The 72,089-nt window shown below is 44.6% G+C and overlaps 4 protein-coding genes across 4 annotated transcripts; 1 reads left to right on the top strand and 3 right to left on the bottom strand.

Annotated features, from left to right (window-relative positions):
• Nucleotides 1-43,297: 43,297 nt before the first annotated feature.
• LOC147991636 (uncharacterized) lies at nt 43,298-46,710 on the bottom strand. Its single transcript, XM_087538751.1, has 2 exons — nt 46,165-46,710; nt 43,298-44,134 (listed from the first exon to the last, which is right to left on the bottom strand). The coding sequence occupies exons 1-2, from the start codon at nt 46,708-46,710 to the stop codon at nt 43,298-43,300; spliced, it is 1,383 nt and encodes a 460-aa protein (XP_087394877.1).
• A 16,103-nt stretch (nt 46,711-62,813) lies between these two features.
• Nucleotides 62,814-64,195, top strand: TLP18.3 (thylakoid lumen 18.3 kDa protein). Its single transcript, XM_048682402.2, has 3 exons — nt 62,814-63,283; nt 63,392-63,584; nt 63,699-64,195. Exons 1-3 carry the CDS (start codon nt 62,876-62,878, stop codon nt 63,944-63,946), a joined length of 849 nt encoding a protein of 282 aa, XP_048538359.1. The 5' UTR covers nt 62,814-62,875; the 3' UTR covers nt 63,947-64,195.
• Nucleotides 64,196-64,368: 173 nt separating this feature from the next.
• LOC125517213 (GDSL-like Lipase/Acylhydrolase superfamily protein) lies at nt 64,369-68,284 on the bottom strand. Its single transcript, XM_048682393.2, has 5 exons — nt 67,792-68,284; nt 66,356-66,556; nt 65,650-65,816; nt 65,109-65,379; nt 64,369-64,753 (listed from the first exon to the last, which is right to left on the bottom strand). The coding sequence occupies exons 1-5, from the start codon at nt 68,030-68,032 to the stop codon at nt 64,485-64,487; spliced, it is 1,149 nt and encodes a 382-aa protein (XP_048538350.2). The 5' UTR covers nt 68,033-68,284; the 3' UTR covers nt 64,369-64,484.
• A 1,249-nt stretch (nt 68,285-69,533) lies between these two features.
• Nucleotides 69,534-70,367, bottom strand: LOC147991635 (uncharacterized). The gene is made up of 2 exons (XM_087538750.1): nt 70,157-70,367; nt 69,534-70,018 (listed from the first exon to the last, which is right to left on the bottom strand). The coding sequence occupies exons 1-2, from the start codon at nt 70,365-70,367 to the stop codon at nt 69,534-69,536; spliced, it is 696 nt and encodes a 231-aa protein (XP_087394876.1).
• Between the last annotated feature and the right edge of the window lie 1,722 nt (nt 70,368-72,089).

Below are 72,089 nucleotides of genomic sequence, written 5' to 3'. Positions count from 1 at the left end.
ACAAACTCATTCTCTAGAAAGGATCCATTTTAAGCAACAAAGATCTTGCCTTCGGATCTGTGACAGAAGGTGTACCCAATGGTTTCTTTTGGGCATCCTATGAATACGCACTTCCCCGATTTGGGTTTGAGCTTATCAGGCTAAAAACTTTTTTCACATAAGCATCACAACCCCAAACTTTAAGAAATGACGGCTTAGGTTTCTTGCTAAACTGAAGTTCATACGGCGTCATCTTAACAGATTTTTAGACGGTGCTCTATTTAACGTGAATGCAGTTGTCTCTAATGCATAACCCCAAAATGATAGTGGTAAATCAGAAAGAAACATCATAGATCGCACCTTATCTAATAAAGTACATTAATGACGTTCAGACACACCATGACGCTGTGGTGTTCCAGGTGGCGTGAGTTGCGAAAATAGTCGACATTGTTTCAATTGAAGGCCAAACTCATAATTCCAATATTTCGTCTCCGCGATCAAATCGTTGAAATTTTATTTTCTTCTTACGATGATTCTCCACTTCACTCTGAAATTCTTTGAACTTTTCAAACATTTTAGACTTGGGTTTCATTAAGTAGATATACTCATATCTGCCCAAATCATCTATGAAGGTCAGAGAATAATGATACCCGTCGCAAGCCTCAACACTCATTGGACTGCATACATCGGTATGTATTATTTCCAATAAGTCAGTGGCTCGCTCCATTGTTCCGGAGAATGGAGTCTTAGTCATCTTGCCCATGAGGCATGGTTCGCAAGCATCAAATGATTCATAATGAAGTGATTCCAAAAGTCCGTCCGCATGGAGTTTCTTCATGCGCTTTACACCAATATGACCTAAACGACAGTGCCACAAGTATGTTGCACTATCATTATCAACTTTGCATCTTTTGGCATCAATAATATGAATATCTGTATCACTACGATCGAGATTCAATAAACCATTTACATTAAGTGTATGACCATAGAAGGTTTTATTCATGTAAACAAAACAACAATTATTCTTTGACTTAAAATGAATAACTGTATTGCAATAAACATGATCCAATCATATTCATGCTCAACGCAAACACCAAATAACATTTATTTTAGGTTCAACACTAATGCCGAAGGTAAAAGGAGTGTGTGATGGTGATCTTATCAACCTTGGAATCATTTCCAACACACATTGATGTCTACTACACAACCTTCTTCTTGTAGACGTTGTTGGGCCTCCAAGTGCAGAGGTTTGTAGGACAGTAGCAAATTTCCCTCAAGTGGATGACCTAAGGTTTATCAATCCATGGGAGGCATAGGATGAAGATGGTCTCTCTCAAACAACCCTGCAAACAAATAGCAAAGGGTCTCTTGTGTCCCCAACACACCCAATACAATGGTAAATTGTATAGGTGCACTAGTTCGGCGAAGAGATGGTGATACAAGTGCAATATGGATGGTAGATATAGGTTTTTGTAATCTAAAAATATATAAACGGCAAGGTAACTAATGATAAAAGTGATCACAAACGGTATTGCAATGCTTAGAAACTAGGCCTAGGGTTCATACTTTCACTAGTGCAAGTTCTCTCAACAATAATAACATAATTGGATCATATAACTATCCCTCAACATGCAACAAAGGGTCACTCCAAAGTCACTAATAGCGGAGAACAAACGAAGAGATTATTGTAGTGTACGAAACCACCTCAAAGTTATTCTTTCCGATCAATCCATTGGGCTATTCCTATAAGTGTCACAAACAGCCCTAGAGTTCGTAGTAAAATAACACCTTAAGACACAAATCAACCAAAACCCAAATGTCACCTAGATACTCCAATGTCACCTCAAGTGTCTGCGGGTATGATTATATGATATGCATCACACAATCTCAGATTCATCTATTCAACCAACACAAAGAACTTCAAAGAGTGCCCCAAAGTTTCTACCGGAGAGTCAAGACGAAAACGTGTGCCAACCCTTATGCATAAGTTCACTAGGTCACAGAACTCGCAATTTGATCACCAAAAGATACATCAAGTGGATCACGTGAATATCCCATTGTCACCATAGATAAGCACATGCAAGACATACATCAAGTGTTCTCAAATCCTTAAAGACTCAATCTGATAAGATAACTTCAAAGGGAAAACTCAATCCATTACAAGAGATAGAGGGGGAGAAACATCATAAGATCCAACTATAATAGCAAAGCTCACGATACATGAAGATCATGCCATATCAAGAACACGAGAGAGAGAGAGAGAGATCAAACACATAGCTACTAGTAGATACCCTCAGCCCCAAGGGTGAACTACTCCCTCCTCGTCATGGAGAGCGCCGGGATGATGAAGATAGCCACCGGTGATGGATCCCCCCTCCGGCAGGGTGCCGAAACAGGGTCCCAATTAGTTTTTGGTGGCTACAGAGGCTTGCGGCAGCGGAACTCCCTATCTAGGTTTCTTTTCGGGGGTTTCTGTATTTATAGGAATTTTTGGCATCGGTCTCACGTCAGGGGGGATCTCCGAGTCGTCCACGAGATAGGGGGTGAGCCCAGGGGGGTAAGGCGCGTCCTCCACCCTCGTGGATGGCTCAGGACTCTTCTGGCCCAACTCTTTTACTTCGGGGGCTTCTTTTGGTCCATAAAAAATCATCAAAAATTGGCACGTCAATTGGACTCCGTTTGGTAATACTTTTCTGTAAAACTCAAAAACAAGGAAAAAAACTGGCACTGGGCTCTAGGTTAATAGGTTAGTCCCAAAAATCATCTAAAATAGCATATAAATGCATATAAAACATCCTAGATAGATAATATGGAACAATCAAAAATTATAGATATGTTGGAGACGTATCAAGCATCCCCAAGCTTAATTCCTGCTCGTCCTCGAGTAGGTAAATGATAAAAACAGAATTTTTGATGTGGAATGCTACCTAACATATTGATCAATGTAACCTTCTCTATTGTGGCAAGAATATTCAGATCCATTGGATTCAAGACAAAAGTTTAATTTTGACATAAAAACAATAATACTTCAAGCATACTAACCAAGCAATTATGTCCTATCAAAATAACATCGCCAAAGAAAGCTCATCCCTACGAAATCATATAGTTTGGCCATGCTTCATTTTCGTCACACGAAATGCCCCCATCATGCACAACCCCGATGAGAAGCCAAGCAATTGTTTCATACTTTAGTATTCTCAAACTTTTTCAACTTTCACGCAATACATGAGCGCGAGCCATGGACATAGCACTATGGGTGGAATAGAATATGATGATGGAGGTTGTGTGAGAAGACAAAAGAGAGAAAGTCTCACATTGATGCGGCTAATCAATGGGCTATGGAGATGCCCATCAATTGATGTCAATGGTAGGAGTAGGGATTGTCATGCAACGGATGCACTAGAGCTATAAATGTATGAAAGCTCAACAAAAGAAACTAAGTGGGTGTGCATCCAACTTGATTTCTCACGAAGACCTAGGGCATTTTGAGGAAGCCCATTGTTGGAATATACAAGCCAAGTTCTATAATGAAAATTCCCACTAGTATATGAAAGTGACAAAATAAGAGACTCTCTATCATGAAGACCATGGTGCTACTTTGAAGCACAAGTGTGGAAAATGATAGTAGCATTGTCCCTTCTCTCTTTTTCTCTCATTTTTTTGGGCCTTCCCCCTTTTTGGCCTTTCTCTTTTTTTTCCTCACACGGGACAATTCTCTAATAATGATGATCATCACACTTCTATTTATTTACAACTCAAGGATTACAACTCGATACTAGAACAAAATATGACTATATGAGTGCCTCCAGCGGTGTACCGGGATGGGCAATGAATCAAGAGTGACATGTATGAAAAATTATAAGCGGTGGCTTTGCCACAAATACGATGTCAACTACTTGATCATGCAAGGCAATATGACAATGATGAAGCGTGTCATAATAAACGGAACAGTGGAAAGTTTCATGGCAATATATCTCAGAATGGCTATGGAAATGCCATAATAGGTAGGTATGGTGGCTGTTTTGAGGAAGATATAAGGAGGCTTATGTGTGATAGAGCGTATCATATCATGGGATTTGGATGCACCGGCGAAATTTGCACCACCTCTCGAGGTGAGAAAGGGCAATGCACGGTACCAAAGAGGATATCAATGATGGAAGGGTGAGAGTGCGTATAATCCATAGACTCAACATTAGTCATAATGAACTCACATACTTATTGCAAAAATCTACAAGTCATCAAAAACCAAGCACTATGCGCATGCTCCTAGGGGGATAGATTGGTAGGAAAAGACCATCGCTCGTCCACGACCACCACTCATAAGGAAAGCAATCAAAGAAACACCTCATGCTTCAAATTTGTCACACAACGGTTACCATACGTGCATGCTACGGGACTTGCAAACCTCAACACAAGTATTTCTCAATTTCACAATTACTCAACTAGCATGACTCTAATATCACCATCTTCATATCTCAAAACAATCATCAAGTATCAAACTTCTCATAGTATTCAATGCACTCTATATGAAAGTTTTTATTATACCCATCTTCGATGCCTATCATGTTAGGACTAATTTCATAACCAAAGCAAATTACCATGCTGTTCTAAGAGACTCTCAAAATAATATAAGTGAAGCATGAGAGTTCAACAATTTCTTCAAAATAAAACTACCTCCATGCTCTAAAAAGATATAAGTGAAGTACTAGAGCAAACGACAAACTACTCCAAAAGATATAAGTGAAGATCAATGAGTAGTTGAATAATTATGCAACTATGTGAAGACTCTCTAACATTTTAAGAATTTCAGATCTTGGTATTTTATTCAAACAGCAAGAAAAACAAAAGAAAATAAAATGACGCTCCAAGCAAAACACATATCATGTAGTGAATAAAAATATAGCCTCAAGTAAAGTTACCAATGAACGAAGATGAAAGAGGGGATGCTATCCGGGGCATCCCCAAGCTTAGGCTCTTGGTTTTCCTTGAATATTACCTTGGGGTGCCTTGGGCATCCCCAATCTTAGGCTCTTGCCACTCCTTATTCCATAGTCCATCGGATCTTTACCCAAAACTTGAAAACTTCACAACACAAAACTTAACAGAAAACTCGTAAGCTCCGTTAGTATAAGAAAATAAATCACCACTTAGGTACTGTTGTGAACTCATTATAAATTCATATTGGTGTAATATCTACTGTATTCCAACTTCTCTATGGTTCATACCCTCCGATACTACTCATAGATTTATCAAAATAAGCAAACAACACAATGAAAACAGAATCTGTCAAAAACAGAACAGTCTGTAGTAATCTGGAGGTTTCGAATACTTCTGTAACTCCAAAAGTCCTGATAAATTAGTAAGTCTTAGGCAATGTGTATATTTATCTATTTCAGTTGGAATTGATATTTTATCGCTCTCTCGTAAAAAATGAAAAATATTTTCGTGAGCGCATACTTTCTCTTTTTATCAGCAAGATCAAACAATAATCACCCAAGAAGATCCTAAAGGCTTTACTTGGCGCACACTAATTAAAACATAAAAAACACAATCATAACAGTAGCATAATTGTGATAACACACAAGAACAGAAAGTAAAAAAAAGCAAAAATAAATTTATTCATTGGGTTGCCTCCCAACAAGCGCTTTTTTAATGCCTTTTAGCTAGGCATGATAATTTCAATGATGCTCAGTGGCGGAGACAGGGGGACCAGCAGGGGCCCTGGCCCCCCTAACATCATCTATTTGATGCATATTTTCTGATGAACGGTTCAAAATTGGTGATGATTTGCTGCTAAATTAATGCTTTGGCCCTCCTCAATCAGTTTTAATAGCACTTGGCCCCCCTAATTGAATTTTTCTGGCTCCGCCACTGATGATGCTCACATAAAAGGTAAGAATTGCAACATAAAGAGAGCATCATGAAGAATATTACTAGCACATTTAAGTCTAACCCACTTCCTATGCATAGGTATTTGTGAGCAAACAACTTATGGGAACAATAATCAACTAGCATAGGAAGGCAAAACAAGCATAACTTTAAAACTTTAAGCACATAGAGAGGAAACTTGTGTTGGGGAACGCAGTAATTTCAAAAAAATTCCTACGCACACACAAAATCATGGTGATGCATAGCAACGAGAGGGGAGAGTATCGTCTACATACCCTCATAGACCATAAGCGGAAGCGTTATGACAACGCGGTAGATGTAGTCGTATGTCTTCACGATCGACCGATCTAGTACCGAAGATACGACACCTCCGTGATCTGCACACGTTCGGCTCGGTGACGTCCCGCGAACACACGATCTAGTAGATCTTCAAGGGAGAGCTTCGTCAGCACGACATCGTGATGACGGTGATGATGTTGCTACCGAAACAGGGCTTCGACTAAGCACCACTACTATATTACCGAGGTGGATTATAGTGGAGGGGGGCACCGCACACGGCTAAAGATCAATGATCAACTTGTGTGTCTATGGAGTGCCCCCCTCCCCCGTATATAAAGGAGTGGAGGAGGGGGAGGGGGCCGGCCTCTCTAGGTGCACCCCAAGGAGTCCTACTCCCACCGGGAGTAGGATTCCCCCCCCCCTTCCCTTTGTTGGTTTTAGGAGAGAAGGAAGGAGAGGAAGAAGGAAGGAAAGGGGGGCCGGCCCCCCTCCCAATTTGGATTGGTCTTGGGGGGGTGCTCCCCCTCCTTTTCTTCTTTTCCCTCTCCTCCACTAAGGCCCAATAAGGCCCATATACCTCCCGGGGGGTTCCGGTAACCTCCTGCTACTCCGGTATACTCCTGATTTCACCCGGAACCATTTCGATGTCCAAACATAGGCATACAATATATCAATCTTTACGTCTCAACCATTTCGAGACTCATCATCATGTCCGTGATCAAATCCGGGACCCCGAACTACCTTTGGTACATCAAAACACATAAACTCGTAATACCGATCGTCACCGAACGTTAAGCGTGCGGACCCTACGGGTTCGAGAACTATGTAGACATGACTGAGACATGTCTCTGGTCAATAACCAATAGCGAAACTTGGATGCTCATATTGGTTCCTACATATTCTATGAAGATCTTTATCGGTCAAACCGCATAACGATATACGTTGTTCCCTTTGTCATCGGTATGTTACTTGCCCGAGATTCGATCATCGGTATCTCAATACCTAGTTCAATCTCATTACCGGAAAGTCTCTTTACTCGTTCCGTAATGCTACATCCCATAACTAACTCATTAGCTACATTGCTTGCAAGGCTTATAGTGATGTACATTACCGAGAGGGCCCAGAGATACCACTCCGACAATCGGAGTGACAAATCCTAATCTTGATCCATGCCAACTCAACAAACACCATAGGAGAAACCTGTAGAGCACCTTTATAATCACCCAGTTATGTTGTGACATTTGGTAGCACACAAAGTGTTCCTCCGGTATTCGGGAGTTGCATGATCTCATAGTCATAGGAACATGCATAGTTATGGAGAAAGCAATAGCAACAAACTAAACGATCCTCGTGCTAAGCTAACGGATGGGTCAAGTCAATCACATCATTCTCTAATGATGTGATCCCGTTAATCAAATGACAACTCATGTCTATGGTTAGGAAACATAACCATCATTGATTCAACGAGCTAGTCAAGTAGAAGCAAACTAGTGACACTCTGTTTGTCTATGTATTCACACATGTACTAAGTTTCCGTTTAATACAATTCTAGCATGAATAATAAACATTTATCATGATATAAGGAAATATAAATAACAACTTTATTATTGCCTCTAGGGAATGTTTCCTTCAGTCTCCCACTTGCACTAGAGTCAATAATCTAGATTACATTGTAATGATTCTAACACCCATGGAGTCTTGGTGCTAATCATGTTTTGCTCGTGAGAGAAGCTTAGTCAACGGGTCTGCAACATTTAGATCCGTATGTATCTTGCAAATCTCTATGTCTCCCTCCTTGACTTGATCGCGGATGGAATTGAAGCGTCTCTTGATGTGCTTGGTTCTCTTGTGAAATCTGGATTCCTTTATCAAGGCAATTACACCAGTGTTGTCACAAAAGATTTTTGTTGGACCCGATGCACTAGGTATGACACCTAGATCGGATATGAACTCCTTCATCCAGACTCCTTCATTTGCTGCTTCTGAAGCAGCTATGTATTCTGCTTCACACATAGATCCCGCCACGACGCTCTGCTTGGAACTGCACCAACTGACAGCTCCACCATTTAATAAAAAAACATATCCAGTTTGTGACTTAGAGTCATCCGGATCAGTGTCAAAGCTTGCATCGACGTAACTGTTTACGACAATTTGTTTGTCACCTCCATATACGAGAAACATATCCTCAGTCCTTTTCAGGTATTTCAGGATGTTCTTGACCGATGTCCGGTGATCCACTCCTGGATTACTTTGGTACCTCACTGCTAAACTTATAGCAAGGCACACATCAGGTCTGGTACACAGCATTGCATACATGATAGCGCCTATGGCTGAAGCATAGGGAACACCTTTCATTTTCTCTCTATCTTCTGCAGTGGTCGGGCATTGAGTCTGACTCAACTTCACACCTTGTAATACAGGCAAGAACCCTTTCTTTGCCTGATCCATTTTGAACTTCTTCAAAACTTTATCAAGGTATATGCTTTGTGAAAGTCCAATCAAGCGTCTTGATCTATCTCTATAGATCTTGATGCCCAATATATAAGCAGCTTCACCGAGGTCTTTCATTGAAAAATTGTTATTCAAGTATCCTTTTATGCTATTCAGAAATTCAGTATCATTTTCGATCAACAATATGTCATCTACATATAATATCAAAAATGCTATGGATCTCCCACTCACTTTCTTGTAAATACAGGCTTCTCCAAAAGTCTGTACAAAACCATATGCTTTGATCACACTATCAAAGCATATATTCCAACTCCGATAGGCTTGCTGAAGGAAATATGCCCTAGAGGCAATAATAAAGTTATTATTTATTTCCTTATATCATGATAAATGTTTATTATTCATGCTAGAATTGTATTAACCGGAAACATAATACATGTGTGAATACATAGACAAATAGAGTGTCACTAGTACGCCTCTACTAGACTAGCTCGTTAATCAAAGATGGTTATGTTTCCTAACCATGGACAAAGAGTTGTTATTTGATTAACGGGATCACATCATTAGGTGAATGATCTGATTGACATGACCCATTCCATTAGCTTAGCACCCGATCGTTTAGTATGTCGCTATTGCTTTCTTCATGACTTATACATGTTCCTATGACTATGAGATTATGCAACTCCCGTTTGCCGGAGGAACACTTTGTGTGCTACCAAACGTCACAACGTAACTGGGTGATTATAAAGGTGCTCTACAGGTGTCTCCAAAGGTACATGTTGGGTTGGCGTATTTCGAGATTAGGATTTGTCACTCCGATTGTCGGAGAGGTATCTCTGGGCCCTCTCGGTAATACACATCACATAAGCCTTGCAAGCATTGCAACTAATGAGTTAGTTGTGAGATGATGTATTACGGAACGAGTAAAGAGACTTGCCGGTAACGAGATTGAACTAGGTATTGAGATACCGACGATCGAATCTCGGGCAAGTAACATACCGATGACAAAGGGAACAACGTATGTTGTTATGCGGTCTGACCGATAAAAGATCTTCGTAGAATATGTAGGAGCCAATATGAGCATCCAGGTTCCGCTATTGGTTATTGACCGGAGACATGTCTCGGTCATGTCTACATTGTTCTCGAACCCGTAGGGTCCGCACGCTTAAGGTTTCGATGATAGTTATATTATGAGTTTATGCATTTTGATGTACCGAAGTTTGTTCATAGTCCCGGATGTGATCACGGACATGATGAGGAGTCTAGAAATGGTCGAGACATAAAGATTGATATATTGGAAGCCTATATTTGGATATCGGAAGTGTTTCGGGTGAAATCGGGATTTTACCGGAGTACCGGGAGGTTACCGGAACCCCCCGGGATGTATATGGGCCTTAGTGGGCCTTAGTGGAAGAGAGGAGAGGTGGCCAGGGCTGGGCCACGTGCCCCTCCCCCCCCCCCTAGTCCTAATAGGACAAGGAGAGGGGGCCGGCACCCCCCTTCCTTCTCTCTCTCCTCTTTCCCCCCTCCCGAATCCTATTCCAACTAGGAAAGGGGGGAATCCTACTCCCGAAGGGAGTAGGACTCCTCCTGGCGCGCCCTCTCCTGGCCGGCCGCACCCCCCCTTTGATCCTTTATATACGGAGGCAGGGGGCACCCCTAGACACACAAGTTGATCCACGTGATCATATTCTTAGCCGTGTGCGGTGCCCCCTTCCACCATAGTCCTCGATAATATTGTAGCGGTGCTTAGGCGAAGCCCTGTGACGGTAGTACGTCAAGATCGTCACCACGCCGTCGTGCTAACGGAACTCTTCCCCGACACTTTGCTGGATCGGAGTCCGGGGATCGTCATCGAGCTGAACGTGTGCTAGAACTCGGAGGTGCCGTAATTTCGGTGCTTGATCGGTCGGGCCGTGAAGACGTACGACTACATCAACCACGTTGTGCTAACGCTTCCATTGTCGATCTACAAGGGTACGTAGATCACGCTCTCCCCTCCCGTTGCTATGCATCACCATGATCTTGCGTGTGCGTAGGAATTTTTTTGAAATTACTACATTCCCCAACAGTGGCATCCGAGCCTAGGTTTTATATGTTGATGTTATATGCACGAGTAGAACACAAGTGAGTTGTGGGCGATATAAGTCATACTGCTTACCAGCATGTCATACTTTGGTTCGGCGGTATTGTTGGACGAAGCGGCCCGGACCGACATTACGCGTACGCTTACGCGAGACCGGTTCTCCCGACGTGCTTTGCACAAAGGTGGCTAACGGGTGACAGTTTCTCCAACTTTAGTTGACCCGAGTGTGGCTACGCCCGGTCCTTGCGAAGGTTAAAACAGCACCAACTTGACAAACTATCATTGTGGTTTTGATGTGTAGGTAAGATTAGTTGTTGCTTAAGCCCGTAGCAGCCACGTAAAACATGCAACAACAAAGTAGAGGACATCTAACTTGTTTTTGTAGGGCATGTTGTGATGTGATATGGTCAAGACATGATGCTAAATTTTATTGTATGAGATGATCATGTTTTCTAACCGAGTTATCGGCAACTGGCAGGAGCCATATGGTTGTCGCTTGTTGTATGCAATGCAATCGCGCTGTAATGCTTTACTTTATCACAAAGCGGTAGTGATAGTCGTGGAAGCATAAGATTGGTGAGACGACAACGATGCTACGATGGAGATCAAGGTGTCGCGCCGGTGACGATGGTGATCATGATGGTGCTTCGAAGATGGAGATCACAAGCACAAGATGATGATGGCCATATCATATCACTTATATTGATTGCATGTGATGTTTATCTTTTATGCATCTTATCTTGCTTTGATTGACAGTAGTATTATAAGATGATCTCTCACTAATTATCAAGAAGTGTTCTCCCTGAGTATGCACCGTTGCGAAAGTTCTTCGTGTTGAGACACCACGTGATGATCGGGTGTGATAGGCTCTACGTTCAAATACAACAGGTGCAAAACAGTTGCACACGCGGAATACTCAGGTTATACTTGACGAGCCAAGCATATACAGATATGGCCTCGGAACACGGAGACCGAAAGGTCGAGCGTGAATCATATAGTAGATATGATCAACATAGCGATGTTCTCCAATGAAACTACTCCATCTCACGTGATGATCGAACATGGTTTAATTGATTTGGATCACGTAATCACTTTGAGGATTAGAGGGATGTCTATCTAAGTGGGAGTTCTTTAAGTAATATGATTAAATGAACCTAAATTTATCATGAACTTAGTCCCTGATAGTATCTTTCTTATTCATGTTTGATTGTAGATAGATGGCCCGTGTTGTTGTTCCGTTGAATTTTAATGCGTTCCTTGAGAAAGCAAAGTTGAAAGATGATGGTAGCAATTACACGGACTGGGTCCGTAACTTGAGGATTATCCTCATTGCTGCACAGAAGAATTACGTCCTGGAAGCACCGCTGGGTGCCAGGATAAGAAGGATGGCAAGGTGAACAAAGGTATATGTGATATACATGTTATTGATGTGTACCTTACTAGAGCACGCAGTAGCACCTGGGTATTTGATACTGGTTCTGTTGCTAATATTTGCAACTCGAAACAGGGACTACAGAATAAGCGGGCACTGGCAAAGGACGGGGTGACGATGCACGTGGGAAACGGTTCCAAAGTCGATGTGATCGCGGTCGGCGCGCTACCTCTACATCTACCTTCGGGATTAATATTAGACCTAAATAATTGTTATTTGGTGCCGTGTTAAGCATGAACATTATATCTGGATCTTGTTTGATGCAAGACGGTTATTCATTTAAATCAGAGAATAATGGTTGTTCTATTTACATGAGTAATATCTTTTATGGTCATGCACCCTTAAAGAGTGGTCTATTTTTATTAAATCTCGATAGTAGTGACACACATATTCATAGTGTTGAAACCAAAAAATGCAGAGTTGATAATGATAGTGCAACTTATTTGTGGCACTGCCGTTTAGGTCATATCGGTATAAAGCGCATGAAGAAACTCCATACTGATGGGCTTTTGGAACCACTTGATTATGAATCACTTAGTACTTGCGAACCGTGCCTTATGGGTAAGATGAAAAAAACACCGTTCTCCGGTACTATGGAGAGAGCAACAGATTTGTTAGAAATCATACATATAGATGTATGTGGTCCAATGAATGTTGAGGCTCGTGGCGGATATCGTTATTTTCTCACCTTCATAGATGACTTAAGCAGATATGGGTATATCTACTTAATGAAACACAAGTCTGAAACGTTTGAAAAGTTCAAAGAATTTCAGAGTGAAGTTGAAAATCATCATAACAAGAAAATAAAATTCCTACGATCTGATCGTGGAGGAGAATATTTGAGTTACGAGTTTGGTGTACATTTGAAACAATGTGGAATAGTTTCGCAACTCACGCCACCCGGAACACCACAGCGTAATGGTGTGTCCGAACGTCGTAATTGTACTTTACTAGATATGGTGCGATCTATGATGTCTCTTACTGATTTACCGCTATCGTTTTGGGGATATGCTCTAGAGACGGCCGCATTCACGTTAAATAGGGCACCATCAAAATCCGTTGAGACGACGCCTTATGAACTGTGGTTTGGCAAGAAACCAAAGTTGTCGTTTCTGAAAGTTTGGGGCTGCGATGCTTATGTGAAAAAGCTTCAACTTGATAAGCTCGAACCCAAATCGGAGAAATGTGTCTTCATAGGATATCCAAAGGAAACTATTGGATACACCTTCTATCACAGATCCGAAGGCAAGACTATTTTGCTAAATTCGGAAACTTTCTGGAGAAGGAGTTTCTCTCGAAAGAAGTGAGTGGGAGGAAAGTAGAACTTGACGAGGTAACTGTACCTACTCCCTTATTGGAAAGTAGTACATCACAGAAACCTGTTTCTGTGACACCTACACCAATTAGTGAGGAAGCTAATGATGATGATCATGAAACTTCAGAACAAGATACTACTGAACCTCGTAGATCAACCAGAGTGAGATCCGCACCAGAGTGGTACGGCAATCCTGTTCTGGAAGTCATGCTACTAGATCATGACGAACCTACGAACTATGAAGAAGCGATGGTGAGCCCAGATTCCGCAAAATGGCTTGAAGCCATGAAATCTGAGATGGGATCCATGTATGAGAACAAAGTATGGACTTTGGTTGACTTGCCCAATGATCGGCAAGCAATTGAGAATAAGTGGATCTTCAAAAAGAAGACTGACGCTGACGGTAATATTACTGTCTACAAAGCTCGACTTGTCGCAAAAGGTTTTCGGCAAGTTCAAGGGATTGACTACGATGAGACCTTCTCACCCGTAGCGATGCTTAAGTCTGTCCGAATCATGTTAGCAATTGCCGCATTTTATGATTATGAAATTTGGCAGATGGATGTCAAAACTGCATTCCTGAATGGATTTCTGGAAGAAGAGTTGTATATGATGCAACCAGAAGGTTTTGTCGATCCAAAGGGAGCTAACAAAGTGTGCAAGCTCTAGCGATCCATTTATGGACTGGTGCAAGCCTCTCGGAGTTGGAATAAACTCTTTGATAGTGTGATCAAAGCATTTGGTTTTATACAGACTTTTGGAGAAGCCTGTATTTACAAGAAAGTGAGTGGGAGCTCTGTAGTATTTCTGATATTATATGTGGATGACATATTACTGATTGGAAATGATATAGAATTTCTGGATAGCATAAAGGGATACTTGAATAAGAGTTTTTCAATGAAAGACCTCGGTGAAGCTGCTTACATATTAGGCATTAAGATCTATAGAGATAGATCAAGACGCTTAATTGGACTTTCACAAAGCACATACCTTGACAAAGTTTTGAAGAAGTTCAAAATGGATCAAGCAAAGAAAGGGTTCTTGCCTGTGTTACAAGGTGTGAAGTTGAGTCAGACTCAATGCCCGACCACGATAGAGAGAAAATGAAAGATGTTCCCTATGCTTCAGCCATAGGCTCTATCATGTATGCAATGTTGTGTACCAGACCTGATGTGTGCCTTGCTATAAGTCTAGCAGGGAGGTACCAAAGTAATCCAGGAGTGGATCACTGGACAGCGGTCAAGAACATCCTGAAATACCTGAAAAGGACTAAGGATATGTTTCTCGTTTATGGAGGTGACAAAGAGCTAATCGTAAATGGTTACGTCGATGCGAGCTTTGACACTGATCCGGACGATTCTAAATCGCAAACCAGATACGTATTTACATTAAACGGTGGAGCTGTCAGTTAGTGCAGTTCTAAACAAAGCGTCGTGGCGGGATCTACGTGTGAAGCAGAATACATAGCTGCTTCGGAAGCAGCAAATGAAGGAGTCTAGATGAAGGAGTTCATATCCGATCTAGGTGTCATACCTAATGCATCGGGTCCAATGAAAATCTTTTGTGACAATACTGGTGCAATTGCCTTGGCAAAGGAATCCAGATTTCACAAGAGAACCAAGCACATCAAGAGACGCTTCAATTCCATCCGGGATCTAGTCCAGGTGGGACACATAGAGATTTGCAAGATACAACGGATCTGAATGTAGCAGACCCGTTGACTAAGCCTCTTCCACGAGCAAAACATGATCAGCACCAAGGCTCCATGGGTGTTAGAATCATTACAGTGTAATCTAGATTATTGACTCTAGTGCAAGTGGGAGACTGAAGGAAATATGCCCTAGAGGCAATAATAAAGTTATTATTTATTTCCTTATATCATGATAAATGTTTATTATTCATGCTAGAATTGTATTAACCGGAAACTTAATAATGTGTGAATACATAGACAAATAGAGTGTCACTAGTATGCCTCTACCAGACTAGTTCGTTAATCAAAGATGGTTATGTTTCCTAACCACGGACAAAGAGTTGTTATTTGATTAACGGGATCACATCATTAGGTGAATGATCTGATTGACATGACCCATTCCATTAGCTTAGCACCCGATCGTTTAGTATGTTGCTATTGCTTTCTTCATGACTTATACATGTTCCTATGACTATGAGATTATGCAACTCCCGTTTGCCGGAGGAACACTTTGTGTGCTACCAAACGTCACAACGTAACTGGGTGATTATAAAGGTGCTCTATAGGTGTCTCCAAAGGTACATGTTGGGTTGGCGTATTTCGAGATTAGGATTTGTCACTCCGATTGTCGGAGAGGTATCTCTGGGCCCTCTCGGTAATACACATCACATAAGCCTTGCAAGCATTGCAATTAATGAGTTAGTTGTGAGATGATGTATTACGGAACGAGTAAAGAGACTTGCCGGTAACGAGATTGAACTAGGTATTGAGATACCGACGATCGAATCTCGGGCAAGTAACATACCGATGACAAAGGGAACAACGTATGTTGTTATGCGGTCTGACCGATAAAAGATCTTCGTAGAATATGTAGGAGCCAATATGAGCATCTAGGTTCCGCTATTGGTTATTGACCGGAGACATGTCTCGGTCATGTCTACATTGTTCTCGAACCCGTAGGGTCCGCACGCTTAAGGTTTCGATGACAGTTATATTATGAGTTTATGCATTTTGATGTACCAAAGTTTTTTCGGAGTCCCGGATGTGATCACGGACATGACGAGGAGTCTCGAAATGGTCGAGACATAAAGATTGATATATTGGAAGCCTATATTTGGATATCGGAAGTGTTTCGGGTGAAATCGGGATTTTACCGGAGTACCGGGAGGTTACCGGAACCCCCCGGGAGGTATATGGGCCTTAGTGGGCCTTAGTGGAAGAGAGGAGAGGTGGCCAGGGCTGGGCCGCGCGCCCCTCCCCCCTAGTCCGAATAGGACAAGGAGAGGGGGGCGGCGCCCCCCTTCCTTCTCTCTCTCCTCTTTCCCCCCTCCCGAATCCTATTCCAACTAGGAAAGGGGGAATCCTACTCCCGGAGGGAGTAGGACTCCTCCTAGCGCGCCCTCTCCTGGCCGGCCGCACCCCCCCCCCTTTGATCCTTTATATACGGAGGCAGGAGGCACCCCTAGACACACAAGTTGATCCACGTGATCATATTCTTAGCCGTGTGCAGTGCCCCCTTCCACCATAGTCCTCGATAATATTGTAGCGGTGCTTAGGCGAAGCCCTGCGGCGGTAGTACATCAAGATCGTCACCACGCTGTCGTGCTGACGGAACTCTTCCCCAACACTTTGCTGGATCGGAGTCCGGGGATCGTCATCGAGCTGAACGTGTGCTAGAACTCGGAGGTGCCGTAGTTTCGGTGCTTGATCGGTCGGGCCATGAAGACGTATGACTACATCAACCACGTTGTGCTAACGCTTCCGTTGTCGATCTACAAGGGTACGTAGATCACGCTCTCCCCTCTCGTTGCTATGCATCACCATGATCTTGCGTGTGCGTAGGAAATTTTTTGAAATTTCTACGTTCCCCAACACTTGCACCAGTCCATAAATGGATCGCTAGAGCTTGCACACTTTTTTAACACCTTTTGGATCGACAAAACCTTTCGGTTGCATCATATACAACTCTTCTTTAAGGTATCCATTAAGGAATGCGGTTTTGACATCCATTTGCCAAATTTCATAATCATAAAATGTGGCAATTGCTAACATGATTCGGACGGACTTAAGCATCACTATGGGTGAGAAGGTCTCATCGTAGTCAACTCCTTGAACTTGTCGAAAACCTTTCGCAACAAGTCGAGCTTTGTAGATAGTAACATTACCGTCAGCGTCAGTCTTCTTCTTGAAGATCCATTTATTCTCTATGTCCTGCCGATCATCGGTCAAGTCAACCAAAGTCCACACTTTGTTCTCATACATGGATCTCATCTCAGATTTCATGGCTTCAAGCCATTTTGCGTAATCTGGGCTCATCATCGCTTCCTCATAGTTCGTAGGTTCGTCATGGTCAAGTAACATGACTTCCAGAACAGGATTACCATACCACTCTAGTGTGGATCTTACTCTGGTTGACCTACGAGGTTCGGTAGTAACTTGATCAGAAGTTTCATGATCATCATCATTAGCTTCCTCACTTACTGGTGTAGGAATCACTGGAACTGATTTCAGTGATGAACTACTTTCCAATAAGGGAGAAGGTACATTTACCTCATCAAGTTCTACTTTCCTCCCACTCACTTCTTTCGAGAGAAACTCCTTCTCTAGAAAGGATCCATTCTTAGCAATGAATATCTTGCCTTCGGATCTGTGATAGAAGGTGTACCCAACAGTCTCCTTTGGGTATCCTATGAAGACACATTTCTTCGATTTGGGTTCGAGCTTATTAGGTTGAAGCTTTTTCACATAAGCATCGCAGCCACAAACTTTAAGAAACGACAACTTGGGTTTCTTGCCAAACCATAGTTCATAAGGTGTCATCTCGACAGATTTAGATGGTGCCCTATTTAATGTGAATGCAGCTGTCTCTAAAGCGTAACCCCAAAATGATAGCGGTAAATCAGTGAGAGACATCATAGATCGCACCATATCTAGTAAAGTATGATTACGATGTTCGGACACACCATTACACTTTGGTGTTCCAGGTGGCGTGAGTTGTGAAACTATTCCGCATTGTTTCAAATGAACTCCAAACTCATAACTCAAATATTCGCCTCCATGATCAGATCGTAGAAACTTGATTTTCATGTTATGATGATTTTCCACTTCACTCTGAAATTCTTTGAACTTTTCAAATGTTTCTAACTTATGCTTCATCAAGTAGATATACCCATATCTACTCAAATCATCTGTGAAGGTGAGAAGATAACGTTATCCGCCGCGAGCTTCAATGTTCATTGGACCACATACATCAGTATGTATGATTTCCAATAACTCTATTTCTCGCTCCATTGTTCCGGAGAACGGAGTTTTAGTCATCTTGCCCATGAGGCATGGTTCGTAAGTACCAAGTGATTCATAATCAAGTGATTCCAGAAGTCCATCAGAATGGAGTTTCTTCATGCGCTTTACACCAATATGACCTAAATGGCAGCACCACAAATAAGTTGCACTATCATTATCAACTCTGCATCTTTTGGCTTCAATACTATGAACATGTGTATTACTATTATCAAGATTTAATAAAAATAGACCACTCATCAAGGGTGCATGACCATAAAAGATATTATTCATATAAATAGAACAACCATTATTCTCTGATTTAAATTAATAACTGTCTCGCATTAAATAAGATCCAGATATAATGTTCATGCTCAACCCTGGCACCAAATTACAATTATTTAGGTCTAAAACTAATCCCGAAGGTAGATGTAGAGGTAGCGTGCCGAAGGCAATCACATCGACTTTGGAACCATTTCCCATGCGCATCGTCACCTCGTCCTTAGCCAATCTTCGCTTAATTCGTAGCCCCTGTTTCGAGTTGCAAATGTTAGCAACTGAACCAGTATCAAATACCCAAGAACTACTGCGAGCATTAGTAAGGTACACATCAATAACATATATATCAAATATACCTTTCACTTTGCCATCCTTCTTCTCCGCCAAATACTTGGGGCAGTTTTGCTTCAAGTGACCAGTTCCTTTGCAGTAGAAGCACTCAGTCTCAGGCTTAGGTCCAAACTTGGGTTTCTTCACTTGAGCAGCAACTGGCTTGCTGTTCTTCTTGAAGTTCCCCTTCTTCCCTTTACCCTTTTTCTTGAAACTGGTGGTCTTGTTGACCATCAACACTTGATGCTCCTTCTTGATTTCTACCTCCGCAGCCTTTAGCATTGTGAAGAGCTCAGGAATCGTCTTATCCATCCCTTGCATATTATAGTTCATCATGAAGCTCTTGTAGCTTGGTGGCAGTGATTGAAGAACTCTGTCAATGACACTATCATCAGGAAGATTAACTCCCAGTTGAGTCAAGTGGTTGTGGTACCCAGACATTCTGAGTATATGTTCACTGACAGAACTATTCTCTTCCATCTTGCAGCTGTAGAACTTACTGGATACTTCATATCTCTCAATCCGGGCATTTGCTTGAAATATTAACTTCAACTCCTGGAACATCTCATATGCTCCATGACATTAAAAATGTCATTGAAGTCCCGGTTCTAAGCCGTAAAGCATGGCACACTGAACTATCGAGTAGTCATAAGCTTTGCTCTGCCGGGTGTTCATAACATCTGGCGTTGCTCCTGCAGCGGGTTTATCACCTAGCGGTGCTTCCAGGATGTAATTCTTTTGTGCAGCAATGAGGATAATCCTCAAGTTATGGACCCAGTCCGTGTAGTTGCTACCATCATCTTTCAACTTAGCTTTCTCTAGGAACGCATTAAAATTCAACGAAACAACAGCACAGGCCATCTATCTACAACAACATAGACATCCAAAATACTATCAGGTACTAAGTTCATGATAAATTAAAGTTCAATTAATCAAATTACTAAAGAACTCCCACTTAGATAGACATCTCTCTAATCATCTAAGTGATCACATGATCCATATCAACTAAACCATGTTCGATCATCACGTGGGATGGAGTAGTTTTCAATGGTGAACATCACTATGTTGATCATATCTACTATATGATTCACGCTTGACCTTTCGGTCTCCAGTGTTCCGAGGCCATATTTGCATATGCTAGGCTCGTCAAGTTTAACCCGAGTATTCCGTGTGTGCAAAACTGGCTTGCACTCATTGTATGTGAACGTAGAGCTTATCACACCCGATCATCACGTGGTGTCTCGGCACGACGAACTGTAGCAACGGTGCATACTCAATGAGAACACTTATACCTTGAAATTTAGTGAGAGATCATCTTATAATGCTACCGCCGAACTAAGCAAAATAAGATGCATAAAGGATAAACATCACATGCAATCAATATAAGTGATATGATATGGCCATCATCATCTTGTGCCTTTGATCTCCATCTCCAAAGCACCGTCATGATCACCATCGTCACCGGCTTGACACCTTGATCTCCATCGAAGCATCGTTGTTGTGTCGCCAACTATTGCTTCTACGACTATCGCTACGCTTAGTGATAAAGTAAAGCAACTACATGGCGATTGCATTTCATACCATAAAGCGACAACCATATGGCTCCTGCCAGTTGCCGATAACTATGTTACAAAACATGATCATCTCACACAATAAAATTTAGCATCATGTCTTCACCATATCGCATCACAACATGCCCTGCAAAAACAAGTTAGACGTCCTCTACTTTGTTGTTGCAAGTTTTACGTGGCTGCTACGGGCTGAGCAAGAACCATTCGTACCTACGCGTCAAAAACCATAACGCGGTATAGTGATTGCTTTTTGATCTTCAGAAAGAACCCTGTTCATTGAATCCGATTCAACTAAAGCTGGAGAAACAGTCACCCACTAGCCACCTGTGTGCGAAGCACGTCGGTAGAACCGGTCTCGCGTAAGCGTACGCGTAATGTCAGTCTGGGCCGCTTCATCCAACAATGCCGCTGAATCAAGAATCAACTAGTGACGGCAAGCAATATGTATATACCCATGCCCACAACTCCTTTGTGTTCTACTCGTGCATATAACATCTACGCATAAACCTAGCTCGGATGCCATTGTTGGGGAACACAGTAATTTCAAAAAAAATCCTACGCACACGCAAGATCATGGTGATGCATAGCAACGAGAGGGGAGAGTATCGTCTACGTACCCTCGTAGACCGTAAGCGGAAGTGTTATAACAACATGGTTGATGTAGTCGTACGTCTTCATGATCGAACGATCTAGTACCGAAGATACGGCACCTCCACGGTCTGCACACGTTCGGTCGGTGATGTCCCGCGAACTCACGATCCAGTAGAGCTTCGAGGGAGAGCTTCGTCAGCACGACGGCGTGATGACGGTGATGATGTTTCTACCGGAACAGGGCTTTGCCTAAGCACCGCTACTATATTACCGAGGTGGATTATGGTGGAGGGGGCACCGCACACGGCTAAAGATCAATGATCAACTTGTGTGTCTATGGGGTGCCCCCCTCCCCCGTATATAAAGGAGTGGAGGAGGGGGAGGGGCGGGCCTCTCTAGGTGCGCCCCAAGGAGTCTTACTCCCACCGGGAGTAGGATCCCCCCTTCCCTTTGTTGGTTTTAGGAGAGAAGGAAGGAGAGGGAAGAAGGAAGGAAAGGGGGGCCGCCCCCCCTCCCAATTCGGATTGGGCTTGGGGGGCGCCCCCTCCTTTGATTCTTTCCCCTCTCTTCCACTAAGTCACAATATGGCCCATATACCTCCCGGGGGGTTCTGGTAACCTCCCGGTACTCCGGTATACTCCCGATTTCACCTGAAACCATTCTGATGCCCAAACATAGGCTTCCAATATATCGATCTTTACGTCACGACCATTTCGAGACTCCTCGTCATGTCTGTGATCAAATCCGGGACTCCGAACTACCTTCGGTACATCAAAACACATAAACTAGTAATACCGATCGTCACCGAACGTTAAGCGTGCGGACCCTACGGGTTCGAGAACTATGTATACATGACCGAGAAATGTCTCTGGTCAATAACCAATAGCGGAACCTGGATGCTCATATTGGTTCCTACATATTCTACGAAGATCTTTATCGGTTAAACTGCATAACGATATACGTTGTTCCCTTTGTCATCGGTATGTTACTTGCCCGAGATTCGATCATCGGTATCTCAATACCTAGTTCAATATCGTTACCGACAAGTCTCTTTACTCATTCTGTAATGCTAAATCCTATAACTAACTCATTAGCTACATGGCTTGCAAGGCTTATAGTGATGTACATTACCGAGAGGGCCCAGAGATACCTCTCCGACAATCAGAGTGACAAATACTAATCTTGATCCATGCCAACTCAACAAACACGATAGGAGACACCTGTAGAGAACCTTTATAATCACCCAGTTACGTTGTGACGTTGGTAGCACACAAAGTGTTCCTCCGGTATTCGGGAGTTGCATGATCTCATAGTCATAGGAACATGTATAGTTATGGAGAAAGCAATAGCAACAAACTAAACGATCATCGTGCTAAGCTAACGGATGGGTCAAGTCAATCACATCATTCTCTAATGATGTGATCCCGTTAATCAAATGACAACTCATGTCTATGGTTAGGAAACATAACCATCATTGATTCAACGAGCTAGTCAAGTAGACGCAAACTAGTAACACTCTGTTTGTCTATGTATTCACACATATACTAAGTTTCTGGTTAATACAATTCTAGCATGAATAATAAACATTTATCATGATATAAGGAAATATAAATAACAACTTTATTATTGCCTCTAGGGCATATTTCCTTCAACTCGATATTATTGCAATTCCTACAGGCATATATCCCTCCCTCATAAAATTTTCAGTAGCATCATGAATGAATTCAACAATATAACCATCACATAAAGCATTATTTTCATGATGTACAAGCATAGAATTTTTATTACTCTCCACATAAGCAAATTTCTTCTCATGAATAGTAGTGGGAGCAAATTCAACAAATTAACTATCATGTGAGGCATAATCCAATTGAAAATTAAAATAATGATGACAAGTTTCATGGTTATCATTATTCTTTATAGAATACATGTCATCACAATAATCTTCATAGATAGCAAGTTTGTTCTCATAATCAATTGGAACCTCTTCCGAAATAGTGGATTCATCACTAAATAAAGTCATGACCTCTCCAAATCCACTTTCATAATTATCACGATAAGATTCAACACCCTCCAAAATAATGGGATCATCATTCCTAAAGTTGATACTCTTCCAAACCCACTTTCATCAATATAATCATCATAAATAGGAGGCATGCTTTCATCATAATAAATATTCTCATCAAAACTTGGGGGACTAAAAATATCATCTTCATCAAACATAGCATCCCCAAGCTTGTGGCTTTGAATATCATTAGCATCATGGATATTCAAGGAATTCATACTAACAACATTGAAATCATGCTCATAATCCAGAGATTTAGTGCCAAACATTTTAATACATTCTTCTTCTAAAACTTTGGCACAATTATCAGAATCCTTATTTTCACGAAAGACGTTAAAAAGATGAAGCATATGAGGCAACCTTAATTCCATTATTTTGTAAATTTCTTTTATAAACTAAACTCATGATCAAACAAGAAACTAAAAGATTCGATTGCAAGATCTAAAGATATACCTTCAAGGGATACCCTTCCTAGCAACGGCGCTAGAAAAGAGCTTGATGTCTACTACACAACCTTATTCTTGTAGACGTTGTTGGGCCTCCAAGTGCAGAGGTTTGTAGGACAGTAGCAAATTTCCCTCAAGTGGATGACCTAAGCTTTATCAATCCGTGGGAGGCGTAGGATGAAGATGGTCTCTCTCAAACAACCCTGCAACCAAATAGCAAAGAGTCTCTTGTGTCCCCAACACACCCAATACAATGGTAAATTGTATAGGTGCACTAGTTCGGCGGAGAGATGGTGATACAAGTGCAATATGGATGGTAGATGATACGTCTCCAACGTATCTATAATTTTTGATTCCTCCATGCTGTATTATCTACTGTTTTGGACATTATTGGGCTTTATTATCCACTTTTATATTATTTTTGGGACTAACCTATTAACCGGAGGCCCAGCCCAGAATTGTTGTTTTTTGCCTGTTTTAGGGTTTTGAAGAAAAGGAATATCAAACGGAGTCCAAACGGAATGAAACCTTCGGGAACGTGATTTTCTCAACGAATAAGACCAGAGAGACATGGACCCTACGTCAAGAAATAAAACAGGAGGCCACGAGGTAGGGGGGCGCGCCTTCCTACCCTAGGCGCGCCCTCCACCCTCGTGGGCCCCTGTTGCTCCACCGACATACTCCTTCCTCCTATATATATCCACGTACCCCAAACGATCAGAACAGGAGCCAAAACCCTAATTCCACGGCCGTAACTTTCTGTATCCACGAGATGCCATCTTGGGGCCTGTTCCGGAGCTCCGCCGGAGGGGGCATCGATCACGGAGGGCTTCTACATCAACACCATAGCCCCTCCGATGAAGTGTGAGTAGTTTACCTCAGACCTATGGGTCTATAGTTAGTAGCTAGATGGCTTGTTCTCTCTTTTGGATCTCAATACAACGTTCTCCCTCTTGTGGAGATCTATTCGATGTAATCTTCTTTTTGCGGTGTGTTTGTTGAGACCGATGAATTGTGGGTTTATGATCAAGTCTATCTATGAATAATATTTGAATCTTCTCTAAATTCTTTTATGTATGATTGGTTATCTTTGCAAGTCTCTTTGAATTATTAGTTTGGTTTGGCCTACTAGATTGATCTTTCTTGCAATGGGAGAAGTGCTTAGCTTTGGGTTCAATCTTGTGGTATCCTTTCCCGGTGACAGTAAGGGCAGCAAGGCACGTATTGTATTGTAGCCATCGAGGATAACAAGATGGGGTTTTCTTCATATTGCATGAATCTATCCCTCTACATCATGTCATCTTGCTTAAGGCGTTACTCTGTTTTTAACTTAATACTCTAGATGCATGATGGATAGCGGTCAATGAGTGGAGTAATAGTAGTAGATGCAGGCAGGAGTCAGTCTACTTGTCTCGGACGTGATGCCTATATACATGATCATACCTAGATATTCTCATAACTATGCTCAATTCCGTCAATTGCTCAACAGTAATTTGTTCACCCACCGTAGAATACTTATGCTCTTGAGAGAAGCCACTAGTGAAACCTATGGCCCCCGGGTCTATCTTCATCATATTAATCTCTTACTACTTAGTTATTTCCTTTGCTATTTACTTTGCCTTTATTTTACTTTGCATCTTTTATCATAAAAATACCAAAAATATTATCTTATCATATCTATCAGATCTCACTCTCGTAAGTGGCCCTGTAGGGATTGACAACCCCTATTTGTGTTGGTTGCGAGGATTTATTTGTTTTGTGCAGGTGCGAGGGACTCGCGCGTAGCCTCCTACTGGATTGATACCTTGGTACTCAAAAATTGAGGGAAATACTTACGCTACTTTGCTGCATCATCCCTTCCTCTTCGGGGAAAACCAACGCAGTGCTCAAGAGGTAGCAAGAAGGATTTCTGGCGCCGTTGCCGGGGAGGTCTATGCAAAAGTCAACATACCAAGTACCCATCACATACCTTTATCTACCGCATTACATTATTTGCCATTTGCCTCTCGTTTTCCTCTCCCCTCACTTCACCATTGCCGTTTTATTCGCCCTCTCTCTCTATACCCCCCCCCTCTCTATTTGCCTCTTTTTGTTCGCTTGATTTTTGTTTGCTTGTGTGTTAGTTTGCTTGCTTGTCGCGATGGCTCAAGATAATACTAAATCGTGTGACTTCACCAATACCAACAACAATGATTTTATTAGCACTCCGATTGCTCCTCTTACCGATGCTGAATCTTGTGAAATTAATGCTGCTTTTCTGAATCTTGTCATGAAAGATCCATTCTCAGTCCTTCCTAGTGAAGATGCCGCTACTCATCTAAATAGCTTCGTTGATTTGTGTGACATGCAAAAGAAGAAAGATGTGGATAATGATATTGTTAAATTGAAGCTATTTCCTTTTTTGCTTAGACATCGTGCTAAAGCTTGGTTTTCGTCTTTGCCTAAAAATAGTATTGATTCATGGAATGAGTGCAAAGATGCTTTTATCTCTAAGTATTTTCCTCCCGCTAAGATCATCTCTCTTAGAAACGATATTATGAATCTTAAGCAACTTGATCATGAACATGTTGCACAAGCTTGGGAGGGAATGAAATTAATGATACATAATTGCCCTACTCATGGTTTAAATTTGTGGATGATTATACAAAACTTTTAAGACGGATTGAATTTTGCTTCTAGAAATCTTTTAGATTCGGCCACGGGAGGCACTTTTATGGAAATCACTTTAGGCGAAGCTACTAAACTCCTAGATAATATTATGGTTAATTATTCTCAATGGCATACTGAAAGATCTACTAATAAAAAGGTGCATGGGATAGAAGAAATTAATGTTTTGAGTGGAAAGATGGATGAACTTATGAAATTATTTGCTAATAAGAGTGTTTCTTCTGATCCTAATAATATGCCCTTGTCTACTTTGTTTGATAATAATAATGAATCTATGGATGTGAATTTTGATGGTAGGAACAATTTTGGTAACAACACGTATAGAGGAAATTTCAATCCTAGGCCTTACCCTAGTAATCCCTCTAATAATTATGGTAATTCCTACAACAATTCTTATGTAAATTATAATAAGATTCCCTCTGATTTTGAATCTAATATTAAATAATTTATTACTTCGCAAAAGAATTTTAATGTTATGATTGAAGAAAAATTGCTTAAGATTGATGATTTGGCTAGGAACGTTGATAGAATTGCTCTTGATGTTGATTCTTTGAAACTTAGATCTATTCCACCTAAGCATGATATCAATGAGTCTCTCAAAGCCATGAGAATTTCCATTGATGAGTGCAAAGAAAGAACCGCTAGGATGCGTGCTAGGAAAGATGCCTTTATAAGAGCGTGTTCTTCTAGTTGCTATGAAAATAAAGATGAAGATCTAAAAGTTATTGATGTGTCCCCTATTAAATCTTTGTTTTGCAATATGAATCTTGATAATGATGGGACTGAATATGATCCACCTTTACCTAGAAGGCGTTCTAAGAATTCGGAATTTGTTGATCTTGATGCTAAATTTGATAAAAGTGGGATTGAAGAAATTAAAACCCTAAATGTTGCTAAACCCACTATTATGGATTTCAAGGAATTAAATATGAAAATTGCTCTTTGATTGATTGTATTTCCTTGTTGCAATCCGTGCTAAATTCTCCTCATGCTTATAGTCAAAATAAAGCGTTTACTAAACATATCGTTGATGCCTTGATGCAATCTTATGAAGAAAAACTTGAATCAGAAGTTTCTATCCCTAGAAAACTTTATGATGAGTCGGAACCAACTATTAAAATTAAAATTAAAGATCATGCATGCTATGCTTTATGTGATTTGGGTGCTATTGTTTCCACGATTCCAAAGACTTTGTGTGATTTGTTAGGTCTCCGTGATTTTGATGATTGCTCTCTAAACTTGCACCTTGCGGATTCCACTATTAAGAAACCTATGGGAAGAATTAATGATGTTCTTATTGTTGCAAATAGGAATTATGTGCCCGTAGATTTTATTGTTCTTGACATAGATTGCAATCCTTCATGTCCTATTATTCTTGGTAGACCTTTCCTTAGAACGATTGGTGCAATTATTGATATGAAGGAAGGAAATATTAGATTCCAATTTACATTAAGGAAAGGCATGGAACAATTTTCTAGAAAGAAGATTAAATTATCTTATGAATCTATTATGAGATCCACTTATGGATTGCCTACCAAAGATGGCAATACCTAGATCTATTCTTGCTTGTTATGCCTAGCTAGGGGCGTTAAACGATAGCGCTTGTTAGGAGGCAACCCAATTTCATTTTTATTCCTTGATTTTTCCTCCTGTTTAGTAATAAATAATTTATCCAGCCTCTGTTTTGGTTGTGTTTTTTGTGTTTAATTAGTGTTTGTGCCAAGTAGAACCGTTGGGAAGACTTGGGGAAAGTCTTGTTGAACTTGCTGTAAAAAACAGAAACTTTAGCGCTCATGAGAACTGCTGTCATTTTTATTTGGAGAGTGATATTTAGTGAATTATTTTTTCATATGATTAATAGATAAATTCCTCACGTCCAGAAATTTATTTTAGAATTTTTGGGGTTCCAGATCTTGCGCTAGCTACAGATTACTACAGACTGTTCTGTTTTTGACAGATTCTGTTTTTCGTGTGTTGTTTGCTTATTTTGATGAATCTATGGCTTGTAAAATAGTTTATAAACTATAGAGAAATTGGAATACAGTAGGTATAACACCAATATAAATAAAGAATGAGTTCATTACAGTATCTTGAAGTGATCTTTTATTTTCTTTCGCTAACGGAGCTCATGAGATTTTCTACTTTAAGTTTTGTGTTGTGAACTTTTCAAGTTTTGGGTAAAGATTTAATGGATTATGGAACAAGGAGTGGAAAGATCCTAAGCTTGGGGATGCCCATGTCACCCCCCAAGATAATCTAAGGACACCTAAAAGCCAAAGCTTGGGGATGCCCCGGAAGGCATCCCCTCTTTCGTCTACTTCTATCGGTAACTTTACTTGGAGCTATATTTTTATTTACCACATGATATGTGTTTTGCTTGGAGCCTCTTGTATGATTTGAGTCTTTGCTTGTTAGTTTACCACAATCATCCTTGATGTACACACCTTTTGAGAGAGCCATACATGATTTGGAGTTTGTTAGAATACTCTATGTGATTCGCTTATATCTTTTGAGTTATATAATTTTGCTCTAGTACTTCACTTATATCCTTTTAGAGCACGGTGGTGGATTTGTTTTATAGAAACTATTGATCTCTCATGCTTCACTTAGATTATTTTTAGAGTCTTAAATATCATGGTAATTTGCTTAAAATCCTAATATGCTTGGTATACAAGATTAATAATAAAACTTTCTTATGAGTGTGTTGAATACTATGATAAGTTTGATACTTGATAATTGTTTTGAGATATAGAAATGGTGATAATAAAGTCATGCTAGTTGAGTAGTTGTGAATTTGAGAAATACTTGTGTTGAAGTTTGTGATACCCGTAGCATGCACGTATGGTGAACCGTTATGTGATGAAGTCGGAGCATGATTTATTTTTTGATTGCCTTCCTTATGAGTGGCGGTCGGGACGAGCGATGGTATTTTCCTACCAATCTATCCCCCTAGGAGCATGCGCGTAATACTTTGCTTTGATAACTTTTAGATTTTTGCAATAAGTATATGAGTTCTTTATGACTAATGTTGAGTCCATGGATTATACGCACTCTCACCCTTCCACCTTTGCTAGCCTCTCTAATACCGCACACCTTTCGCCGGTATCATACACCCACCATATACCTTCCTTAAAACAGCCACCATACCTACCTATTATGGCATTTCCATAGCCATTCCGAGATATATTGCCATGCAACTTTCCACCGTTCCGTTTATTATGACACACTCCATCATTGTCATATTGCTTAGCATGATCATGTAGTCGACATTGTATTTGTGGCAAAGCCACCATTCATAATTCTTTCATACATGTCACTCATGAGTCATTGCATATCCTGGTACACCGCCGGAGGCATTCATATAGAGTCATATTTTGTTCTAAGTATCGAGTTGTAATTATTGAGTTGTAAGAAAAATAAAAGTGTGATGATCATCATTATTATAGCATTGTCCCAGTGAGGAAATGATGATGGAGACTATGATTCCCCCACAAGTCCGGATGAGACTCCGGACGAAAAATAAAAGAGGCCAAAGAAGCCCAAATAAAAAAAGAGGCCATAAAAAAAGAGAAAAGTCCCAAATAAAAAATATATAAAAAATGAGAGAAAAGAGAGAAGGGACAATGTTACTATCCTTTTACCACACTTGTGCTTCAAAGTAGCACCATGATCTTCATAGTAGAGAGTCTCTCATGTTATCACTTTCATATACTAGCGGGAATCTTTCATTATAGAACTTGGCTTGTATATTCCAATGATGGGCTTCCTCAAATTTCCCTAGGTCTTCATGAGCAAGCAAGTTGGATGCACACCCACTTAGTTTCTTTTTGAGCTTTCATATACTTATAGCTCTAGTGCATCCGTTGCATGGCAATCCCTACTCACTCACATTGATATATATTGATGGGCATCTCCATAGCCCGTTGATACACCTAGTTGATGTGAGACTATCTTCTCCCTTTTTGTCTTCTCCACAACCACCACTCTATTCCACCTATAGTGCTATATCCATGGCTCACGCTCATGTATTGCGTGAAGATTGAAAAAGTTTTGAGAATGTCAAAAGTATGAAACAATTGCTTGGCTTGTCATCGGGGTTGTGCATGATTTAAATATTTTGTGTGGTGAAGATAGAGCATAGCCAGACTATATGATTTTGTAGGGATAACTTTCTTTAGCCATGTTATTTTGAGAAGACATAATTGCTTTGTTAGTATGCTTGAAGTATTATTATTTTTATGTCAATATGAACTTTTGTCTTGAATCTTTCGGATCTGAATATTCATACCACAATTAAGAAGAATTGCATTAAAATTATACCAAGTAGCACGCCGCATCAAAAATTCTGTTTTTATCATTTACCTACTCGAGGACGAGCAGGAATTAAGCTTGGGGATGCTTGATACGTCTCCAACGTATCTATAATTTTTGATTGCTCCATGCTATATTGTCTACTGTTTTGGACATTATTGGGCTTTATTATCCACTTTTATATTATTTTTGGGACTAACCTATTAACCGGAGGCCCAGCCCAGAATTGTTGTTTTTTGCCTGTTTTAGGGTTTTGAAGAAAAGGAATATCAAACGGAGTCCAAACGGAATGAAACCTTCGGGAACGTGATTTTCTCAACGAATAAGACCAGAGAGACATGGACCCTACGTCAAGAAATAAAACAGGAGGCCACGAGGTAGGGGGGCGCGCCTTCCTACCCTAGGCGCGCCCTCCACCCTCGTGGGCCCCTGTTGCTCCACCGACATACTCCTTCCTCCTATATATATCCACGTACCCCCAAACGATCAGAACAGGAGCCAAAACCCTAATTCCACCGCCGTAACTTTCTGTATCCACGAGATGCCATCTTGGGGCCTGTTCCGGAGCTCCGCCGGAGGGGGCATCGATCACGGAGGGCTTCTACATCAACACCATAGCCCCTCCGATGAAGTGTGAGTAGTTTACCTCAGACCTATGGGTCTATAGTTAGTAGCTAGATGGCTTGTTCTCTCTTTTGGATCTCAATACAACGTTCTCCCTCTTGTGGAGATCTATTCGATGTAATATTCTTTTTGCGGTGTGTTTGTTGAGACCGATGAATTGTGGGTTTATGATCAAGTCTATCTATGAATAATATTTGAATCTTCTCTAAATTCTTTTATGTATGATTGGTTATCTTTGCAAGTCTCTTTGAATTATTAGTTTGGTTTGGCCTACTAGATTGATCTTTCTTGCAATGGGAGAAATGCTTAGCTTTGGGTTCAATCTTGTGGTATCCTTTCCCGGTGACAGTAAGGGCAGCAAGGCACGTATTGTATTGTAGCCATCGAGGATAACAAGATGGGGTTTTCTTCATATTGCATGAGTCTATCCCTCTACATCATGTCATCTTGCTTAAGGTGTTACTCTGTTTTTAACTTAATACTCTAGATGCATGATGGATAGCGGTCGATGAGTGGAGTAATAGCAGTAGATGCAGGCAGGAGTCAGTCTACTTGTCTCGGACGTGATGCCTATATACATGATCATACCTAGATATTCTCATAACTATGCTCAATTCCGTCAATTGCTCAACAGTAATTTGTTCACCCACCGTAGAATACTTATACTCTTGAGAGAAGCCACTAGTGAAACCTATGGCCCCCGGGTCTATCTTCATCATATTAATCTCTTGCTACTTAGTTATTTCCTTTGCTATTTACTTTGCCTTTATTTTACTTTGCATCTTTTATCATAAAAATACCAAAAATATTATCGTATCATATCTATCAGATCTCACTCTCGTAAGTGGCCCTATAGGGATTGACAACCCATATTTGCGTTGGTTGCGAGGATTTATTGGTTTTATGCAGGTGCGAGGGACTCGCGCGTAGCCTCCTACTGGATTGATACCTTGGTTCTCAAAAACTGAGGGAAATACTTACACTACTTTGCTGCATCATCCCTTCCTCTTCGGGGAAAACCAACGCAGTGCTCAACAGGTAGCAGTAGATATAGGTTTTTGTAATCTGAAGATATAAAAACAGCAAGGTAACTAATGATAAAAGTGAGCACAAACGGTATTGCAATGCTTAGAAACAAGGCCTAGGGTTCATACTTTCACTAGTGCAAGTTCTCTCAACAATAATAACATAATTGGATCATATAACTATCCCTCAACATGCAACAAAGAGTCACTCCAAAGTCACTAATAGCAGAGAACAAACGAAGAGATTATTGTAGGGTACGAAACCACGTCAAAGTTATTCTTTCCGATCAATCCATTGGGCTATTCCTATAAGTGTCACAAACAACCCTAGAGTTCGTAGTAAAATAACACCTTAAGACACAAATCAACCAAAACCCTAATGTCACCTAGATACTCCAATGTCACCTCAAGTATCCGCGGCTATGATTATATGATATGCATCACACAATCTCAGATTCATCTATTCAACCAACACAAAGAACTTCAAAGAGTGCCCCAAAGTTTCTACCGGAGAGTCAAGATGAAAACGTGTGCCAAACCCTATGCATAAGTTCACTAGGTCACAGAACTCGCAAGTTGATCACCAAAACATACATCAAGTGGATCACGTGAATATCCCAGTCACCACAGATAAGCACATGCAAGACATACATCAAGTGTTCTCAAATCCTTAAAGGCTTAATCCGATAAGATAACTTCAAAGGGAAAACTCAATCCATTACAAGAGATAGAGGGGGGAAACATCATAAGATCCAACTATAATAGAAAATCTCGCGATACATCAAGATCGTGCCATATCAAGAATACGAGAGAGAGAGAGAGAGAGATCAAACACATAGCTACTGGTACATGCCCTCGGCCCCGAGGGTGAACTACTCCCTCCTCGTCATGGAGAGCGCTGGGATGATGAAGATAGCCACCGGTGATGGATCCCCCCTCCGGCAGGGTGCCAGAACAGGGTCCCGGTTGGTTTTTGGTGGCTACAGAGGCTTGCGGCGGCAGAACTCCCGATCTAGGTTTCTTTTCGGGGGTTTCTGTACTTATAGGAATTTTTGGCGTCGGTATCACGTCAGGGGGGTCTCCGAGTCGTCCACGAGATAGGGGGGCGAGCCCAGGGGGTAGGGCGCATCCTCCACCCTTGTGGATGGCTCGGGACTCTTCTGGTCCAACTCTTTTACTTTGGGGGCTTCTTTTGGTCCATAAAAATCATCAAAAATTGGCACGTCAATTGGACTCAGTTTTGTAATCCTTTTCTATAAAACTCAAAAACAAGGAAAAAATAGAAACTGGCACTGGGCTCTAGGTTAATAGGTTAGTCCCAAAAATCATATAAAATAGCATATAAAACATCCTAGATAGATAATATAATAGCATGGAACAATCAAAAATTATAGATACGTTGGAGATGTATCACACATCGTCACCTTGCCCTTAACTAGTCTTTGTTCATTTTGCAACTCCTGTTTCGAGTTACTAATCTTAGCAACTATACCGGTATCAAATACCCTGGGGTTACTATGAACACTAGTAAAGTACACATCAATAACATGTATATCAAATATACTTTTGTTCACTTTTGGAGTAATTCAGCTTCCAGTGACCATTCCCTTTGCAGTAGAAGCACTCGGTTTCAGGCTTAGGTCTAGCGTTGGGCTTCTTCACGGGAGTGGCAACTTGCTTGCCATTCTTCTTGAAGTTCCTTTTCTTTCCGTCGCCCTTTTACTTGAAACTAGTGGTCTTGTCAACCATCAACACTTGATGCTTTTTCTTGATTTCTACCTTCGCCAATTTCAGCATCGCGAAGAGCTTGGGAATCGTTTCCGTTATCCTTTGCATATTATAGTTCATCACAAAGTTCTAGTAACTTGGTGATAGTGACTAGAGAACTCTGTCAATCACTATCTTATCTGGAAGATTAACTCCCACTTGATTCAAGTGATTGTAGTACTCAGACATTCTGAGCACATGCTCAGTAGCTGAGCTATTCTCCTCCATCTTGTAGGCAAAGTACTTGTCAAAGGTCTCATACCCCTTGACTCAGGCATGAGTCTGAAATACCAAGTTCATCTCTTGGAACATCTTATATGTTTTGTGGCGTTCAAAATGTCTTTGAAGTCCCGGTTCTAAGCCGTACAGCATGGCGAACTAAACTATCAAGTAGTCATCATACCGAGCTTGCTAAACATTCATAACGTCTGCTTATGCTCCTCCAATAGGTCTGTCACCTAGCGGTGCATCAAGGACATAATTCTTTTGTGCAGCAATGAGGATAATCCTCAGATCACGGAGCTAGTCCGCATCATTGCTACTAACATCTTTCAACGTAGTTTTCTCTAGGAACATATCATAAATAAAACGGGGAAGCTATACGCGAGCAATTGATCTACAACATAGATACACAAATACTATCAGGACTAAGTTCATGATAAATTAAAGTTCACTTAATCATATTACTTAAGAACTCCCACTTAGATAGACATCCCTCTAATCATCTAAGTGATCACGTGATCCAAATCAGCTAAACCATGTCCGATCATCACGTGAGATGGAGTAGTTTTCAATGGTGAACATCACTATGTTGATTATATCTACTATATGATTCACGCTCGACCTTTCGATCTCAGTGTTTCGAGGCCATATCTGCATATGCTAGGCTCGTCAAGTTTAACCCGAGTATTCTGCTTGTGCAAAACTGGCTTGCACCCATTGTATGTGAACGTAGAGCTTATCACACCTAATCATCACGTGGTGTCTCGGCACGACGAACTGTAGCAACAGTGCATACTCAGGGAGAACACCTATACCTTGAAATTTAGTGAGAGATCATCTTATAATGCTTCCGTCGAACTAAGCAAAAAAAGATGCATAAAAGATAAACATCATATGCAATCAAAATATGTGACATGATATGGCCATTATCATCTTGTGCCTTTGATCTCCATCTCGAAAGTACCGTCATGATCTCCGTCGTCACCGGCATGACACCATAATCTCCATCATCTTGATCTCTATCAACATGTCATCACATGGTCGTCTCGCCGACTATTGCTTTTGCAACTATTGCTATCGCATAGCGATAAAGTAAAGCAATTATATGGCGCTTGCATCTTATGCAATAAAGAGACAACTGTAAGGCTACTGCCAGTTGCCAATAACTTTAACAAAACATGATCATCTCATACAACAATTCATATCTCATCACGTCTTGACCATATCACATCACAACATGCCCTGCAAAAACAAGTTAGACATCCTCTACTTTTTTGTTGCAAGTTTTACGTGGCTGCTATGGGTTGAGCAAGAACCGTTCTTACCTACGATCAAAAACCACAATGCGGTATAGTTATTGCGTTTTGATCTTCAGAAAGAAGCATGTTCATTGAATCCGATTCAACTAAAGTTGGAGAAACTGACACCCACCAGCCACCTGTGTGTGAAGCACGTCGGTAGAACCGGTCTTGCGTAAGCGTATGCGTAATGTCGGTCTAGGCCGCTTCATCCAACAATGCCGCTGAAGCAAGAACCAACTAGTGACGGCAAGCAATATGTATATACCCACACCCACAACTCCTTTGTGTTCTTCTCGTGCATATAACATCTACGCATAGACCTAGCTCGAATGCCACTGTTGGGTAACGCAGTATTTCAAAAAAAAATCTACAATCATGCAAGATCTATCTAGGATATGCATAGCAACGAGCGGGGAGAGTGTGTCTACGTACCCTTGTAGACCGAAAGCTGAAGCGTTTAGTAACGCGGTTGATGTAGTCGAACGTCTTCATGATCCAACCGATCAAGTACCAAACGCACGACATCTCCGCGATCTACACACATTCAGCTCGGTGACGTCCCTCGAACTCTAGATCCAGCTAAGGCCAAGGGAGAGTTTCATCAGCACGACGGTGTGGTCACGGTGATGATGAATTTACCGACGTAGGGCTTCGCCTAAGCACTACGACAATATGACTGAGGTGGAAATTTGTGGAGGGGGGCACCGCACACGGCTAAGAAATCAACTTGTGTGTCTATGGGGTGCCCCCCTCCCCCATATATAAAGGAGGGGAGGAGGAGGAGGGCCGGCCTCAAGGGGCGCGCCCAAAGGGGGGATTCCTACTCCTAGTAGGAGTAGGTTTCCCCCTTTCCTAGTCCAAGTAGGAGAAGAAGGAAGGAGCGGGAGAGGGAGAAGGAAAGAGGGGGGCGCCGCCCCCTCCTAGTCCAATTCGGACCAGCCCATGGGGGACGTGCTGCCTCCCCTTGTGTCCCTTCTCTCCTTTTCACTAAAGCCCAATAAGGCCCAATACTTCCCCCGGTGAATTCCCGTGACTCCCCGGTTCTCCGAAAAATACCCGAATCACTCGGAACCTTTCCGATGTCCGAATATAGCATTCCAATATATGAATCTTTACCTCTCGACCATTAGAGACTCCTCGTCATGTCCATGATCTCATACGGGACTCCGAACAAACTTCGGTCATCAAATCACATAACTCATAATACAAATCATCATCGAACGTTAAGCGTGCGGACCCTACGGGTTCGAGAACTATGTAGACATGACCGAGACACATCTCCGGTCAATAACCAATAGCGGAACCTGGATGCTCATATTGGCTCCTACATATTCTACGAAGATCTTTATTGGTCAAACCGCATAACAACATACGTTGTTCCCTTTGTCATCGGCATGTTACTTGCCTGAGATTTGATCGTCGGTATCATCATACCTAGTTCAATCTCGTCACCGGCAAGTCTCTTTACTTGTTCAGTAATGCATCATCCCGTAACTAACTCATTAGTCACATTGCTTGCAAGGCTTATAGTGATGTGCATTACCGAGAGGGCCCAGAGATTACCTCTCCGACAATCGGAGTGACAAATCCTAATCTCGATCTATGCCAACTCAACAAACACGATCGAGACACCTGTAGAGAATCTTTATAATCACCCGGTTATGTTTGTGACGTTTGATAGCACACTAAGTGTTCCTCCGATATTCGGGAGTTGCATAATCTCATAGTCATAGGAACATGTATAAGTCATGAAGAAAGCAATATCAATAAACTAAACGATCATAGTGCTAAGCTAACGGATGGGTCTTGTCCATCACCTCATTCTCTAATGATGTGATCCCATTTATCAAATGACAACACATGTCTATGGCTAGGAAACTTAACCATCTTTGATTAACGAGCTAGTCTAGTAGAGGCATACTAGGGGCACTCTGTTTGTCTATGTATTCACACATGTACTAAGTTTCCAGTTAATACAATTCTAGCATGAATAATAAACATTTATCATGATATAAGGAAATATGAATAATAACTTTGTTATTGCCTCTAGGGCATATTTCCTTCAGTATTTAGGGGCTATTTTGTTCAGTTCATCTGACTATAGGTATGCTTGAACTATATAACGTACTTAAAATTAGTTAGTATATATAGTTTGAACTAGCTATTTCAGTACGTGGTTGGCAACAATTGGGGAAAAGTTTGTTCGATTCAGCTGTCGAGTTGAACTATTTATATAAAGAACGACTGCTTAATCTATGAATGAACTATATGCTGACTGAATTTAAGTTGCAAAATTAGACAGTGTTGGTGATTTGTAGGTGCAAAATTTTACGAATGGTAGTGTTACAAGATTGACACATGGAAATGTTGCTAGATCGACAAATGCCACTGTTTCCAATTTGACAAATGGCAATATACCCAATATGACAGATGTAAATCTTACCAAATTATATGTACGTGGTTGCACACAGGTCATCATAAAAAATTGTTGGCGATGAAGAGATGTACAAATCCTGCGTGTTAGATTTTCTCTTGGCTTAGTGGCGAAGAAACCATAGCTCTCCTTTGCATACAGTGTTCAACCTGAAATGTTTGCGATGAGGGACGTGCAGGTCGTATCGGTGAAAATTCTAGTGACATTTTTTGGCAGTCGCAGAAGATAGCTTCAGCGTCAAATTTGGGTTTGTCACCCAAGACACCATCTTGCGTGACAGTGGAAGTGGTAGCATCAAGATTTTATTTTCTATGAGGGCGCTTCAGTCGCAGTGGGGGTGACGGCTGGAAAACATCACCAGGATATTTTCTGTGACAAAAACAATTTTATGTGACACAACTAAAACGTCACCAAATAGCCGAGATATTATAGTGTTGATTCCTACCAAAAATCAATACAAAACCATATATGTTGACAAAGACCCTTGGAAGCTTGGAGCACGGCTTGTAACAAATAGGGATCACCTGTGCTACTGATTTTATAAGGACTTCTACCCCCCCCCCTCCCCCAAAGCAGAAAGTGCTTGCTCCATTCAACCCTGGACCTGCTTACAAATTTGATCCTTCAAATATTTAAAACATCCCTACTTTGACCGGCCCACATCAGAGGGAAGCCCAAGATAATTATCTAATAATTTCTCATTTGGAACATGTAGTACATTTTTTATCTCTTGGAGCAGGATATCAGAACAACCTTTGCCGAAGAATAATGAGGCTTTGTCCTTATTTATATGCTGACTGGAGGCATCACAATACTTTTCAACAAGGAGCTCACTCTTGTCACCATACTCACTGTTGCATCAAAAAATAGGAGGCTATCATCAGCAAAAAAAGGTGGTTCACGTGCGGGGCCTCTGGTATTACATGACCCGGCAGCACTGGAGGCAATCACATGTCGTGAGGGGATCGCTCTGGCAGAAGATTTGAATCTTCACTGTTTCATTATCGCATGTGACTCCAAGCAGGTAGTTTATGATATAATGAACAACAGCGAGGCCAATATGGGCCTATTATCTCTTAAATAAGAACTAGGACAGAAAACCTGGAATGTAAATTCAAGTTTGAAGGTAGGGTTGAAAATGTAGAAGCCCATAGTTTAGCTAAATAGTTGCTTTCTTTAGAGAGGCGACGCCACTTGTGACTGCTCCACCCCCATGACCAAGCTTATATCCCACTAAGTGTGGACTTTGATGCATAGAAGTTTGGTTACACCTAAAAAAAGTTGGCTGATCTGACGGTGGAGGACGTGAAATTGTTGTGATTGCTCCTAGGTAGTTCCCTCTTACCGTTTCTTAATATAAATTTTCCTCAAAGAGACGAAGCTTTGTAGATGATTGTTGTTGGGAGGCCATGGTGATGGTGCAAGCATAGTGGGCCTAAGTTGCCACAAATGCCTCCAGGGCTATTTCTCGCCCATTGCGAGACCTAACTCAGTCTCACCTTTGGGCGCAAGTGAGTGGGTTGACCCACTACTGTAGCGCGTGCGGCTTGAGTTTTTTTATTTTCTTTGTGTTTTTTATCGAATTTTCTTTTTCCTTCAATGGTTTCTTCATTTTTCTATGTTTCTTGACTAGTTTTCTTCTTTTTTTATTTTTGTCAACACATTTCTTGTTTTACTACACATTGTGTATTTTTAGTATATATGTGAAACATTTTTTGATATACATTGAACATTTTTAAATACATGATGTATTGTTTTTCAAATGTACTTGTTTTGGAAAAAAACAATTGCATATAAAAAAATCAAATACATGGGCAACTTTTTTAATAGCATGAAACATGTTTTTAAACTATGAGAACATTTATTTACATAGTAATGTTTTTCTAAAATGTTACGAACATTGTTTTGAAATACGTGAATATTTCTTTAAAATGTCAGGCACATTTTCCTTAATGGTACTTAAAAGTTTTTTGTGCTACAAAACATGTTTCTTTACATTATATGAACACATTTTTTAAATGTCATGACACATTTTTCTGAAACATGTTAACTTTTTTTGAAATGTCACATACAATTTTTTGAATGATAAGAAAGTTTTTCTTGAAGTACATGATTTTTTTACATTGTATAGAGAGTTTTCTTAAAAATGACACGAACATTTTTTGAAACATGTGAGCACTTTTTAAATGTCACAACATGATATGTCGGATTTTGTCACAACATGATATGTCGGATTTTGTCGCTTGGAGCTATTCAAAGAATGGAACTTTTTCTGTTCGATCAGCCTATGTAGTGCAATGGGAACACCAACACGGGGGAAAATTAAGAAGAACCGATGATATGGGACATATGACTATCAATCCTATTTGGAGTGAGATTTGGAAATTATCTTGTCCATCGAAGGTTAAAATTTTCATTCGGCGCACACTGCATGGCACCCTCCCATGTAGAGTTAATTTGGCGAATAGACATATAAAGGTTACCCCCAATTGTCCGGCATGTTCCTTTGGATCAGAGGATACAAAGCATATATTATTTCAGTGTCAGAAAGCAAAAGAGGTTTGGAAAAAACTAGGTCTAGATCAGGTCATTAAAAGAGCGTGTGAAGTTGATTATGTTGGTGAGGCAGTGCTTGAATTTTTTCTTTCTATGCATGAACGGGAGCTTACGATCTTGGGTATTCCGAATGTCCGTGAATTAATTGCAATTTCAACTTGGTATTTATGATGGAAGAGGCGAAAACTGGTCCATAAGAAGGAAACCCAAGATGCTAACCAGATCTCCATGGGAATTCGTGCAATTACATTAAACTATGTTTTGGCTATATCACCAAAGGCTACGATATAAAAAGGAGGTTGGGTCCAACCTCCAAAGGGTTTTGTAAAACTTAATGTGGATGCCTCTTTTGATCATGACCGGCTCAGGGGCACGGCTGGTGCTGTTTTGAGAGATGATAAAGGAAAAATCATTGCAAGAGGGAATTGGAGAATTGATTGGTGCACAAACGTTTTGACGGCTGAAGCTATGGCGCTTAGATATGGTCTTTCTATTGCTCAAAGGGCGGGCTGCAACCGCTTAGTTATTAACTCAGATAACATGGAGGTTATCGAAACCATGAACAATGGAGGACGGTCATCTAGTACAGCGGTGACAGTGTTTGACAATTGTTATTTTTTTAGCATGTGACTTTCCCATTACTAAATTTGAGCATTGTTTTTTTTAAAGATCCAGCATAGCTGGCTTTTCATGTTGATCATAGCAGGGAGCAATGGGTAAATTGGAAATACATGGAGATGATCAAAAGATCAAAAGGATTAAAGGAAAAACAAGGGGAACATCAAAGGGGAAATAAAACAGCAGGTCAATCAGCCTATCCCTTCTGGTGGCAGCGTGAATGGGTGCATCAGGCATGTTGCACCAGCGTGCCTCCATAGATCAATGCCTCGCCTGATGGCCTACAAAATTTCTCTACCAGATGCCACTTTGTTCCTGAAAGTGCAGTCGTTCCGGTGCCTCCAAATTTCCCAAGTTGCAAGCATCATGAGCGACTTTATGCCCTTTCTGAACTCCGGTTTTGTACCCTCGACAATGCTTGTGATCCGATCGGTGCTGCTTTGGGCTAGACGATCGGATTGGGCGTTCAGTGCTTCACAGCCCTTCCAAACCGAGAGGTTGTTCCAAATTGTGATGGTGAAAGGGCAGGACCAGAAGATGTGGTCGGCCGTCTCAAGGTTCCTGAAACAGAACTAGCAGAAATATGTGTTGGGCCACCCTCTTCACCGCAGTCGATCATTGCACCAGAGCCTGTTCAGCAGCAACAGCCAGAAGAAGATCTTCAGTTTCCCGGGCGCCCAAGCCTTCCAGATGATCTGTGGATATGTGGAGGTGGTGTTCGCTTGGAATTGCGCCCGATAAGCCGAAGCAGCAGTGTAGCAGCCGGTGGCCTCCAAGTTCCATCGGATCTCGTCGCTCGTGTCTGAAATGAGGTTTACAGGCAGCAGTCGCAACAGTCTTGCCAGGGCGACGCAGTCATGGACTATCTGATCTGTCTGCCCGTGCGATAGGTCCAGGATCCATCGATCATCACGTATGGCATCAGCAACCGATCTGTTCTTCCTCCTGGAGTGTTTATATAGGTCTGGGAAAAGGATATGCAGCGCGCCGGCCTGGTGCCAGGAGCAAGTCCAAAACCTGGCCGTCTGTCCGTTGCCAAGCGTGACTGAGGTGGCCGCGCTGAAGAACAGCCGATCGGAGGTAGTGCACGGTACCTCCATGCCCACCCATGGCTTGTCTGGGTGCTTCCAGGTTTGCCATAGCCATCGTTGCCGCAGGGCCCGGCCAAAGCACTCGAGGTTGAGGATGCCAAGTCCTTGTTTATCCAAAGGTGTGCATACCTTACTCCAATTTACTTTACACTTGCCTCCGGATAGCTCATCCTCTTGCGCCCACAGGAAGCGCCGTCTGACTTTGTCAATTTCTTTGAAGAATTTCTTAGGCATGCGAAGCACTGTCATAGCAAACGCTGGGATTGCAGTCAGCACAGCTCTGACAAGGACCCGTCGACCAGCAATGGACATGAGCCTGCCCTTCCATCCGGCTAGCCTTGCTCTGATTCGATCCAGGACAAACTGGAGGTGAACAAGTCTCGTTCTTGTCAGAGTTAGCGGGAGGCCCAAATATTTTAGCGGGAAATCTGTGATGACGCCTCCAAAGCTCTGCAGAACTTGTTGAACATCCACTTCCTCGCATCTGATTGGGGTTGCTGTTGATTTCTGCCTGTTGATCCTCAGGCCCGTGGCCTCTCCAAACAGCTTTAGTATGGTGGTGAGCACTTCCATCTCTTCTTGAACTGGGTTCATAAAGACAACTGCATCATCTGCGTACAGGCTGACCCTTAGTTTCAGCTCCCTCCTTGGCAATGGCTGCATCATTTGTTGCTGAACCGCTGCATCGATTAGGCGTTGCAACGGGTCAATGGCCAGGATAAATAGCAGCGGGGACAGTGGGTCACCCTGTCAGAGCCCCTTGCGGTGCCTAATCCTCCTCCCTGACACTCCATTAAGCAGAACTTCCGAGTGCGATGATGCCAATAACCAGGCAATCCAGTCTCTCCATCTGGCACTGAAACCTAACTCCTGCAACAGCTCCAACAAGTAGTCCCAGGACACGATGTCAAAGGCTTTGGAGATGTCCAATTTGAGTAGCATAGCTGGGGTTTTGGAACGATGCAGAGCCCGCACACCATTCTGGACATAGAGAAAACTGTCTTATATACACCTGGTCTTCAGGAATGCTGACTGAGCAGGAGAGACGAGCGTGTTGATAACTTTGGACAGCCGTATTGATAGCACCTTAGTAACCAGCTTTGTAAAGGAGTGGATTAGACTGATCGGGCGAAAATCTGCCATCCGCACAACCCCATCCTTTTTTGGCAGCAAAGCTACAAAAGCCGTGTTCAAAGCAGCTAGATTCCCGCCAGCTAGACGGTAGAATTGGTGAAATGCCGCCATGATATCAGCACTGATGATCGACCAGCAGGCCCTGAAGAAAGTTCCACTGAAACCATCAGGGCCTGGCGCCTTCTCTGCTGGTGACTGCATGATCGCTGCCCAGACCTCTCCCTCCGAGAATGGATTATCCAGCCCTGCCGCTTCAACCCTTGGCAGCTGCAGCGTGCTCCAGTTGAGAGTCACACGTTGCCCCGAGCCTGTGGTCATCATGCTGCTGAAGTGGTCGTGGATAATCTGCTCCTTGTCTCCATGCACCGTGGCACACCGATCGTCGCTCTGAATTGTATGGATGAAGTTTTTGCGTCTTCTGGAGCAACACTTGGCGTGGAAGAACTTTGTGCTCGCATCGCCTGCTCGCAGCCAGAGCACCCTGGAGGCTTGTCTCTTTCTTGCCCTTTCGATTGCCGCCAGCACCACTAGCCGGATCTTGAGCAATTTACGCAAGTTGAATTCTGCAACTGACAGCATTCTTGTCTCCTGCGCCACGTCCAGATGGAGAATCACCTCACTGGCAATGTGGAATTGAGTCTTCGCATCGCTGAACAGTGATATGCTCCAGATCTTCAGATCCTTCGCCGCCCTGCTGAGCTTGACCTGCAGTCGCGCAAAAGCACAATGTTGCTGAACCGGCCGGCTCTAGGCACGCTCCACTGTAGTGTGAAAGCGTGGGAATTGCGGCCAGAAAGATTCAAATCTGAAGCGAGCACGGCGGATCGGAGCTTCGCATGGCGCCAAGACCAACGGGCAGTGATCGGAGCACGCCGTGGCTGCGGCCATCAAGCCATAGGCGGGGTGTTGGGGATCATAGCAGAAATTCAAAATTTTCTACGCATCACCTGGATCAATCTATGGAGTAATCTAGCAACGAGGGAAGGAGAGTGCATCTACATACCCTTGTAGATCGCTAAGCGGAAGCGTTCAAGTGAACGGGGTTGATGAAGTCGTACTCGTCGTGATTGAAATCACCGATGATCCTAGTGCCGAACGGACGGCACCTCCGTGTTCAACACACGTACAGCCCGGTGACATCTCCTATGCCTTGATCCAGCAAGGGGAGAAGGAGAGGTTGGGGAAGACTCCATCCAGCAGCAGCATGACGGCGTGGTGGTGGTGGAGGAGCGCGGGACTCCAGCAGGGCTTCGCCAAGCACTACGAGAGACGAGGAGGGAGAGAGGTAGGGCTGCGCCAACAGGGAGAGCAAATCACACGTGTTGGGGAGCCCCATACCTCAAGTATATATAGGGGGAGGGGAGGGGCTGCGCCCCCACCTAGGGTTCCCTCCCTAGGGGTGGCGGCAGCCCCCAGATCCCATCTGGGAGGCGGCCAAGGGGGAGAGAGAGGGGGCGCACCTAGGGTGGGCCTTAGGGCCCATCTGCGCCTAGGGTTTGCCCCCTCTCCTCTTGAGGACGCCTTGGACCTTGGTGGGAGGTGCCCCAGCCCACATAGGGGTTGGTCCCTTCCCACTTATGTCCCACGCAAGCCTCCGGGGCTGGTGGCCCCACCCGGTGGACCCCCGGACCCCTCCGGTGGTCCCGGTACACTACCGGTGATGCCCGGAACACTTCCAGTGGCCAAAACCATAATTCCTATATATCAATCTTTACCTCCGGACCATTCCGGAACTCCTCATGATGTCCGAGATCTCATCCGGGACTCCGAACAACATTCGGTAACCGCGTACATACTTTCCCTATAACCCTAGCGTCATCGAACCATAAGTGTGTAGACCCTACGGGTTCGGGAGTCATGCAGACATGGCCGAGACAACTCTCCGGTCAATAACCAACAGCGGGATCTAGATACCCATGTTGGCTCCCACATGCTCCACGATGATCTCATCGGATGAACCACGATGTCAAGGATTCAATCAATCCCGTATACAATTCCCTTTGTCTAGCGGTACGATACTTGCCCGAGATTCGATCGTCGGTATCCCGATACCTTGTTCAATCTCGTTACTGGCAAGTCTCTTTACTCGTTCCGTAACACATCATCCCGTGATCAACTCCTTGATCACATTGTGCACATTATGATGATGTCCTACCGAGTGGGCCCAGAGATACCTCTCCGTTACACGGAGTGACAAATCCCAGTCTCGATTCGTGCCAACCCAACAGACACTTTCGGAGATACCTGTAGTGAACCTTTATAGCCACCTAGTTACGTTGTGACGTTTAGTACACCCAAAGCACTCCTACGGTATCCAGGAGTTGCACAATCTCATGGTCTAAGGAAATGACACTTGACATTAGAAAAGCTTTAGCATACGAACTACACGATCTTTGTGCTAGGCTTAGGATTGGGTCTTGTCCATCACATCATTCTCCTAATGATGTGATCCCGTTATCAACGACATCCAATGTCCATGGTTAGGAAACCGTAACCATCTATTGATCAACGAGCTAGTCAACTAGAGGCTTACTAGGGACATGGTGTTGTCTATGTATCCACACATGTATCTGAGTTTCCTATCAATACAATTCTAGCATGGATAATAAATGATTATCATGAACAATGAAATATGATATAATAATAACTAATTTATTATTGCCTCTAGGGCATATTTCCAACACGGGGAAGAGAAGCTCCCAACTAATAGTGCAGAAGAATTTATCTATACTAACCAGCGTTGGATTTTGCCGCTCATTGCTCCAGGTGAAACGCCTGTTTTTACACTTAATTTCCCGCAAACCTGCCGCGTCTAGCGCCTCCCTAAACTTCCCCATGATACGCCGATTAAGGTTGAAGTTGTTCTTATCCCTAGCTTCGTAGATAATGTTGAAATCACCGGTGAGGAGCCACAGCTCTCCAGGAGGGGGGGCAGATTGTGCCAGCTCCAAGAGGAACGCATCCTTACGGGCGTCGTCACCAGGTCCATAGACCGCAGTTAGCCAAAAAATGGTGGCCGAGTGGCTGACCGTAACTTTGGCAATGATGGCGAATTCCCCTACTGCCTGGGACGCGATCGAGACGATCTCACTGTCCCAAAAAATGGCCACCCCGCCTCTAGACCCGATCGCGGGCAACACTACGCGGTCGGCTAACCTGCTACCTCCAATGTCCCTAACTAGAGCTGGTGACCAGGCGTCTATTTTCGTCTCCTGAAGACATAGAATCGCTGGTCGATGCGCCGCGATAGCTTCACAGACAGCGTCGCGCTTGGCTGGCATATTGAGCCCACGTACGTTCCAACTAACTATCGGACAGCGGTTGTCATCCATATGGGCACTTGATCATACTCCAACGGCTACTAATTTCATTGATTGAAGATAAACGCACTACCGAAGACAAGCTAACTCCTCCAACTTTCAGGGAACGCTGCAGCCCACCAATAAGCCCCAAATTGCAGCAGCGCCAGCTACTCCTAACCACTAACCCTACAGGAATTACAGAGAGCCCTAACTCAACCCCGCTTAAGGCCGGGCGCCGCTGGAGATTCCTAAAATATTGCACTAACATGTGTTGGGTTTCGTAGTAATTTCAAAAAAATTCCTACGCACACGCAAGATCATGGTGATGCATAGCAACAAGAGGGGGAGAGTGTGATCTACGTACCCTTGTAGATTGACAACGGAAGCGTTAACTTGGTTGATGTAGTCGTACGTCTTCACGGCCCGACCGATCAAGCACCGAAACTACGGCACCTCCAAGTTCTAGCACACGTTCAGCTCGATGACGATCCCCGGACTCCGATCCAGCAAAGTGTTGGGGAAGAGTTCCGTCAGCATGACGACGTGGTGACGATCTTGATGTATTACTGTCGCAGGGCTTCGCCTAAGCACCGCTACAATATTATCGAGGACTATGGTGGAAGGGGGCACCGCACACGGCTAAGAATATGATCACGTGGATCAACTTGTGTGTCAAGGGGTGCCCCCTGCCCCCGTATATAAAGGATCAAGGGGAGGAGGCCGGCCGGCCCTCTATGGCGCGCCAAGGAGGAGTCCTCCTCCTAGTAGGAGTAGGACTCCTACTAGGAGGGGGAAAGTGAAGGAAATATGCCCTAGAGGCAATAATAAAGTTATTATTTATTTCCTTATATCATGATAAATGTTATTATTCATGCTAGAATTGTATTAACCGGAAACATAATACATGTGTGAATACATAGACAAACAAAGAGTCACTAGTATGCCTCTACTAGACTAGCTCGTTAATCAAAGATGGTTATATTTCCTAACCATAGACAATGGAGTTGTTATTTGATTAACGAGGTCACATCATTAGTTGAATGATCTGATTGACATGACCCATTCCATTAGCTTAGCACCCGATCGTTTAGTATGTTGCTATTGCTTTCTTCATGACTTATACATGTTCCTATGACTATGAGATTATGCAACTCCCGTTTGCCGGAGGAACACTTTATGTGCTACCAAACGTCACAACGTAACTGGGTGATTATAAAGGAGCATTACAGGTGTCTCCAAAGGTAGATGTTGGGTTGGCGTATTTCGAGATTAGGATTTGTCACTCCGATTGTCGGAGAGGTATCTTTGGGCCCTCTCGGTAATGCACATCACATATGCCTTGCAAGCATTGCAACTAACGAGTTAGTTGCGAGATGATGTATTACAGAACGAGTAAAGAGACTTGCCGGTAACGAGATTGAACTAGGTATTGGATACCGACGATCGAATCTCGGGCAAGTAACATACCGATAACAAAGGGAACAACGTATGTTGTTATGCGGTCTGACCGATAAAGATCTTCGTAGAATATGTAGGAGCCAATATGGGCATCCAGGTCCCGCTATTGGTTATTGACCGGAGACGTGTCTCGGTCATGTCTACATCGTTCTCGAACCCGTAGGGTCCGCACGCTTAAGGTTACGATGATAGTGATATTATGAGTTTATGCATTTTGATGTACCGAAGGTTGTTCGGAGTCCCGGATGTGATCACGGACATGACGAGGAGTCTCGAAATGGTCGAGACGTAAAGATTGATATATTGGAAGCCTATATTTGGATATCGGAAGTGTTCCGGGTGAAATCGGGATTTTACCGGATTACCGGGAGGTTACCGGAACCCCCCGGGAGCCATATGGGCCTTATTGGGCTTTAGTGGAAAAGTGAAAGGGGCTGACCATGGTGGGCTGCGCGCCTCCCCCCTCCCCTAGTCCAACTAGGACTAGGAGAGGTGGCCGGCCACCTCTCTCTCTCTCTTTCCCACTTGGGAATCCTATTTGGAATAGGATTGGGGGGGGGGTCCTACTCCTGGTAGGAGTAGGACTCCTCCTGCGCCTCCATAGGGCTGACCGCACCCCTCCCCCTTGGCTCCTTTATATATGGAGGCAAGGGGCACCTCTAGACACACAAGTTGATCCACGTGATATATTCCTTAGCCGTGTGCGGTGCCCCCCTGCCACCATATTCCTCAATAATACTGTAGCGGAGTTTAGGCGAAGCCCTGCTGCTGTAGTTCATCAAGATCGTCACCACGCCATCGTGCTGACGAAACTCTTCCCCGACACTTTGCTGGATCTGAGTCCGGGGATCGTCATCGAGCTGAACGTGTGCTCGAACTCGGAGGTGCCGTAGTTTCGGTGCTTGATCGGTTGGATCGTGAAGACGTACGACTACTTCCTCTACGTCGTGTCATCGCTTCCGCAGCCGGTCTGCGTTGGGTACGTAGACAACACTCTCCCCTCTCGTTGCTATGCATCACATGATCTTGCGTGTGCGTTGGAAATTTTTTGAAATTACTATGTTCCCCAACAGTGGCATCCGAGCCTAGGTTATTTATGTTGATGTAATGTGCACGAGTAGAACACAAGTGAGTTGTGGGCGATATAAGTCATACTGCCTACCAGCATGTCATACTTTGGTTCGGCGGCATTGTTGGACGAGACAACCCAGACCAACCTTACGCGTACGCTTACGCGAGACTGGTTCCCCCGACGTGCTTTGCACACAGGTGGCTTGCGGGCGACTGTCTCTCCAACTTTAGTTGAACCAAGTATGGCTACGCCCGGTCCTTGTGAAGGTTAAAACGGAGTCTATTTGACAAACTATCGTTGTGGTTTTGATGCGTAGGTGAGATTGGTTCTTGCTTAAGCCCGTAGCAGCCACGTAAAACTTGCAACAACAAAGTAGAGGACGTCTAACTTGTTTTTGCAGGGCATGTTGTGATGTGATATGGTCAAAGCATGGTGCTAAATTTTATTGTATGAGATGATCATGTTTTTGTAATCGAGTTATCGGCAACTGGCAGGAGCCATATGGTTGTCGCTTTATTGTATGCAATACAATCGCGATGTAATGCTTTACTTTATTGCTAAGCGGTAGTGATAGTCGTGGAAGCATAAGATTGGCGAGACGACAACGATGCTACGATGGAGATCAAGGTGTCGCGCCGGTGACGATGGTGATCACGATGGTGCTTCGGAGATGGAGATCACAAGCACAAGATGATGATGGCCACATCATATCACTTATATTGATTGCATGTGATGTTTATCTTTTTATGCATCTTATCTTGCTTTGATTGACGGTAGCATTATAAGATGATCTCTCACTAAATTATCAAGAAGTGTTCTCCCTGAGTATGCACCGTTGCCAAAGTTTGTCGTGCCCAGACACCACATGATGATCGGGTGTGATAAGCTCTACGTCCATCTACAACGGGTGCAAGCCAGTTTTGCACACGCAGAATACTCAGGTTAAACTTGACGAGCCTAGCATATGCAGATATGGCCTCGGAACACGGAGACCAAAAGGTCGAGCGTGAATCATATAGTAGATATGATCAACATAACGATGTTCACCATTGAAAACTACTCCATCTCACGTGATGATCGGTTATGGTTTAGTTGATTTGGATCACGTAATCACTTAGAAGATTAGAGGGATGTCTATCTAAGTGGGAGTTCTTAAGTAATATGATTAATTGAACTTAAATTTATCATGAACTTAGTCCCTGATAGTATCTTGCTTGTTTATGTTGATTGTAGATAGGTGGCTCGTGCTGTTGTTCCGTTGAATTTTAATGCGTTCCTTGAGAAAGCAAAGTTGAAAGATGATGGTAGCAATTACACGGACTGGGTCCGTAACTTGAGGATTATCCTCATTGCTGCACAGAAGAATTACGTCCTGGAAGCACCGCTGGGTGCCAGGCCTGCTGCTGGAGCAACACCAGATGTTATGAACGTCTGGCAGAGCAAAGCTGATGACTACTCGATAGTTCAGTGTGCCATGCTTTACGGCTTAGAATCGGGACTTCAACGACGTTTTGAACGTCATGGAGCATATGAGATGTTCCAGGAGTTGAAGTTAATATTTCAAGCAAATGCCCGAATTGAGAGATATGAAGTCTCCAATAAGTTCTATAGCTGCAAGATGGAGGAGAACAGTTCTGTCAGTGAGCATATACTCAAAATGTCTGGGTATAATAATCACTTGATTCAATTGGGAGTTAATCTTCCGGATGATTGCGTCATTGACAGAATTCTCCAATCACTGCCACCAAGCTACAAGAGCTTCGTGATGAACTATAATATGCAAGGGATGAACAAGACTATTCCTGAGCTCTTCGCAATGCTGAAAGCTGCGGAGGTAGAAATCAAGAAGGAGCATCAAGTGTAGATGGTTAACAAAACCACTAGTTTCAAGAAAAAGGGCAAAGGGAAGAAGAAGGGGAACTTCAAGAAGAACAGCAAGCAAGTTGCTGCTCAGGAGAAGAAACCCAAGTCTGGACCTAAGCCTGAAACTGAGTGCTTCTACTGCAAGCAGACTGGTCACTGGAAGCGGAACTGCCCCAAGTATTTGGCGGATAAGAAGGATGGCAAGGTGAACAAAGGTATATGTGATATACATGTTATTGATGTGTACCTTACTAGAGCACGCAGTAGCACCTGGGTATTTGATACTGGTTCTGTTGCTAATATTTGCAACTCGAAACAGGGACTACAGAATAAGCGGGCACTGGCTAAGGACGGGGTGACGATGCACGTGGGAAACGGTTCCAAAGTCGATGTGATCGCGGTCGGCGCGCTACCTCTACATCTACCTTCGGGATTAATATTAGACCTAAATAATTGTTATTTGGTGCCAGCGTTAAGCATGAACATTATATCTGGATCTTGTTTGATGCGAGACGGTTATTCATTTAAATCAGAGAATAATGGTTGTTCTATTTACATGAGTAATATCTTTTATGGTCATGCACCCTTAAAGAGTGGTCTATTTTTATTAAATCTCGATAGTAGTGACACACATATTCATAGTGTTGAAACCAAAAAATGCAGAGTTGATAATGATAGTGCAACTTATTTGTGGCACTGCCGTTTAGGTCATATCGGTATAAAGCGCATGAAGAAACTCCATACTGATGGGCTTTTGGAACCACTTGATTATGAATCACTTAGTACTTGCGAACCGTGCCTCATGGGCAAGATGACTAAAACACCATTCTCCGGTACTATGGAGAGAGCAACAGATTTGTTGGAAATCATACATACCGATGTATGTGGTCCGATGAATATTGAGGCTCGTGGCGGATATCGTTATTTTGCCGGAGGAACACTTTATGTGCTACCAAATGTCACAACGTAACTGGGTGATTATAAAGGAGCATTACAGGTGTCTCCAAAGGTAGATGTTGGGTTGGCGTATTTCGAGATTAGGATTTGTCACTCCGATTGTCGGAGAGGTATCTCTGGGCCCTCTCGGTAATGCACATCACATAAGCCTTGCAAGCATTGCAACTAATGAGTTAGTTGCGAGATGATGTATTACAGAACGAGTAAAGAGACTTGCCGGTAACGAGATTGAACTAGGTATTGGATACCGATGATCGAATCTCGGGCAAGTAACATACCGATAACAAAGGGAACAACGTATGTTGTTATGCGGTCTGACCGATAAAGATCTTCGTAGAATATGTAGGAGCCATATGGGCATCCAGGTCCCGCTATTGGTTATTGACCGGAGACGTGTCTCGGTCATGTCTACATCGTTCTCGAACCCGTAGGGTCCGCACGCTTAAGGTTACGATGACAGTGATATTATGAGTTTATGCATTTTGATGTACCGAAGGTTGTTCGGAGTCCCGGATGTGATCACGGACATGACGAGGAGTCTCGAAATGGTCGAGACGTAAAGATTGATATATTGGAAGCCTATATTTGGATATCGGAAGTGTTCCGGGTGAAATCGGGATTTTACCGGATTACCGGGGGGTTACCGGAACCCCCCGGGAGCCATATGGGCCTTATTGGGCTTTAGTGGAAAAGTGAAAGGGGCTGCCCATGGTGGGCTGCGCGCCTCCCCCCCCTCCCCTAGTCCAACTAGGACTAGGAGAGGTGGCCGGCCACCTCTCTCTCTCTTTCCCACTTGGGAATCCTATTTGGAATAGGATTGGCGGGGAGTCCTACTCCTGGTAGGAGTTGGACTCCTCCTGTGCCTCCATAGGGCTGGCCGCACCCCTCCCCCTTGGCTCCTTTATATACGGAGGCAGGGGGCACCTCTAGACACACAAGTTGATCCACGTGATCTATTCCTTAGCCGTGTGCGGTGCCCCCCTGCCACCATATTCCTCAATAATACTGTAGCGGAGTTTAGGCGAAGCCCTGCTGCTGTAGTTCATCAAGATCGTCACCACGCCGTCGTGCTGACGGAACTCTTCCCCGACACTTTGCTGGATCGGAGTCCGGGGATCGTCATCGAGCTGAACGTGTGCTCGAACTCGGAGGTGCCGTAGTTTCGGTGCTTGATCGGTTGGATCGTGAAGACGTACGACTACTTCCTCTACGTCGTGTCATCGCTTCCGCAGCCGGTCTGCGTTGGGTACGTAGACAACACTCTCCCCTCTTGTTGCTATGCATCACATGATCTTGCGTGTGCGTAGGAAATTTTTTGAAATTACTACGTTCCCCAACAGAAAGAAGTGGGGAAGGAGAGGGAAAGGGGGGCGCCGCCCCCCCCTCTCCTAGTCCAATTCGGGCCAGGGGGGATGAGGCACGCGGCCCACCTTTGGCTGCCCCTCTCTCTATGACGCCCGGGTAATTAAGCTACAGTGATCATCTGCTAATGATGCCACGTGACCTCGTTTATAGTTGCTAATCTCTAGTTAGTTCGAAACCGATTCAAATTCAAATTCAAAATTAGGCAAACAATAAAAGTTTTCAAATATTAAAACTAAAATGTTCGGAGTGAACCAAATATTGCATAGATAATTATGGGGGAAAACCACACATTTATAAAATGTTTAAATACTATGAGATGAATAAAACAGTAGTAAAAATGATTATTTGAATAACTTCGATAATTAATAAAATGTCAAACTAAGTTATTTGGGGTCTAAACTTTTTGTGACTATGGACTAGGTTGTAATACTAATTTAGATACTAAGTGTATGTTTTACTAAAATAGAATGCAACTACAATAAAGCAGGAAAGAATAAATAAAAGGAAAAGAAAGCACAAAAACAGAAAGGAAAACTAACCAAAAAAAGAGGTAAAAGGAGACCGCCCCCCCCCCCACTGGACCCCTTGGCCCAACTGGGCCATGGCCCAGCCGGCCATCCCCTGGCTTATAGGCCACCCCCACCCCCCTGCCCTGAAACCCTAACACCCCCACTCCCCACGACCGCAACCACCTCCCCACTCCCTCGTCTCTCCCTCTCATCCGATCCAGATCGGATCGGGCCGTCCCCGTCGCCCCGCCGCCGTTCACCATCGCCACCGCCGCCCAGCGCCCTCCTCCTCAACCCTCCTTCCCAGCGCCCCCCACGCTCGGCTGGTTCTGGATCGGGGAGGGGCCCGATCCCGCGTCGCCCTGCACCCCCGATCCCGTCGCCCATCGCCGCGACGACCTCGCGTCCACGTCTTCCTCCCCGAGCCCCACTGCCAGTGCCCTACTCCTCCCGATGTGAGCCCCACCTTGCTCCCTCCCTCTCCCTCGCGCGCTCGCGCTCATCGCCGCGGTCCCTGCCGATCTCGCCCCCCGGTTGACGCGCTCCGGCCGCGTCCGATGCGCACTCACCGCGCTGTGCCCGCGCACCGCACCTGCCGTGGCCCCCAGCCCCCCTGCCGCCTCTGATGCGGCCACCGAATCCCCCCTGTGCCGGCGACGCCGCTACACCCGCGGCCAACTCCGGCACCCCGCCCCCCGCGCCCTGCTCCCCTGCGCCCGCATCTCGCGTCGGCCTCGCCCACTGCCCCGCGCGGCCTCCAGCGCGCTGCTGCGCTCGCCGCCGCCGCCACCTTTGACCAATGCCCCCGCCCGCACTGCTCCGGCCGGCGGCGCCCCGGCCAAACCTCACTGATGCGCTACCACTCCCACCGTGCGGCGGGCCGCGCCTGGACCGTCTCGGGCACCCAGCGCCCACGCCCGTTCGGGCGGTGCCCGCGCTCACACCGCCCTGTGCCCGTTAGGCCCTTGGGGCCACAGACATGTGGGGCCCACGCCCCAGAACTTTATTAAAAAAAGAAGAATTAAAAATAAATAAATAAATAAATAATAATTATGTTAATTAATTAATCAATAAGTGAATTAGTTAAGTTAATTAATCATGTTTAATTAAGCTAATTAACTAGTTAGTTTAATTAAATAGTACTTAGTTTAACTAAGACCTAATTAACCTAAACAGAGTATGACAGGTCGGTCCCACTGGACCCACGCGCCAGTTTGACCAAGTCAACTGACTGTTGACTGCCGACATCACCCTGATGTCATGCTGACATCATAATGGCATTTCCTAATTAAATTAATTCTGATAATTCTAAAAATGAATTAAAACTTTGAAAATTAATATAAAATAAACCGTAGCTCGGATGAAAAAACTTTGTACATGGAAGTTGCTCAGAACGACGAGACAAATTCGAATACGCAGCCCGTTCATCCGCCACACATCCCTAGCATAGCGAACATGCAACTTTCCCCCTCCGGTTCATCTGTCCGAAAACGCGAAACACCGGGGATAATTTCCCGGATGTTTCCCCCCTTCACCGGTACCACCCCGTACCGCGTTAGGGCACACCTAGCATCACGCTTTGTCATGTCATGCATCATCATGCATTTGTTTGCATTATATTTATTGTTTCTTCCCCCTCTTCTCTCGCTAGACACCGAGACCGACGCCGCTGCTACCCAGTACGACTACGGTGTTGACGACCACTCTCTCTTGCCGGAGCAACCAGGCAAGCCCCCCCCCTTGATCACCAGATATCGCCTATTCTCTTCTACACTGCTTGCATTAGAGTAGTATAGCATGTTACTGCTTTCCGTTTATCCTATCCTGATGCATAGCCTGTCCTTGTTACTACTGTTGTTACCTTTACCTGCTATCCTACATGCTTAGTTTAGGATGCTAGTATTCCATCTGTGGCCCTACATTCTTGTCCGTCTGCTGTGCTATACTATCGGGCCGTGATCACTCAGGAGGTGATCACGGGTATATACTATATACTTATACATGACACATGTGGTGACTAAAGTCGGGTCCGCTCGTTGAGTACCCGCAAGTGATTCTGATGAGGGGGCTGAAAGGACAGGTGGCTCCATCCCGGTAGAGGTGGGCCTGGGTTCCCGACGGCCCCCAACTGTTACTTTGAGGCGGAGCGACAGGGCAGGTTGAGACCACCTAGGAGAGAGGTGGGCCTGGCCCTGGTCGGCGTTCGCAGATACTTAACACGTTTAACGAGATCTTGGTATTTGATCTGAGTTTGGCTACTGGCCTATACGCACTAACCATCTACGCGGGGACAGTTATGGGCACTCGACGTCGTGGTATCGACCGAAGCCTTCGTGACGTCAGCGACTGAGTGGCGCGCGCCGGATTGGACCGTAAGCCTGCTCTTGTATTAAGGGGGCTAGTTCTGCTTCCGGCCGCGTACGCAACGTGCAGGTGTGCAATGGGCGATGGGCCCAGACCCCTGCGCCATAGGATTTAGACCGGCGTGCTGACCTCTCTGTTGTGCCTAGGTAGGGCTGCGACGTGTTGATCTTCCGAGGCCGAGCATGACCCAGGAAAGTGTGTCCGGCCAAATGGGATCGAGCGTGTTGGGTTATGTGGTGCACCCCTGCAGGGAAGTTAATCTATTCGAATAGCCGTGATCTTCGGTAACAGGACGACTTGGAGTTGTACCTTGACCTTATGACAACTAGAACCGGATACTTAATAAAACACACCCTTCCAAGTGCCAGATACAACCGGTGATCGCTCTCTCACAGGGCGACGAGGGGAGGATCATCGGTTAGGATTATGCTATGCGATGCTACTTGGAGGACTTCAGTCTACTCTCTTCTACATGCTGCAAGACGGAGGCTGCCAGAAGCGTAGTCTTCGAAAGGACTAGCTATCCCCCTCTTATCCCCGCATTCTGCAGTTCAGTCCACATATGATAGCCTTATTCCAATTGATACCAATGCATACATATGTAGTGTAGCTCCTTGCTTGCGAGTACTTTGGATGAGTACTCACGGTTGCTTTCTCCCCCCTTTTCCCCCTTTCCTTTCTTTCTGGTTGTCGCAACCAGATGCTGGAGTCCAGGAGCTAGACGCCACCGTTGATGACGACTACTACTATTCGGGAGGTTCCTACTACTACGTGCAGCCCGCTGACGGCGACCAGGAGTAGTTTAGGAGGATCCCAGGCAGGAGGCATGCGCCTCTTTCGATCCGTATCCCAGTTTGTGTTAGCCTTCTTAAGGCAAACTTGTTTAACTTATGTCTGTACTCAGATATTGTTGCTTCCGCTGACTCGTCTATGATTGAGCTCTTGTATTCGAGCCCTCGAGGCCCCTGGCTTGTAATATAAAGCTTGTATTATTTTAATTTGTGTCTAGAGTTGTGTTGTGATATCTTCCCGTGAGTTCCTGATCTTGGTCGTACACATTTGCGTGCATGATTAGTGTACGATTGAATCGGGGGCATCACACTCTCTCTCCACTAAGGCCCATATGGCCCATTACTTCTCCCGGGGGGGTTCCGGTAACCCTCCGGCTCTCCGGTTTTCTCCGAAATCACCCGGAACACTTCCGGTGTCCGAATATAGCCGTCCAATATATCAATCTTTATGTCTCGATCATTTCGATACTCCTCGTCATGTCCGTGATCACATCCGGGACTCCGAACTAATTTCGGTACATCAAAACTCATAAACTCATAATATAACTGTCATCGAAACCTTAAGCGTGCGGACCCTACGGGTTCGAGAACAATGTAGACATGACCGAGACTCGTCTCCGGTCAATAACCAATAGCGGAACTTGGATGCTCATATTGGCTCCTACATATTCTACGAAGATCTTTATCGGTCAGACCGCATAACAACATACGTTGTTCCCTTTGTCATCGGTATGTTACTTGCCCGAGATTCGATCGTCGGTATCCCATACCTAGTTCAATCTCGTTACCGGCAAGTCTCTTTACTCGTTCCGTAATACATCATCTCACAACTAACTCATTAGTTGCGATGCTTGCAAGGCTTATGTGATGTGTATTACCGAGAGGGCCCAGAGATACCTCTCCGACAATCGGAGTGACAAATCCTAATCTCGAAATACGCCAACCCAACATGTACCTTTGGAGACACCTGTAGAGCACCTTTATAATCACCCATTTACGTTGTGACGTTTGGTAGCACACAAAGTGTTCCTCCGGCAAACGGGAGTTGCATAATCTCATAGTCATAGGAACATGTATAAGTCATGAAGAAAGCAATAGCAACATACTAAACGATCGGGTGCTAAGCTAATGGAATGGGTCATGTCAATCAGATCATTCACCTAATGATGTGATCCCGTTAATCAAATAACAACTCTTTGTTTATGGTTAGGAAACATAACCATCTTTGATTAACGAGCTAGTCAAGTAGAGGCATACTAATGACACTCTGTTTGTCTATGTATTCACACATGTATTATGTTTCCGGTTAATACAATTCTAGCATGAATAATAAACATTTATCATGATATAAGGAAATAAATAATAACTTTATTATTGCCTCTAGGGCATATTTCCTTCAACATGATCAGACAACGGCCTCCTCGGCCACTCCATCGGCGCCGGTCATGGCAGCCGCAACACGCAGCGCCTCCTTGTTGAGGCGGGTCAGCTTGGCGATGCAGGCGATGTTTTCATCAGTGAGCGGCTCGTCGAACTTCCAGAGCAGCTTCTCGGCGGCCTCGGCAGTCATCTTCTCCTTCGGGCCAAGCAGACCCAGCTCGCGCACAAGCCGCAGCGTCCCCCGCTGCGCGACTGGCATCGTCGATAGAGAAGCAAATAGGGTTGCACATGAACTTGCTAAGTTAGCTAGATTTTCTTCATCTTTGAACTAGTTTGAGGAGCCTTTGAGTGAAATTGTACTCCTCCTCATAAACGATGTACTTGTTATCGCAAATGAATAAAGTTTCTATGTTTCTTTTCAAAAAAATAACCAGGATATATCGGTGTTGAAGCTTGACTGATGAGGTGATGCCTCGTGGAGGTGTCAATCGATGACCAATCGAAACAGCTCGGTTCTGCTAGCTTCTCTGTGCTCAGCGGCCCTCTCTCTAGTCTCTGTTTGCTGCTCGTATTTGCGGGGCGTGGAGTATCTACACCCGAGCTCAAATGAGCTCGGGTGAACAGTAAAATCAAAAAAAAATTTAAAAATGTTCAAAAAATTCTGATTTTTTTGTGACAAGCTTTGACAAATGTTCTAACTGCTTGCAAAATTTCATCTTCAGATTACATTCGTGGAAGGCGTGACAAAAAAAAACAAAATCGATGCTCTGAAAATGCTACTTTCAAAGCATTTCGGAGCACTGATTTTGTTTTTTTTTTGCCACGCCTTGTACGAATGTGATATAAAGATGAAATTTTGCAAGCAATTAGAATATTTGTCAATGTTTACCGAAAAAAATTAGAATTTTTGAGCATTTTTAAAATATTTTTTAATTTTACTGTTCACCCGAGCTCATTTGAGCTCGGGTTAAGAAAGGACTTTCCGGTATTTGCGTCGCTTCTTTGCTTTCTGTTATTGGTTATCTTTCGGTGCTCTTTTTCAATTTCCGTTCGCCATCTCTTTAGTCTATATCTATATCTATATTTATATCTATATACTAATATAAAAGAACTTAAATAGACAAATTCAAAACATCTCAACCGTCAAATTATGTTATTTAGCGGTTCAAATCGTCTTAATGTTGAGCATCAAACACGTTTAACGCTTTAATTACCCATCATTACCATTGGTTATAAACACGTCCTTAAAATCTATCATGTAATTAATATCCCACCATTCCCGTGAAAAAGTAATTGATATCTTAGAGCAACTCCAATGGGGCGACCCATTTTGTCCGCCCGCGTCTGTTTGGGTCGGCGCGGACAAAAATGGCGGCCCAACGCGCCGACCCAAATGGACGCACGTCCATTTTTCGTCCACGGGCGACCCATTTCAGGCCTAATTTTGAGCCGGATTTGCGTCGGCGCGGACACGAAACGGACGCGCGCGCGCCTACTCCTCTCCCCGGGCCCGCCTGTCGGTGGCAACCACCACCATTTTCCCCCATTTTCCCCAAAAATGATCCAGCCCGCGCGCGCCCCCGCCCCCCAACAAGCCATGGAGGACGCCATCGACCTCCACCTCGACGCCGTCGCCGGCCTCGCCTCCCTCGCCTCGTCTGGCGCCGTCGCCCCCTTCGGGAAAGGCAAGCCTTGTGCCCCGCGCAAGACCGCCGCGGCGACCAAGCCGAAGAAGGCGCTGACGCCCGAACAACAGGCAAGGGAGTCGGCCAAGAGGAAGGGCCGGAGGCACGCCGCGGACACGAGGGATGAGGCCGCTGCGCAGGCCGCCGCCGCCGCACAGCAGGAGTTCACCAATGCCCGCGTCGCCGCGGCAACGAGGGAGGCGCTCTACATGCTTGGGGTAAACCCTAGCCAACACAACCTCGTCCAAGCCGCCGTCGCCGCTGCCAGCACCGGCTCGTCGGCGTTTCCTCGGATGGTGATGCCCGACTCACCCCGCGCATCGGCTTGCAACCCGGTCCCCGGCTTCCACGTCTACCCGCAGGCCTCCCGCCTCTTCGGGGAGTGCTCACCCGACGTGAGCGTGGTCGCGCCTTCCACGCCCGCGCCCATCGACCTCAACGCCACCCCGGTGGTCGATGGCTCGTCGTCCGGCGGCACGAGGAAACGCGTGCGACAGACGCCGGTCGGCGGTCTCCCGGACGCCCGTAACCTGTTCGAGGAAATGATGTCCGTCGTCGACGAGGACTACATGCAACACCTCATCTTCGAGGGTGGTGCGCCGGGCGCTGGCTACGATCCCGAGGAGACGCAAAGCCAGGATGGCCGCGGGACGTTCACGCCGGCCGCTGGCTATGATCCCCATCAGGCGGCCTTCATGCGTGATCAAGTCGGCATCGACCTGGACGGATTCCCCCTCGACCACGAGTTCCCGGAGGACTATGGGCTAGAGAAAGAGGACGAGTGCGACATCGAAGTGGAGTCTTTGTTCGAGGACGAGCTGGCCAACCAAACCGCCGGTCCTAAGCCGAAGCGCAAGAGCAAGCGCACGAAGGCATACACAGCTGCCGAGGACAAGCTTCTTTGCGAGTGTTGGCGAGACATTGGACAAGACCCAAAGACGGTCGCCGAGCAAAAGCATTCAACCTTTTGGACTCGTGTGCACCGCGAGTTTCATGAGCGCAAGAAGTTTCCACCCTACCAATTTGTGAGCGCGCGCGGGTGGGTCTCCATTCCCAAGCGGTGGAGGGCGATCCAACAAGAGTGCAATAAGTTTTGCGCCACCCTTGAGAGCGTCAAGGCCTGCCCCGTGAGCGGCATCGGTGTGCAAGACATGGTATGATAGCAAGTAAGCCGCCCTCTTTTGTGCCATCAAGATCATCCTTTTACGTCTTCATTTTGCTATCACTTGCCCATATGCTTGCATGGAAACATTTTATAGATATTTCAAGCTTTGGAGGCATTCAAGGTTCAACACAATGGCAAGTGCTTCAACCTCTCCCATTGCTATCGGGTCATCAAGGACGAAGAGAAGTTCAAGGCACAATATGCCGCGCTCAAGGCACGTGGGGGGAAGGGCGCTGTGGAGGATGTTGGGGAGGGCGAGCCGGCACGGCCTCGGGGGAAGAACAACTCCAAGAAGGAGGACAAGCGAGATGCCGCCACCAACGCCTTGATCGCAAGCGTGGACAACATGATGAATAAGCAGGACTCAAGAGAGGAGGAGCGCCGGCATTTTAAGGCGGAGCAAATGGATGCTTTCATGGAGATCCAAAGGAGGAGGCTTGATCTTAACGCCGAGAAGCAAGCCAAGATGTTCGAGCTCGAGGCGGAGAAACAAGCTAAGATGCTAGAGATCGAGGCCGCCAATGCCAAGACAACGGCGAAAGAAGTGGCTCTTGCAAGCATGATGACCGGGGTGGAGATCATGAAGGTGGATCTCAACGCCTTGTCGCCAAGGAAGAGGCCGTGGTTCGAGAAGATGCAGGCCGACATGCTCAAGTTCAACGACGAGTGATCTATGACGTCGAGGGGCCATCTTTTTTGTATGCCGGCATGACCACGGGAGCCGCAATGGCATGGTCAAACTCAAGTCCCACCATTTTTTGTGTGCTGACATGTGTGCCGGCCGGCTGGCAAGTACGTCAGCATGAACTGTGGTGTTTTCTGAAGCCCCCATTCTATGCCGGCGCTGGCATGATGCCGGCATGAGACATGGCCGCTGGCATGATCGGCCGCGGCCTTTTTTATTTAAAAGTTGAATGCGAACATGAAATGGGTCGGCGCGTTGGGCGCATTGTCGACCCAAATGCAAAACTAGGCAGACGGCGGGCGGGCGACCGACCCAAACGGACAAAAAGCAGACAAATGCACCGTCAGTTTGGGTCACCCTATTGGAGTTGCTCTTATTAAATACCAAGGTGCAACAAATATATCTTATCTAATATAACGTGTAACTAATATCCTAAGTAATACTCCCTCTGTTTCAAAATATTTGTCTTTTTAGTGATTTCAAATGGCTACCACATACGGATATATATAGACATATTTTAAAGTGTAGATTCACTCATTTTGCTTTGTATATAGACACTTGTTGAAATTTCTAGAAAGACAAATATTTAAGAACGGAGGGAGTAGTAATACACAAACAGGAGAAAAAACCATAGCGATGCAAACTGCAAACTCCATCGCATCGTGACACAGACAGACATGTCCGGGCGTCCACGCTGGCGCCGCGCCTTATCCGGCTCCAGAATCCCAGCCACCCAATCACGATCCGACTCGAGTGACGCCGCTCGCACAAACAAAATGGACGCGGCAGAGCAACTCCGGCGTGAACTCTGCCCCGCACAACCCCCACCTCCCGCTCCGCGCCCGCGGCCATGGAGACCCTCCTCTCCCCCTCCGCATTGCTCGGCCCGCTCCGGGGCTCCAGGAGCAGGAAGCCAGCGGCCCCCGCCGCCGTCTCCTGCTCGCTCAAGAAGCAGGCGCAGGCGGGCGTCGCCTGGCGTGGCGACGGCGACGGCGGCGTCGGGAGCTGGGCGTCGTTCCTGCACCACGGCCTCGCCGCCGCGGCGCTGTCCCTGGCCCTCACGCTGTCGCCGGCGCCCGCGCCGGCCGCGGCGTCGGAGTTCGACGTGCTCAACGACGGGCCGCCGGCCGACACGTACGTGGTGGACGACGCCGGCGTGCTGAGCCGCGTGACCAAGTCCGACGTCAAGCGCCTCGCCCGCGACCTCGAGGCCCGCAAGAACATCCGGATCAACTTCGTCACCGTCCGCAAGCTCACGGTACGTGTACTGTCTGGTCTCGATCAGTAAGCAGCTCGTCGCCGGCGGCCGGCTAGCAAAAGCTCACCCATGCTCTCGCATTGGGTACGTGTCTTCATGTGTGTGCAGAGCAAAGCCGACGCGTTCGAGTACGCGGACCAAGTGCTGGAGAAGTGGTACCCGACGGTGGAGGACGGCAGCAACAAGGGGATCGTGGTGCTGGTCACCAGCCAGAAGGAGGGCGCCATCACCGGCGGCCCGGCCTTCGTGCAGGCCGTCGGCGACGCCATCCTCGACGCCACCGTCTCCGAGAACCTCCCAGGTACGTAACTAGCTTCCCCTTTCCCCTAATGGCCATCAAATGCTAGTATGATGTTCATCACTACGGCGGCGACGGACGGAGCATGAGCGTCTGATATGCTCGCGTGCATTGCAGTGCTGGCGACGGACGAGAAGTACAACGAGGCCATCTTCTCGACGGCGAAGCGGCTGGTGGCGGCGATCGACGGGCTGCCGGACCCGGGCGGGCCGGCGTTCCAGGAGAGCAAGCGGGAGTCCAACTTCAAGAGCAAGGAGGAGACGGAGGAGAAGCGCGGGCAGTTCACGCTCGTCGTCGGCGGCCTGCTCGTCATCGCCTTCGTCGTGCCCATGGCGCAGTACTACGCCTACATCTCCAAGAAGTGATCCATTCCAGCGCCGTGCAGTGTACAGTACAGCACAGTAATTTTTCGAATCCCCCCGGTTTTCTGTTGGATTGGAGGTTTAGAAGTGAAACAGAGAGAGATTAATGCAAGCGCACCCGCGCTCGTGTGCAGTGTTTGCCGCCTGTTTGGAACTAGGTAATTTTACAGAGCACACAGTTCAGTTCCCGCAGTACTCGGACAAAAATTCTCACCCAAACAGGACTTATTAATTCTTCTTACGATAGCTCAACTGGATACTGTGATTAATTTGGATGCAAATCTACTCTTTCTTGCCAAGATTCTTTAGTAACTTCAATTGCTTGCAAAATGTGAAGCTCTCCTTCAAAACTTGCATGCTACAACGAAATTTCGAGTAATTTTGCCAAGAGAACAGTGCACATCACCAAAAAAACATATTTGAACTAATGAAAAAAGAAGCTATATGTGATTATTGACATGTGATAAATAATACATCAGTTGTGGTCAATACAACATTACATTGGTTTACTAATTCAGTTGTGGGAATAAATACCAGCTCATTAGAACCTCGGTTTTATAAGGAATGGCATCTTGTCGACGAACGGAGGATCTGAGTACTTCCCGGTCAGAATCTGCGATGTAACGTGGAAATTTGCAGCTTCCGTGTAATGTATTCCATCCCAATTGACATACTCAGTGCTGTCGCTGCATCCTTTCGCGGTTACGAGATTACCGTTCACAGATTTTGTCTGTCCACACGGCACTCTGCCATCATAGTTCAGGGGTGGCCCTCCGTATCCACAGCATGCTTCGGTGGGACTTTCAAATCCTGTAAAAGTTTGAAAGTGGAAATTTAAAAAACATTACTTCAATGATCTTTACGAGTATTACTGTGTAGATATTCTGATGATGAGGTAACATGAAAACTGATAATTCAGCATATGTAAAAATCCCTAGCACAAGAAAGTTGAAAAACTAGAAGACAGCATGAGCGAAGAGCCAAAATCCAAAGCGTCACTGTTTACTCTCTTTTAGTCCAAATGATAATCATATTTGAAGCATGATTAGTAATCTAGAAACATCTTCCTAGGCCCTATTGATATGATATACTGACAAGTCCAAATGATTTTTTATGCTTGGTTTTGTTGATAACGAGAGGATGTGGTTAACTCTAGTTTGCATACCATATCGAGAGTAATTGCCAATCAGGGCGTATTTGATGGAGTAGATGTCGATGTAAGTGATATTAGCTCCAGAAAACTGGCCTCTCAACTTTGTGCAAAGTGCATGCAGCTGTAAGTTGAAAATCTTCGCAGCACGATTGTGCTTTGCTACACAATGAAGTTCATCCAGTTGTGTTGGGTCTTTGCCAAAAAGATCTATGTTTTGAGGTAAGCAGCCAAGAGGACCTGTGTTGTGAATCCAGAACTTCCTGGCACCCTGATCGTATAGTGCCTGAAATAACAAGGAACACATAATAGAATAAGATTGTATTATAAATGAAAGAAAAATATCCTAAATGTGAGGCACTTATTTGGAAAACTATATAACTAAAAGAGTAATACCAAGATACATGTTACAGAATCTGAAACCTATATGAACTACAACAGAGATTTTTACCTCTATTAACAATGTGATTACCAAAGTGCAATGAGGCAAAATGACAACTGACAAGTCCATGGACTGAAAAATATTAGAACCATGAAGCACTATGTATTTACAAACCTTGAGCCCAGTTTCAAATTCCGACAAAATAGTCGGAATGGATGCAATGACTTGGTCCTCTGTTCTTGAGTAGAATTGACCAGCAAGGTCATTTTGACCTATATCAAACATGTAGAGTCCCTTTGAAAAGTAATCCAACTGAGGAATATACCGACGGTACCTATCTCCTGTAAAAATATAATAAGAGTTCCATAGTCTGAATTGGTGAAATCAAAAGAATTGGATGGTTATCTGTTGTATCGAGGAGCTTATCATTATTTACTCGTCAGTTGATATATACTCTTGGAACTTTGTACCACAACTGATGCTCGTCAGACTATTCAAAGAGGACAATCAAACTTTAGATTTTCTGATTGCACTCAGTGCAATAATTTCTAATGTGTTATGAATGTTATCCTATGTTGTATTGTCTAATTTATTCTGGTGAAATACAGAAATTGCACTTTCACAAATATGGTAATCAATCAACAATGTCTACTTATTCAGTTTGATGGTTCCAATTGTTCTGCTGAGATCTTTCATGAGTTCAGACTTTTTTGCACTAAGTCTTTAGAACAGCTGGCAAGTCACATCCATTTAATCAAGGGTTCTACTAAGGAATAAATACTTCTAGGATACTGCAGAAGACATGTACGTTTTGCTTTGCAGTCCACAAATATACAAAGGTTGTGCGTACCGTACAAGACAACCTGTTAATCAGTCATACCTTGAGAGAGCAGCCTGGTGACTTTTTCCTTGAATGCAAAGAATTGCTTAATCTGAAGACCAAATGAAAAAGGGCTGACAGATGTTGCACTTGCTGGAGTAATCGAACAGCCAGCTTGAGCAAAATTAACACCTGCCCGGAAGTTAGGCGCGCCAAGAGAATCCAAGTATGCATTGAGGAATGGCATATCCATCGCATCCACTACAAGGAGAAGTAGAGGAAACACATATCAGAATACAGAACACCCCATTATTTTTCTTTGACAAAAGTAAGAGCAATAGCCTGTCAGGTGTCAGCCATATCAAGAAAATCAAGGTTCAGTGGGATCAGCATTTCAGACAAAATATAATGCAATAGCCCCCCTAAAGCACCTCCTGACATGAGCAACTCAAATGAATCACCTTATCTGATATACAGCTTTGCATAAATTTTATTTGTGCCGATGAATCAGATACTGCAAAAATGTTTTTAATTAGACTCATTGTGATCAAACCATGGAACTCATGCTTATAAGTTAATGATCATTGATCAACAGCTTAACTACGGGGAAAATGTAGCTCCTACAAGGAGAACTGTGCAAGCCATTTGTTTGCTTCTTAGCTACTCCAAATTATTCTAAAAAACGTTTCTCCTCCAAACACCCATCATCAGTTCTTTTTTCCGAAAAGTAAACATCCATCATAACTTGGCCTCGTAATGATTTATAACCTATAAAAGTCAGGTGCAAAGTATTGGCCCTGTCAAACTACTAGTTAATAAGTTAAATGAGAGCACATGATATGTCTCGCTCACTACAGCCGGGAAGTTAGGCACCCGGATCGCAACAAACTAATTCTATGTACACTGTATGAACAGAATACCACCCAAGAAGCAGAGCTTGCTTTCCCCACAGATCCACACGATCTCACCAAAATGTTGCAACAATCAAGGGGTGCCAAACCGCACGAACAGAGCTGGACCCCTCACATCCAGCACAATTCCACTAGCATAATGTTAAGACAGTGAATGCAACTACCAAGGACCGGCTGCAGAGTGGTGCGTCGATCTCCACCCCTAAGGCCCTAACCACCGCCCCGGGGGTGCGTTTGACCTGTCGAGCAAAGGACAGTCCTAACCAATTCGGCCTTTTGCTCCAACCACCGGCTGGACCCGGCGGAGATGTGCACGCTGCCATCAGGGAAACGATCGGCTGCAGACGGTGGTGGTATCATCCGTACACGACGATTCGTTTCGTGCTGCTGCTGCAACATCCAGAGGGCGCACGCAAAAATCACGCACTGACGAGCCATTTCGATTTTCGACAGTCTACGACACGGCGATTCCTTCCGTCAGCATCGGTGCTGGTGGTGGTGAGATGCAGATGGCAGCGAAGCGTGGATGTGGAGACGAGACGGGCCGGGAATCGATGGGGGTCGGGAGCGGGAGGGGGTGCTCACTGAGGAAGTCGAGGATGAGGCGGCCGTCGGAGAAGCGGCCGGAGGGGGCGCCGAAGAAGGTGGAGCCGTAGGGCGGGGGCATGGGCTCGAAGCCCGCGGCGATGCGGCCGCCCGTGTCGGAGTTGGAGTCACCGAAGTTGAACGCCGCCGGGTAGTCGAAGTCGGGCGACGCGGACGCCGCGCGGCCGCCGACGAGGCAGAGGACGCCGGCGGCGAGGAGGAGCGCCGCGGCGGCACGCATGGTCGCGGCGGTGGTTGGAGGTTGGATGCTGTGAGGCTGCTGCGCTTGACCAGCTCCCTACGCCACTCCGCTGCGCTATCTTGTACTATCCTTGTGGTTCGTGCTTACTCCAGCCATGGGAGGGAGGGGAGATGGGTGAGAAGTAGAAGGGACGGAGATGGAGGGAGGTCGCTGGTGCTTGAAGCTTTGCAGTTTAGGGAGGCAGATTTGATTTCTGTTTAGGGGTGACGACGAAGGGGAGACCATTAATGATCAAGTGGCAATTGTGTGCTCCACTGATGACTTTTGTGTAGGCTGCTTTTTGCACTTTAGCCCTCCTAGTGCTGGATTATTCTGGGGTAGCTAATAATTCCCTGAGAGGGGACATATGATTATTGTGAAGGTTTCATGGGGTATGCAAGGAGTTGTTTTTCTCAACATCCTTTAAGTGAAGGATAGATTGTTTTTCTTGTCAATCTTGCAGTGAAGATAAGTGAGCTAGACGTTATTCCACATTCCGTCTTGGATAGTGTGTTCTATTTTCATGTTCAATCATAGCAGTATAACGAACACGAGACATAATAAAAATTACATCCAGATTCATAAACCACCTAGCGTACAAGTATTGAAGCGAGCCGAAGGCGTGCCGCAATCAACGTCCTCCATCCTCGAGCAAAACTTGTTGTAGTAGATAGTCAAAAAGTTGTCGTGCTAAGGTCTCATAAGACCAGCGCATCAGAACAGCAGCCGTTGCTGGTGAAGAGTAGTGTAGATCGAAAGGATCCAATCTGAAGAGACATGAACGACGACCAGATCTGAACATATGCACCGAAGACAGATCCGACGGAAACACGCCTCTACACGCCCACCGACAATACTAGACGCATCACCGGGACGAGGTCTTCTTCATGGAATTGCCACTATCTATGAGTAGGACAATAGCCATAAAACTAAAACTAAAACATCTAAAAAAACCATGCCCTCCCCCCTCTCCCATTGTAGCTCTGAAATGTGATAATTTGCCAAGTGGTAGTCTTTGTGTGGAATTGCACGCAGTTTGGTGAAGCGGAAACATCACCTGGCCTGGACACCAGGAGCAAAATAGCCTTGAATTTGCTGTTAAAAATAAGGCCAACTCCAGCGCATCACCCCAAACTGACGTCCATTTAGCCTGGATTCTGTCCGTTTGGATAGGGCAATGGGGTTGTGTTCGGGCCTTTTTTGGTATGCGGTGGCCGTGCGCTCAACGCGTGGACACATCCTTTGGCCCCATTCTGTCTGCCACGGCTAAAAATGCCCAAATGTTAATATTTCAATGTTCAAAACTAATTTTCATGTCCAAATATTAATTGTCTGTAATAAAAATAGTTTTACAACCCAATCAAAATTGTCTCTAATAAAATAGTTTTACAACCAAATCAAATTTTTCTTGAATGAACATAATGAACCAATACATCTATTGGTTGCCAATGTGATTCCACATGTGCTCAACCAAGCCATTTTGAAGATCCAAATGAGTATGTCAATCACGCATTTCACGATGAAATTGGGCAAACTGTTCAAACGTGGCATGTTCTTGGTGCAGGGGCTCAACACTTTCACCTTGAAAATCAAATCCTTGGTCGAACATGTTGTTATCACGCATGTCCTCGATGATCATGTTGTGCATGATCACACAAACAGTCATCAGCTCCCAAAGCTTCCCTTCATCCCATGGCAGTGCAAGGTTTCGAACGATACCCCAACGAGATTGAAGCACACCAAAAGCACGTTCCACATCCTTTCTAGCACTCTCTTGCTTTTGGGCAAATCTCTGTTTCTTCTCACTTTGGGGGTTCGAGATTGTCTTCACAAAAGTTGACCACTGAAGATATATACCATCAACTAAGTAGTATCCCTTGTTGTACTGGTGGCCGTTGATCTCAAAGTTGACAGGTGGGGAGTGGCATTCTGCAATCCTTGCGAAGACTGGAGAACGTTGCATCACGTTGATATCATTGTGAGAACCTGCCATGCCGAAGAAAGAGTGCCATATCCAAAGATCTTGCGAAGCCACCGCTTCTAATATGACAGTGCATGCTTTAACATGCCCCTTGTACTGGCCCTGCCAAGCAAATGGACAGTTCTTTCACTCCCAGTGCATACAATCTATATTGCCAAGCATGCCTGGAAAGCCTCTAGCAGTGTTGATCGCCAACAACCTTTCTGTATCAGTGGCATTTGGCTGCCTCAAGTACTCAGAACCAAACACTGCCACCATGGCCTTGCAGAAGTTGTACAGTGACAGCAGACATGTCGACTCACTCATGCACACGTGCTTATCCACCAGATTGCCTGGAATTCCATATGCAAGCATGCGGATGGGCGCGGTGCATTTCTGCTAAGAGGAGAATCCAAGCTTGCCAAGGGCATCCGTCTTGCACTCGAAGTATGGGTCATGACTCATGAGCAACCACTCCCTCTCGGATACGATTTAACAGATGCCTTGCCATACGAAAATGGCGAAGAAATTTATCTGTCTTGAAGAGCGGGGTATTCGCAAAGTAATCAGCATAGAGCAGGGCGTGGCCTTTCTCTGTTGCGGTTCAGGTTGGAAGCACGGCCAGGGACTGACCCTATACCGAGAAAGCTGCCGTTCAATGTGGTCGTGAACGACCAGTGCAGCCACCACAAGATCTTCGTCATTCGAGGACGAATCATTCGATGAATAAATGAAGTGGTGGAAGAAAAATTCATCTCCACTGTCCATACCTTTGTGGGGAAAGTGTCAAACACCTTGCGGTCGTGGTGGCAAAAAGGCCGGATGATCACCTCGATGCAGCAGGGGTGGTTGACGGCCGGCTACTAGCCGCTCTGGAGCACCCGACGGAAGCTGTCGTGGTCCATATCCGTCGCCGGCGGTCGTATCCCCTCTGGCATCAGCTATGATGGTGACGGCCAAATCTCCTCCAACCGATGGCCAAAACTCCTACAAAAGCGCGGACACGGTAGCGGCCATGTCGAGACGTGGTTTGGTATGGACAGCTGAGGGGGTGAGCAGTGAGGAGGCGGCCGGAGAATAGTGGCGGCGCCGGCGGCGGGGTGGGGTGGCGGGTGGAGGCGAATGGAGTGCTAGTGTTCTCGACAGGCAGGCCACGGGAAGGACAAGGGCGTGCGTCTAGCCCGTCTGCGCGATATCCGTTTCACCCCAAACGCGGCGTAAGTTTGGGCCAGAAATGAGTCGAAAACGAACGAAATCCAGACATTTGTCCGTTTGGGACCGCATGTTGAGCCTATAAGTGCATCTAGTGCCACCCCTAGTTGGTTTTGGAGTATTGACGACAAACCTAGTTGAGGGACTAATGTGTTTGTGAGAATTGCAAGATAACATAGGTAGAAGTCCCTCATTGATTCGGTTTTCCTACCAGAGATGACCCCTAAAAATGTATGAAGACATTGATGTCAAAGGTGGTATATGAAGATATTCTCATTGAAGACTATGACAAGAGAAGACATCGCATGAAGCCTATGGAGCTCGAAGACTTAGATCTTTTGTAGTTCTGTTTCTTCTTTGTTGAGTCATAGGAACCACCGTACTGTTAAGTGGGGTCCAAGTGAACCAGTCAGAATGACTGAAGTGATGCTTAACCAAAACCTATGTCTTTGATTGAAGACTGTGAAAGCAAATCTTGTCCAGAGTCGGACAAGTCAGCTTTGCTTGTAGCCCAAGTAAAGCTGCCGCGTGAGTTGAAATCTGACCGTTGGAACACGTGTCAGTTCCTTAGTGACCTAGGGTCATTTCGGACAAATCAGGTCAGGTTGCCTAGTGGCTATAAATAGCCCACCCCCTACAACCATAAACGGTTGGCTGCTCAGAGTTAGAGTACGGCTTTTGTCGTTTTGAGAGCAACCCACCTCGAAGCCTTTGAGAGAGAATTCCTTGCGAGGATAAAGCCCTAACCACCCAGTGCCAAAGAGAGTTAGGCATCACTTAAGTCTTCTTGTCTGTGTGATCTGAAGACTTATTACACTTGAGGACTGTGAATCCTCCAGCCGGTTAGGCGTCGTGTTCTGAGCATCCAAGAGCCATTGTGGATCG

This window comes from Triticum urartu, chromosome 1A (genome assembly GCF_056163025.1).
Source record: "Triticum urartu cultivar PI428250 chromosome 1A, HENAU_Tu73, whole genome shotgun sequence".
Classification (NCBI taxonomy): domain Eukaryota; kingdom Viridiplantae; phylum Streptophyta; class Magnoliopsida; order Poales; family Poaceae; genus Triticum; species Triticum urartu.
Note: the sequence above shows the minus strand (reverse complement) of the source record. Positions and strands in the feature narration are given on the sequence as shown.

Coding starts and splice junctions, on each gene's coding strand:
- LOC147991636 (XM_087538751.1), bottom strand. CDS start 46,710: ATGCCAGCCAAGCGCGACGCTGTCTGTGAAGCTATCGCGGCGCATCGA. Junction 44,135..46,164: donor AGCGGCAAAATCCAACGCTG/GTTAGTATAGAT, acceptor GCGCGACTGCAG/GTCAAGCTCAGCAGGGCGGC.
- TLP18.3 (XM_048682402.2), top strand. CDS start 62,876: ATGGAGACCCTCCTCTCCCCCTCCGCATTGCTCGGCCCGCTCCGGGGC. Junction 63,284..63,391: donor TCACCGTCCGCAAGCTCACG/GTACGTGTACTG, acceptor ATGTGTGTGCAG/AGCAAAGCCGACGCGTTCGA. Junction 63,585..63,698: donor CGTCTCCGAGAACCTCCCAG/GTACGTAACTAG, acceptor CGTGCATTGCAG/TGCTGGCGACGGACGAGAAG.
- LOC147991635 (XM_087538750.1), bottom strand. CDS start 70,367: ATGCTTGCATATGGAATTCCAGGCAATCTGGTGGATAAGCACGTGTGC. Junction 70,019..70,156: donor CATGCTTGGCAATATAGATT/GTATGCACTGGG, acceptor TCGGCATGGCAG/GTTCTCACAATGATATCAAC.
- LOC125517213 (XM_048682393.2), bottom strand. CDS start 68,032: ATGCGTGCCGCCGCGGCGCTCCTCCTCGCCGCCGGCGTCCTCTGCCTC. Junction 66,557..67,791: donor CCTCATCCTCGACTTCCTCA/GTGAGCACCCCC, acceptor TTCTCCTTGTAG/TGGATGCGATGGATATGCCA. Junction 65,380..65,649: donor AATTTGAAACTGGGCTCAAG/GTTTGTAAATAC, acceptor TTGTTATTTCAG/GCACTATACGATCAGGGTGC.